Source organism: Capsicum annuum, chromosome 6 (genome assembly GCF_002878395.1).
Source record: "Capsicum annuum cultivar UCD-10X-F1 chromosome 6, UCD10Xv1.1, whole genome shotgun sequence".
Lineage (NCBI taxonomy): Eukaryota > Viridiplantae > Streptophyta > Magnoliopsida > Solanales > Solanaceae > Capsicum > Capsicum annuum.
Window position 1 is genome coordinate 106,155,895 of NC_061116.1, and position 72,089 is coordinate 106,227,983.

Consider the following 72,089-nt stretch of genomic DNA (forward strand, 5'->3'; position numbering starts at 1 on the left):
TGTGGCTGTTGGTTTCGGGTTTGAGCCCAGTGTGATTTCTGAACCCTTTTCTATTTCTACCCCGGTGGGGGATTCTATTATTGCTAAGAGGGTGTACAGGGGTTGTTGTGACTGTTGGTAGCCGATATACGTTACCAGATCTCATAGAGTTAGATATAGTTGTTTTTGATGCTATCTTGGGAATGGATTGGCTCCATTCATGCTATGCCACATTAGATTGTAGGACACGAAGGGTCACTTCTACTTTCCCGAATGAACCAGTGATAGAGTGGGAAGGACATTCTTTAGCACCTAGAGGGCACTTTATATCCTATCTCAGAGCCCGCAAACTCATTTCTAAAGGTTACTTGTACCACCTTATCTGAGTTAAGGACTCCAATACCGAGAGTCTTCCTCTTCAATCTTTTCCTATAGTAAGAGAATTCCTAGTATCTTTCCAAATGATCTCCTAGGAATACCACCTGATAGGGAGATTAAGTTTAGTATTGATATGTTGCCAGACACTCGTCCTATTTCCATTCCACCATATAGAATGGCTCTTGCCGAACAAAAAGAGTTGAAAGAACAGTTAGTAGATCTCCTAGATAAGGGTTTTAAAAGCCCCAGTGTGTTTCCTTGGGGCGTTCTTGTACTCTTTATGCGAAAGAAAGATAGTTCCTTTCTTATGTGCATAGACTACCGTCAACTAAATAAGGTCATTATTAAAAATAAATATCCTCTTCCTAGGATTGACGACCTTTTTGACCAACTTCAGGGTGCCAAGTGATTTTCAAAAATAGACCTTCGTTTGGGTTATCATCAGTTGAAAGTTAGGGAGTCAGACATACCTATGACAGCCTTCCGAACCCGATATGGTCACTACAAATTTCTAGTCATGTCCTTCGGGTTGACTAATGCCTCTATAGCCTTCATGGATCTTATGAATAGAGTATTCCATCAGTTTCTTGACTTGTTCATTATTGTATTTATTGATGATATCCTGATCTATTCTAAGAGTAAAGAGGATTACGCCAATCACCTCTGAATTATTCTTTAGACCTTTAAGGATCATCAGTTGTATGCCAAATTTTCAAGTGTGAATTCTAGTTAGATGCTATTGCCTTCTTGGGGCATATTGTGTCCAGTGACGGGATAAGAGTGGATCCCCAGAAAGTTGAAGCAGTGAGAAAATGGCCCAGACCCACGACTCCAACCGATATTCAGAGATTCTTGGGTTTGGTGGGGTATTACAGAAGGTTCATAGAGTGTTTTCCTTCCATAGTTGATCCACTCACTAAATTGACTCACAAAAAGTTAAAGTTTGTGTAGTCTGATCTGTGTGAGAATAGTTTTGATAAGTTGAAAGACAAACTAACCACTGCTTCTATTTTGACCTTTTCAGAGAGTATAGATGGCTTTGTGGTATACTGTGATGCATCCCATGTGGGACTTGGTTGTGTGTTGATACAGCATGGTAAGGTAGAGTCTTATGCATCTTGGCAGTTGAAGGTGCATGAGCGGAACTACCCCACCCATGATTTACAGTTAGCGACTGTGGTGTTTGCACTTAAGATTTAGTGGTAGTACTTATACGGTGTTCATGTTGATATCTTCACTGACCATAAGAGTCTGCAGTATGTTTTCTCATAGAAAGAATTGAACCTCAGGTAGAGACGCTTGATGGAGCTTCTGAAAGACTATGATATGAGCCTGCATTACCATTCGGGCAAGGAAAATATTGTAGCCGACGCCCTCAGCAGGTTGTCTATGGGCAGCCTTTCTCATGTAGAAGAAGGAAAGAAAAAGATGGTGAAGGATATTAACCGCCTTGCAAATCTGGGAGTGTGACTCTTAGATTCTGAATATGGAGGGTTAATTATTCATGAGTTAGCTAAGTCATCCCTTTGTGCTGCAGTTTAGGAGAACCAGGTTCAAGATCCCATCTTGATGCAAATAAATAAAGACGCGGGTCAATAAAAGGTTATGCCATTTGAAATTGGTAGTGATGGTATTCTGAGATTTCAGGGTAGGTTGTGCATTCCGAATATTGATGGAATGCAGGAAAGAATCCTTGATAAGGCACACACTTCGAGGTATGTCGTTCACTCAGGCTCTACTAAGATGTACCATGATCTGAAAACCTTGTATTGGTGGAATAACATGAAATGTGATGTAGCTGATTTCATGTCCAAGTGTTTGAACTGTCAACAAGTAAAGGTAGAACACATGAGGCCAGGTGGAACTTCCTAAGAGGTAGCCTACCTTTATAGAAGTGTGAAATGATAAACATGGACTTTATTACAGGACTTTCAAGATCCCGAAACCAGTATGATTTTATATGGGTGATTGTAGATCGGTTGATAAAGTCATCCCACTTTTTGCCTGTGAGGACAAATTATTCAAGAGAGGGTTATGCTAATATTTACATTGAGGAGATAGTTCGGTTGCATGGGGCAACAGTGTCCATTATATCTGATAGAGGTACACAGTTGTCATCTCAGTTCTGGAGATCTTTTCAGAAGGATTTAGGTACACAAGTGAATTTGAGCACAACTTTCCACCCTCAGACGGATGGTCAAGCTGAGCGTACCATTCAAACCTTTAAGGATATGTTGAGGGAATGTGTCATTGATTTCAAAGGTAGTTGGGTAGATCAGCTGCCACTAATTGAATTTGCTTACAATAATAATAACCATGCCAGCATCAAGATGGCTCATTTTGAGGCTTTGTATGGAAGAAGATGTAGGTCTCCGATAGGATGGTATAAAGTGGTTGAGACTCAGTTGTATGGGACCGATCTTGTTCATCAAGCAATGGAGAAAGTGAAGATCATTAGAGAATGACTCAAGACTGCTCAGAGTCATCAGAAGTCCTATGCCGATGTTCGGAAAAGAGAATTAGAGTTTGAAGTTGGTGATTGGGTGTTTCTTAAGGTTTCTCCTATGAAAGGAGTTATGCAGTTTGGAAAAAGGGGTAAATTGCGCCCTCGCTATACAGGACCATATCAGATTCAGAGAAAAATTGGTGCAGTTGCTTATGAGCTAGAATTTCTTGCAAGTTTGGGTTGCGTTCATCCGGTATTCCATGTATCGATGTTAATGAAATGCATTGGAGATCATTCTTTGCTATTTCCAGTAGAGGATATCAAAGTGAAAGATTCCTTGTCTTACGAAGAAGAGCCCGTTGAAATTTTAGATTGCCAAGTTTGAAAGTTGAGGAGCAAAGAGATAGCCTCAGTGAAGGTATTGTGGAGGAATCAGAAAGTTGAAGAAGCAACTTAGGAGTCAGAAGATGACATTAGAATTAGAAATCTCAATTTGTTTGCTTCGATGGATGATGAGATAGAAGGTACTATTCCTCACTTATCTTTCCTAGTACTTATTATTCTTAAAATCGTGTCTGTCTGTGTCCCACATCATCATTTGGGGATGAATGATCCTAAGGGGGCATAATATAATGCCCCGCATTTTGGGCTACAATATAAACCATGATTCCGATGTGTTCATAAACCCGAAGCCATAAATCCTATGCCAATATGCATGTTAATTATTTGTGTAGTACGTGAATCCATTCAATCTTGAATTTAGAGCATAGAGGTCCTTTGACTCAAAGACGAATTGAAAAATACTTCGATCGATTAAGTTTAAATGGACATTATAATTCGTATCAACTTCAATCGACCATGACTCTTTGTACATGTCAAATTAGAGAGCCTACTATGTTTAAAATTATAGGTTTTCGAGTTAGCTTTCCAACGTTACCAATTTTGGTAAACTTCAGCACCTGAGCAAGAAGTTATGGCCTTTCAAAGTAGTATGCATCGCCTAACCAATCGCACATGGTTACTGGAAAGTATATGAGATAGCATATGCAGCACCTATGTAAACATAGACGATAGCATAGGTGGCGCCTATGTAAACATAGGCGATAGCATAGGCGGCACCTCTGTAAACATAGGCGAGAGAATAGGCGGCGCCTATTTAAACATAGGAGATATCATATGCGGCGCCTATGTAATGGTTTCAATTGACTCAAACACTCCTTTTTTGGGGCAAAATGGTCCTTTTTCCACTCTTATTCAGCCATAAACACGAAATTCAGTCCCTAATTCTCCAAAATACATCCACATTAATCTAAAAATTCTGAAGAACACTCCCAAGGGTATCAAACTAAAAACCCAAATAAATCAAGATTCAACCGTGGGCTTTCAAAATCGATTAGAGATTCATAATCCCTAATCTGCAGGCTTCAAAAAGCACCCATTTTTTTCTGAAATAGAGGTACACGGGGTTTTCCTAAATTCTCATAGCCATAGAAAAATCATGTTATAGAATGGGGTTTTTGAATCTATGTATATATTCATGTATTAAATGTTTTAACAACATTTTTTTGGTCCTTTGACCTTCCCCAAAGTAATTTGAGAATATGAATGTATGCAACCATGTATTTAAGAATGAATTCTTGTTGAGAGCATGATTTTCGGTAAATTTCCTCTTATTATGAATTTTTCAGATTTCTCATAGCATATGAATTGTTTTGTAATGCATCCTTGAAAAGCACTATAGGAAATAATTGATCTTTTGTTATGGTTTAAAGGTGGTTTTAAATCACTAAAGAGGGAATCTAGCATAAATGTTTAATGTTCATAATGCATGTAATGAAAGAGTGCATGGATTTGCTAAAGGCACTAGACCACCATATGTTGATGAAGCTTTTGCATTATTTTGACTTAAGTTTCGAAGAATGAAATATTTTATATCAGTTACATATTTTTGGTGGTGTAAATTATGCTTTATAAGAAAGATTTACCTTAATGTATTATGGGTAAAAAATCATGACTTGGAATTCATGGTATGACGATACCAATGCAGACCAATGTCATATCAGACTCAGACTAATAGACATTTTAGACTATCATGATTTTAGACATTTGGAATGTTGCATGTACAGAAAAGGTTGACAATGGGCATACAGAGTTGTTAGGTGGTTCCCTGAAGAGGGCTTAAGTTCAAGCAACTCATTGCCTAAAACCGTGGTTTATTGGCCGGGGTATATTATTATATGCTGATTTAAGTATCGTGTGGTGTATCAGATTCAGTAACCCCATCCCTTGGGGTATACTTGGGTTGGCAAATTCCCCGTCGAGGCAATGGCAGAATCCATATCACCCGTGGAATATCATACTTGTAGGGGATACCACCCAACTAAGAAGTAATACACAGATCAGAGTTTGAGATTTATAGACAGGTTACATATTTTCAGAAGATGCCCATGTGTTTTTGGAAACTGTTTTATGCATAATATTTGATGAAAATTTGCTCTCACGTATTATATATATATATATGTTCAATTACTCTATTTTGTATTGCTTCGCGTGCCAGTACAATTGTTCTGACTCCCCCTCCTTCCAGGTTTTCAAACACAGTCTAGGGGTCTAGATAAATAGTAGAGATTTCAGATCACAGATTGGAGTTTGCAGTGGTGAGCCTTCTATGATTCAGAAGGCCTGGTTACTTCATATTACAACTATTAGTTAGGTTTTGGTCTACTGGGGGCCTTGTCCCAGCTTTCACACAACTTTGATTAGTTCATGGTAGCGATTTCGCAGACTGAGTTAGACATTATTATTCAGATATATTTTGGATTTCAGTTTTCAGTATTATGATCACATTTAGATTGACCATGTTTCTGTATTAGATTTTTCTTTCCGCATTACCTTTTATCATATGAATTATATGCATGATTACCAGATAAATAGATAAGGGTGTTCCATGCCTTCATGGTTCAGGATGCTCGTCACGGCTAAGGCCTCGGCTCGGATCATGACAGAGAGGTTGTATCCCCACGCAATGTAGGGACTGACCATTCTACTTCTCTTGCTTAGTTCTTGGATTTGGGATATTCTACTAGATTGAAGTGGTCATCTTCCATATTTCGAAAGGCTCCATTTCATGTTCATGGATGCTTTTACAAACTTTGGTTTATTTATGGATATTTGTTTTGGCTATGGTTAGGGACATGTCCCAATCTAATATTGCCTTTCTTTTGGTTAGAGGATTTTGTGGAACTACTATAGGCTGGTATGGGTGGATTCGGTAGCTGTTTCAGCCTTAGTATTGGCATTGCCACTGGGGATGATACTGTTGAACTAAATTTCTCACTATTCCATCTTCTTACATTATGTTATGGAACTTGGTTTGGTTATTGTTATGGTTTGGTTTGGTTATGCTTGTCTGTTGGTATCAGACGGTTGGACTCATTTGGGTTTTCACAGTCATAGACCTATCCCAGAGTCTTGGGTTAAACAATAACTCTATCTTGTTATACATTTGTAATTCACCTGATTCAGGAAATGCGTAGGTTGGTTGGGTTGGGTATCAGGGGTGGTCTTTGGTACTGGTAAGACTTGTGATTCCCATTATGACAAGGCCCCAGGTCGGGTTGGGTCATGAACTCTAACATACTCAGTGTCAAGAATAGAATTATCATGCCTAGATAACTCATGGAAATGAGTCACATACCCCAAAACTATCATGGAGCCTTGCTCCAATCTTGAGAATTGATCCCTCAGGCAATCGCTAAGACTGTGAGGCATATACTTCTCTAAGAACATCTTAGAGAACTGAGTTCATGACAAGGGAGAAAATCTAGATGGTCTAGAATCCATATAACCTCTCCACCAATGTTGAGTAGCCAAATCCAACTGAAGGGCAGTGTAATCCACATCACGAGTCTCATAAGGCCCAAATTAGGAAGCTTATCCTCATAAGAAATTAGAAACTCATATGCATCCTTGCCGGGAGCACCAGAAAACCTAGGGGGTGCTAGTACCAAGAATCTACCCAACATCTTTTGCTCCTTACAAAATATAATAGGCTGGGCAGCAACTACCAGCTGAGCAACCACCGATGCAGGAGAGACCTCAACTCTTGGAGATGCAACTACATGCTGCGTCCCCACCGTAGTACCACTTCTATTCGTAGACTGTGCACCATAGGATGGTGCACCACCAACTATCCCCAAAATATAAACTAAGGCATCTCCGAGCACTAACAAAGACATAGAACATGGTGGAGCCAGGGCTGGTCCTTGGTCTGCCGCTTGCTAAGGCAGAAGAATCTCTAGGTCAAAAGCGGGAATAGGGTCTGTTGAAGGCCTCTAGCTGGGACAAATCTCTATATTGTACATGACCTCTAGTTCATCCATGAACAAAAGTATGATTCCTAGGCTTGGACTCAGGACCCTCATCTCATGTAGCATTATCACATGTCCTGGTCATCTAGGAAAGAGTTAAGTCAAAGAAATGTTCTATAAACTAATTCAGACTCTTAAAAAAATGAGTGAAAGAAGTGAAAACCCCTAAAAATGTCCCATTACCTCTTGAAGATAGGAAATGGACGCCATTGTTCCGATCCGTAGGACTCTACTAGACACTTACTCTTGTACCAACAATACTAATGTAGCCTAGGCTCTGATACTATTTTGTCACGACTTGATTTATGAGTCATAATGGCACCTACTAAATCTCATCATTAGGTAAGCCAATCCATAACCCGGAGTTATATTCAATGGGTTAACTTGGTGGAAATTTCCTAAAAGGGCCTAATAAGCAATCCAACAAAATAAATAGACAATGCAAGGAAACAGTTTAAAAGTAGTCACTACATAAATACCATTTGATGACCTGGTACAGTTGGTACAAGAGCATCTAGAATAATAATACAACCAAAGCATCTAGGATAGTCAATACATCTGTCTCAAAACAAAAGACTGAATGTAGAAACACAAAAGTTAATTGGTGACTCAGAGTCCAAAAGTACATCATATCTCCGAATATCAACACCACATAAACATGAATGAATGGTGACAACTAATTCTTGGTTCTACACCAAAAAGGTATAGAAGTGTAGTTTGAGTACCAAAACAACAGGTACTCAGTAGACATCATCATTCGACTGAGCTAGATCATGATATAAATATGATAAAATGCTAGATAACATAAGTAAGTCCAGGTATAGAAAAGAACCTGAATCAACTCCAACATCTCTATGCATAAAGAAGTAAAAGAATCAGAATAATAGCATAACGTAACATAAAGCATTGGCACATAGAATCATATTTACGAAATCGGCTCCAATATTCCAATTGGTGTGGAATAGTAAATAACTCATCATAGACTCTCATATGCCTGGAGAGTAAACTTAAAGATAGAATAATGCAACCATTCATCATTTACAAATAACCAACTTGTAATTTAACCATCATTCTACAATTTACGAACATTTGACAAGGTACCATAATTTGATAATTTTACAAAAATATACCAACTTTATTATCATTTATAAACTAGTCACCATTAATAAACCATCCATCTCCTATCACTAATTTAATTATCAACTAGTCCTCATATACCACAAGTCATTATTTATCAACTAACCATCATTTGTCAACAAGATATTTTACCACTAGAGTTCGTTTATGACATTCCACATTATAACAACTTCCTCATTTTTTGACGTAGCCAAATTGATACATTTAATCTCACACCCCAATATCACCTATAATAATAAGTATATTATCATAGAATAATATGCATATACGATAATTATATCATTAATAGATTGAATTGAACTAGTAAATATATCATCAATAGTGGTCTTGAATTAGTAAATATGTATATATCAACATAGTAAATAGTATCATCAATGGCATAGTTAATAGCATGGTTAATAGGCATCAACATTTCCATTAACCCACATTATCTCCAAGTATTAAAGTTTCTAAATATTACCTCAATAAGCCTGTACAAGAGTCTCACAAGCATATAAAGGTCTTCGCAATCTGACATGTATCTTAGTCTAAGGTAGGTCAAGTGCCAATTTCTAATCCCTAGAGTTAAACTTTAGGAAAAATTGTACTAGAACTAGGCTTATGGTATCTATATTAACTTTTAGATGTCAAACAATCCTTAATCATCCCAAGAATAGGAAATTCATCTACAATATAAGCAACTAGGTCAATTATGCCTAGTTTATAATTTTTGATTAGCCTAAACGGTCCAAATAACCCAAAGCATTTACATTCATCACACCAAAACCTAAAACCCATCCAAAATGTAACAAAATATTATTATAATACAATGATCTAGATCATTCTAACAAGGGAGAAAACCTATCCTTCCTCAACACCGAAGGAAGCTCAACGATCCGCTAATACCACTATTTTTTCCTTCTGAGAAGCCTCATCAAGATTCCAAGTCACATTAATACATTCTAATCGTCAATATAATCATAACAATAACCATATTGCACCATTGTACTTTGGATTCAAAAATCACGTCAAAACCCCATTTGGGTCCGACTAATGAAAATTACATTTTCGAAACCAACCCAACATTCTTACATGCTCAAAGAGTCATTACTATAAAAAAAGGTGAAATCTATACTAAATTATGGATAAAATCAACCCCTCAAGGTTTTGGCGTGTTGAGCAAGAAATCAATAAAATCAACCTAGAAAAGGGTAAATTCTTACTTCAAATCGAAAGATAATCGTGAATACAAATATTAATCAAGCTTCCCAATCACCCACAAGCTTCAATCGTACTCTATCTCAAATTTAGTGTTTATTCTCTCAAAAATGGATGAGAATTGGCTGAATTTGTGACATAAGGATCTATTTATACCCATTCTAAGAATCTCGGGGTCGTTATTATGACTGAGATATTGCGAACACACTATATTGGGCCTTCATACGTCAACCAAAATCTCAACTAGAGCCTCATGATAACAATAGGTTAGGATGACCAGACTTGTTGCGATCACAACATAGATATCGTGATCGTGGTGGCACTAGGTTTTCTGATGCACCAGATTTTCCAATTCCAAAATAGGGTCGATTAGTGCTTGAGATTCATTTGGAATGTCGTATATGAAAATAAAATATTTAACCATACCAAATTATTCATTTTAGACTCAATAGAACTATCAAAATTTCCATTCGAGGTTATTTCAACAAAATATGGGTCCCACACTCATATTTCATTTTTCTTAACATTTCAACCAATAGGTCGAAATGACCTCAGGTACCTCGAGTCCAAAATCAAGATTCCACCAACCCTAAACACAATATTTTAGAGCTACTGGAATAGTCAAAATTGGCATTCGAGGTTATTTGAATAAAGTTTTAACCCGGTGGCCATTTAAATCCAACAAAGACCTCAAAATAGGGAAATGACTCTAAAATTAAATGAACTGCTCGATAACTAAAATGTCAGTTCCAATAAGTCATAAAAGACATGAGGAAGCTATAGGAAAGATCTAATAGAAAAAAAGTAAAAATAAAGAAAATGATCTAAAGGTTCCTAACATATGTTCCTTCTGGAATCGACCTGTAACAATCTTCATTATAATTTTTATATATTTTTACCATTTTTCCTTCTTTGTAGTTGTTATATGTCATTTATTAGTTGTAAGAATGGTTGGAACGATCCTCAAAATATTTGGGAGCAATTTATATGAGTTTAAGAATTTGAGTAGCCTTGAAAGTGAGATATTTTACTTTGATTAACACATTATGATCCAAGTGTCGTATGATGATTATGTCTATTATATTAGATCAGGATTGTCTATTTATGGTTAGTATCATGTTTAGTTTGGGTTTGAAATCCTTATTTTGAGTTTTGAGCATTTAGATGAGAAACTATTAAATTTGCCTAAAAAAGGGTCCTGAGGGAGGTAACCTATTCATAACAACCACTTTTGATAAATATAATGGTTTCATTGAGTCTAGAATATTAAAATTAGGCTAGTATTATTGTTGTTTTATTTTTGTGAGTCCTATATGAATCTCGAGGGTCTGTTTAAAGGATTTTTTATTATTTTCTTGTGGTTGGTTGCTAATAACTGGTGTAGTGAAAAATCCTTCTCCATGTTTGTTGGGGTTCCCTTTACTTTTGTAGAGAAGGAATTCTCTTGATCATCACTAACATGCATTGGTTATTGCATTAATAAAGAGTATTGGGGTCAAATTAGGTTAGTTCATTCATCACATTCATGGATGGGCCACCATATTTGTGGTAGGTTTGAGTAATTAGACTTCGTGAATGTGTGAGACTCATACATATGATGAATTTAGTGTTTATACAAATAGTATTTAAATCTTCTTTTCACAATTTTCTTTATTGTTGGACCTTGAGACCTCGATTTTGGGTGATTTTAAGAGGATTCTTTTTCAGGCATTCTTGGATAGACTTCTAAACTTTATTTCTTTCATTACTGTTAATTTTGTCTCAAAAACAACTTTAAAACTTTGATTTTAACTTGAAATTTTAGGGTTTTACCCCTTAAAGTAAGAAAATAGGTTTTAAGTGATTTGAAACTCGATGTCAACTAGATTTTCAATGGATTTTCATATTTTGATCCCTCAAATAAAAAATAACTTGTTTATTTAGTAAAATTATGATTTTATCATTTTGATTTGGGGTCAATTTTTGAAGTGTTTTTGTACTTGAAATGAAAGTAGCCAACATGGGATGTGTAAATAACTTGTTTATTTAGTAAAATTATGATTTTATATTATTCAAGTTCTTTTGATGTGTAGATTACATTTTTGATAGATTGGGTTATTCTGAGATCACACAAAAAGGAAAAGTTCATTGTTGAAGGATCCGAGCTTGTGTTTTGGCTTTTGAGGTGTGTTATAGATTAGTTTTATTTAGAATTGGTTGATAGTTAACAAGTAATATAGAGTATTCTATTAGTTTGGGATTTTATCGCGAGATTTATCTTTTAAGATCATTATTTTATCAAGTTTCCTATGTGGGGGCTTATCTGAATCTTATTTTTGACTTGATACTTTATTATTATAGTGGTACCTATGGATGCCTAATATTGGTTTTGTTTAAGCATTATTTACCTTTGTTATTATTGTGATGCCTGCATGGGGGCTGGTATTGGTCTTGTTTTAGCATGTGATTCCAAAGTGGATCCTTGGATTGATACGTTTGATCTCTTACATAACCCTTTACTACTTTATTTCCATTCGACAGCTCATATAATAATCTATTGAGTTTTGAGCTCTTTTATAACATTATTGAGTTGATTCATTACATGATTTTTATTTGGTTATGAGGATGCATATTCATTTTATTAATCCATATTCCTGCAAGGGGTACTACTGACAAATACTACTTTTGAAAAACAATGAGACACTTCATAAAATTCCCTAACCGAGGGATGTGCTACTAAGATTGATTGATGAAATTATAATAGTATATGGGTTGCAAACCCCCCATGGATCCTCTATTTGAATATTATGCTTAAAAGGTGTATATGAGGTGATATTGATACATTCCATCCTTATCATATCAATATATTACATCATTTGCATCTCTCTTATGTGTTTTTATCGAGTAATTTAGTCTTTTTTTTATATTTTTGAGTAGATTTTCTTATATCGTTATTATAGTTGTAGTTTTATACTATTAAGAAATACAACTTGAGTCATCGTTGGGAGATTTTCTATATGCAAGTGAAATTGTTGTCTTAGTATCCATTATATTTTTAGTTTTCTACTTTGATTGGTAGGCCTATGATGCCTACTAAGTACAAGTTGACCATACTTACTTCTACTTTATGTACCCTTCGATGTAGATCCCTGTTCGAGTATGACCAGCAGGGCCTGAGTTCATGCTGATTTGTGATTGTTTGGAGTGTTTGTGAGCTCATCATCTAGAGAATTGTTCCCGACATCCTCTTATCATTAAATTGTCTTTATTTACGTTCAGAGACATGATATTATGTATTATTGTCACAACTCAAAAACCAAAGGTTATGATGGCACTTGTCGCGACAAGCCTTAATAAGTAAGTCTGTCATCCAAACTGATATAAAATGAGAAATCAGTACCAAAACCAAGGTGAGACCCCTAGACTGAAGTCGAACCACACAAATATATAGTAAAAGCAGTAATACATTTTAAGAACTTAACTAGTACAACTCGAGATAAAAAATCCCAAACCAAATTCTACCTTAAAAAGCTCAAAAAGCTCCAAATATCTTATGAATCAACCACTATGAGGCATACTCGAACCTGGATCTACACCAAAAAAGTACAGTAGGGGTGAGTACTATCCACTTGTATTTAGTAGGTATCATAGGCTTACTAAAAAAGTTGAAAATAGAGCATACAAAATACACCCTAAGGGCACGTCACCTGCAATAAGAAAATGTCCCAAATGGTATCCCGCACCATCTCTACAAGCAGTTCTATAATATTCACATACATCATAGTAATTACAAGAAAATAACACAAGCATATAGATATAACACATAAAAGTACAAGAAAGAAATACATATAGACAGGTGAATATCAGGTGAGTCATGGTAAAACAAATAAAGGTACAAATGTAAGATCTAAGACATAAATAAAATCACAACTGAACCACAATATATAAAGTGCAATGAAGATGATGATATAATGTGATGCACAAGGTTGTTGCACAACCTCCATATACACCTACGGAGCTAAATATTCCTGATGTAGGCCCTATGAAGGGTGAATTAGATTGTATACACCTACTCCAATACCAATATCCATATCTCTTCTCCAACACATCCTTCGGTACAAGGCTTTTTAAGATGGGTTTTTTATGATGTCACATTTTCTGTCAGAAAAAGCCAGTGTTTCCAATATTTCTAGTATTTCCATAGTGGTAACAATGTTTCATGAATGAATATGATATGAGGATATAATTCTCACAACCCACTAACATGAAAAATTCTATATCCAACCAATCTACCAACCTCAGTGAGCAAAAATCCACTCATTTATCCAACCATCCAAGAATCCAACATGAAACATATGCTAATAGAATGAAATACATTTAAAAAATCCCCATTGATACCATATTAGGCTCTTTCATTCAACAAGATACAATTAATTACACATACACATGAATTGAAATATCATATAAGATCCATCATGGTCATACATAACAAATAATGTTCCAAAACCACCGAATAACATCAATATATAGGCCCCCACTCGAACAAAATACAATAAACATAGCAATTTTTATGATTAGTTCCCACACCCTTAACATGATTTTGTTTCAACATTAATTACCTAGCACAGTTTGAAGAAGGTTAACCCATAACCTACCATAAATGCCAAAAACCAATCGAAAGCCTTCAACCGAAATCCTTACTCCTCTCGAACGAACTTGAAATTAACTAAAATATAGAAATATAAAATCTATGTGTCCTGTTAGAGCCAGTACAAGAGCATCTAGTATAATAATACAACCCAAGTATCTAGAATAATCATACATCTGTCTCAGAACTAAAGACTAAAATTAGAAAGATACAAGAAAGTGGGAGACTTGGATTCCAAAAGCTCACCCTATCTTTGGTTATCAATACCGCATGAACACAAATTAATGGGGACAACTAGTACTCGAATTTGCACCAAAAAGGTAAAGAAATATAATATAAGTACCAAAACAACGGGTACTTAGTAGGAATGATTGATGGACTGAGCTAAATAACGATATAAGAATAATAGAATGCAAGATAAGATAACTAAACTAGATAAGGAAACGACGCTAGAATATCTCCAACATCTCCATACATGAATAAATAGATAAATAGAATATCATCGCAACATAACCATAAACATCAACAGATGCAATCACAATTATGAATTTGGCCCCCACATGCCAATTGGTGAAGGAAATCAAATAAGTCATCACAAGTCCCCATACGCCTATAAGGTATAAACAAGATAGCATAGCCCACCACCATCATTATCAACTCTCATAATACAATTGGAATTCATCCAAATCATACCACACTATAACCATCAAGTTACCATATTCATCATTTGTAAATAAGTATACACTTATCAACTATACATCATGTATCAACAAATCCTCATATATCAATAAATCATCCATTATAAACTAAACATCACTTATTATCTAGTTCTTATTATTTGTCAATGAACCAACATTTATTAACTAATCTGTATTTATCAACTAATAAATATTTATGAACCACTAATAATAATCAACTAATCAATATTTGTCAACTAATCATTATATCATTAGAGTCTATTCATATCATATTACATTATAACTAGTTCCTCATTTTTGACTTAGCTAGATTGTTGATCTCACACCCCAATTTCATCATATAATAATAAGTATATAATCATAGTATAAGACATATTTCTAAATTCAAAATGGTATGGATATTCAATAATATCCTCATAATATCATCATAATTATCTTTCGGTATTGTCGGGCATATACATCATCATAATCATCCTCCGGCCTTGTCAGATATATAAATTGTCATAATCATCCTCCGGACTTGTCGGATATATGTATCATCATAATCATCCTACGGTATTTTGGGGTATATATCATTAAAACCATCCTCCAGCCTTGCTAAGTATATTATCATAATCATCCTCCGGCCTTGTCAGGCATATATAATCATAATGTCATTATCAAAATCATCAAATCATCAATGTCATAGCCATGCTCCAGATTTATACCAGTAAAATTAATCAGTATTACTATCAATATAGCCAATAGCATAATCATTAGAGTATTTAACAATATAAACATAAACATAATATATATGTTAATATGATAATAATCATAATCAAAATTGTGAATTCTAGCATAATCAATAGCATGATTGCCCATATAGTAAATAAGCATGATCTTAAGCATAATCCATTACATATTTTCCAATATAGTCAATAACATGAGCACTAATTTAGTCAATGTGTATTATCAAAATATATGAAATAACTGGTTAGTTACCTAACTAATGACTTATCATTAGCATAATAGATAACTCATGATCTGAAAAATCTTTAGCTTATCAATATCATGATCAATAGCTAATCCATGGAGTAATGTAAAGCCTACTCATACCATAGTCAATAGCATAATTTATGACTTAGACAATATCATACTCAAGGGCTCGTTCAATAGTATATTCGGTTCCCCAATCAATAGCTAAACTAACAGCATATTCAATCGGTCATCATAAGCTTAACCAATAGGTTATATATATAGCATAATAGTTTAAGCATTACTTCCAACATCATTCATCATAACAAAAAAGTACCAAGGCATCTAAATATCATTGAATAATAATCTTTTTTGTACACAAGTGTATGAAGGGTCACCCATAACTATCACAAGTCTTGGCCTAAGGTGGATCGAAGCCCACTTCTAATCGCCAAAATCATTTACCAAGAAAGATCTACTCCAGACCAGGCTAAGGTATCTAAATCCACTATTAGATGTTGAATAAGCCACAACTAGCCCTAGGATTTTAACTTCTCCTAATGTAGAGAAACTAAGTCAATTTCATCTAAGGTATTGGCAATTCGAGAAAGGTTCATCCTAAACTCAAGTAACCAAGGAAATTTCCTAATTAATAGAGTAACAAAGGTAATTCCATCTTAATGAGAGCCTACAAGGTCAATTTAACCTAAGATAGAAATAAATAGGCAAATTATGTGCAAAATGATATCAAAGATTGCCTGAATGATCCAACTAATCTCGAGGATTACAATTTATCAGACCAAAACCTAAAACTCATCCCAAATCTAACACAATATCATAAAAATACTATGAATTAACTCAATCTAACAAGGGGTAAAAGCTAGCGTACCTGGACACCGAAGAAAGCTCATAAGATCCGCTAAGTCACTATTTTTCCTTTTGAGAAGCTTTTGCAAGATGCTAAGCTATCAAAGTCACTTTCTACTCATCAATACGTGAATAAAGATGCACATATTCTACCATTATGGTTCGGGTCCAAAAATCATACCAAAATATCATATGGGTGCCATTAATGGAAAATTATATTTTCAAAACCAACCCAACATTCTATCATGATGAAGGAATCATTGCCCTTAAAAATAGGTGGAATCCAAGATAATTTTGGGCTAAATTCAAGCCCCCAAGTTTTTGGGACTTTTGGTAAAGAAATGGAAAAATCAACGATGCGTCTTGAGGAATCTTACCTCAAATCTGAAGGAGAATCAAGAAATAAGCATTAATCAAGCTTCCCAAATCACCCATAAGCTTTAATCCCTAGTTATGTCATTAGGTTTTAGCTCTCAAGATAATGAGTGAAGAATGAAAAAAATCAGGATAAACAGGGTATTTATACCGATAACAGGTTCTGGGGAGTCTCTATCGTGACTCGACAGTTGCTATTGCGACTCAACAGTCATATCGCGATATCAAGCCTTGGACTTAGAAGTAACAATTGTGATTTTTACCTCTGCGATTATGGTTCTAGCCAACTGGAAAGAATGTTATGTTTGCAATTTGAAGTATCGTGATCGTGGATCTTACTGGAGCTGCTAGATCACTATTGTGATCCAATGCCTATGATCGCGGGTGCACCAGATCACATTTGAGATTTTGAATTTTCTAGTTTATTCAAACCCCTCGAGATTAATTTGGAATCCCATCTATGAAAACAAACTATGTAATCACCCCAAATTCAATGTTTTAGACTCAATGGCATAATCAATATTTCCACCTGAGGTCGTTTAAACAAAATGTGGGTTCACATTCAATTTTCAATTTCTTAACTTTTCGACAAATAGGTTGAAAAGAGCCAGAGTTCCTCTTGACATTAACCAAGAGTCCACCTAGTAAAAAATTAACATTCTGAAGCTGCTATAACAATTAGAATTTACATTCGAGGTCATTTGACTGACATTTTTGCCTTGTGGCCGTTTGGAACCAATAAAGACTTCAAAATAGAGAATCGACTCTAAAAATCAAACGAACTACCCGATAATTGAACTGTCAGTTCCAACAAGTCATAAATGACTTGGGGCAGCTATAGAAAAAATTTAATAGGAAAAATAAGTTAAAGTATAGAAAATGACCTAAAGGGTTATTACAATATCGACTACTAAAGGAACTTTCATCCATGAAAGTTAAGGATTAGGATGTACCTGAAGTCTCAACCAGGTAAGGATATTGGGTCCGCAACTCTCTCTCGATCTCCAAAGTATCCTCCTCTACCTGGTGGTGCCTCCACTAAATCTAAACTATAGGAATATCCCTAGTGCGCAACCTTCTAACGTCACTAGCCAAAATAAGCACTGGATCTTCCCCGAAGGTCAAACACTTATCCAACTAGACTGGGTCCCATCTAAGCACATAAGATGAATCTTTAATGTATAGTTGTAACATGGAAACAAGGAAAAATGGATAGACAACAACAAATTATAGAGATAGAGCTAACTTATAAGAAACCTCACCAACCATATGAAGAATCTTAAAAGGTCCAATATATCTAGGGCTGAGCTTGCTCTTCCTCCCAAACATCATCACACCCTTCATAGGTGATACTAAGAGTAATCTTGATCACCAACTCCAAATCTCAAGGCACGGAGTCCACGGTCTGCATAGGCCTTCTGCATACTCTGAGTTGCTCTCAACCTGCCCTAAATCACCCTAAATCTATCTAATGACTCCTGAAGCAAATCAATACCACAAGGTCGATTCTCGAAAGTCTCAAACTATCTGACAGAAGAACGACATCTCCTACTGTATAAAGCTTTGAATTGAACCATCATAATACTCGAATAATAATTGTTATTATAAGTAAACTCTGCCAAGGCTAGATGATCCTCCCACTGGCCTTTAAAATCCATAAACATAGGCTCAAATAATATCCTCAAGCACCTGAATAGTATACTTGGACTGGACATCTATCTGCGGATGAAAGGTTGTACTTAGATCCACCTGAGTACCCAACTCTTCATGAAAATCTCTCCAAATGCTAGAAGTGAACACGGATCCCCAATCTAAAATAAAATATGGGAACACCATGAAAATGGACTATCTCATGCATATATATGCACAGTAACCTTTTGGTACTTAAAGACAACTTAATAGAAAGAAAATATGCCTACTTTGTCAACCTGTCTTCAATGACCCGAATGCCATCAAAACCATGAGAAGTACGAGGTAAACCACTAACAAAATCCATGGTAATCTGCTCCCTTCTCCACTTGAGAATGTGTAATCTCTGAATCAAACCACCTAGTCGCTGATGCTCAGCCTTTACCTACTGACAACAAAGGCAACGAGTTAGAAAATCTACCGCATCACTCTTCATTCCACTCCACCAATAATGTTGTCTCAAATCTCTACTGAATGAATAGAATATTTAAAGCTGTAAGCCTCGTGTAGAATCAACTGGATCAAGTCATCAATCCTCAAACCATAAATATGGCTATCAAATTGCACAACTCACTCAGAATAATTGGTGTTTTTCTCATTCTAACCACTCAACACCTTATCATAAAGGAAACAAAGCTTACTATCCTCAAAATTATGATCTCGAATCTACTACAAAAGCAAAAACCTTATCTCAACACTAGGAAGAATCCTCCTAGGATCTAAAATATCAATATGAACCATCAAGTTGGATAAGGACTAAATTTACACTGCCAATGGCCTCTGAAATTAAAATATAAGCGAAACTACCTATACTCATTGCCTTCCATCTCAAGGCATCTTCTACCATATTTTCCTTACCTAGATAATACAAGATGGAGATATTATAATCCATAAGAAATACCGTCCATCTATGTTGTCTAGAATTAATTAAGCTCTCTTAGGGTCATGAGATGCTGAAGATTATAATGATCAGTAAAATCTCACAATGCACGCCATATTGATAGTGTCTCCAAATCTTAAGTGCAACAACTACCACTGCCAAATCTAAATTATGAGTAGGGTAGTTGCACTCGTGATCCTTAAGTTGTCTCAAAGCATAAGCAATTACACAACCTTGCTGAATAAAAACAAAACCTAGACCAACATTAGAAGCATCAAAAAATATGATGAATCCCTCAACGTCAATGGGAAGAGCTAGAATAGGAGTTGAAATAAGTAAATCCTTGATCTTTCCAAAGCTTAACTCACACTTCTCATACAACCAGAAATAAACCTTTTTTCTAGTCAATCTAGTCTTAGGTGCTGAAATAGTAGCGAAATCCTTAACGAATCATCTATAATAATAGACCAAACCAATAAAGTTATGAAACTCAGTCGGAGATGTAGTTATAGCCCAATCACAAATAGCCTCAGTCTTTGTAGGGTATACCATAATCCCATCCTTAGACACCATATGTCCAAGAAATGTCATTGACTCAAGACAAAACTCACACTTTGAGAACTTTGCAAAAAACACATGATCTTTCAATATTTGGAGTACAATCCTCAAACACTTTGTATGCTCCTCCCTACTCCTCGAATACACAAAGATGTTATCAATGAACACAATTATAAAGGAATTCAAGTAAAGCTGGAACACTTGGTTCATCAAATCCGTAAATATGAATAGGCATTAGTCAAGCCAAATAACATCACCAAGAACTTGTACTGACCATAATGGGTCCTAAAAGTTGTCTTTGAGAAATCCTCAGTCTAACTCCTCAACCAAAGGTGACTAGATCTCAAATCAATCTTAGAAAGTGCTACCTCTCCCTGAAACTAGTTAAACAAATCATCAATATGAGGCATAGGATAATGATTTTCACCATCACCTTATTAAGCTTTCTATAATTAGTACACATATGCATAGAGCCATCTCTCTACTTCATGAACAAGGCAGGAGCTACCTATGGAGACTCATTCAGTCTAAAAAAATCCTTACTAAGAAGATCCTAAAGTTTAGAATTCAATTCCTTATGCTTGGCAAGAGCCATACGGTAAGGTGCTACAGAAATAGGTAGGCAGCTAGGCTCATGATCAATAGAAAACTAAATCTCACGTATATGGGGAATACTAGGTAGGTCGGTAAGGAACACATCAGGAAGCTCACAAACTATAAGAATAGAGTTAAGCAAAAGTCTATCCATACTAGTATCACAAACATAAGAGAGATAAGACTTGCGACCCCTCGAAATAAGTTTCCTAGCATAAACATAAGAAATAATCCTCGTTGGCTCATGACTAATCTCTCCCAGCCACATAACTGAAGGTATATCGGGCATAGCTAAGGTAACAGTCTTGGCGAAATAATCCATGAACGCATGATAGTGGGATAACCAGTCCATGTATAGAATCACATCAAAATCTAACATATCCAAAATAATAAGATCTGCATGAGTATCAATATCTCTAGCAGTAACAACACATGATTTGAAAACCCAATCCACTACTAAAGAATTACCCACACGAGTATATACATGCAAGGTCAAAGATAATAAATCCAAAGATAACTCTAATCGTTGAGCATAATAAACAGATACATAAGAATAAGTGGATCCCAAATCAAATAAAAAAGGGCTAATTGATGACACACCAAAATCATACCTGCAATAATAGCATCCAAAGACAACAACCTCAGGTTTAGTAGGAATTGCATACCATTAACCAAGCCTACCACCTGGCTAGGCTCCTACCTGACCTCCTTCCAGCCCTCTCGAGAACCTTCTCGAGTACCCTAGAAACCACTCCTACGACCCTGAGAACCACTTATAGTTGAGAGATAAACTTCTCTAATAGGGGGAACACTCTGAGCTGAAGCAATAATCACCCCATGACTAGGGAAATCTCGCTAATAATGACTTTGAGCTCCACAACTATAACATGTATAATAAGCTAAACTAGAACCAATAGATCTGACTAACCCAAAATAACCACCATATCTAGAATGACAAGATAATACAAGTCCTAAAGACTGGCCACTTCCCTGACCAGGTCAATCACTAGCACTAATCTGACCTCTATTATTAATATGAAGCTTCGCCTGAACAGGTTGACCAGGCTAACTCTAAGATTGATCGGACAGACGCAGAGGATATATACCATAAAAATGGCTGCCTGTGAATTTGGAACTACTACATCTCCTACTAAAACTGCCCTGATATCTAGGATGCTTATCACTACTCCCACAGGCCTCATGAAGCATCTCTTCCATAAGTTGAGCATGATAAGAAACCGTAGAAAAATACCTACCAGCAATAACCAAACTCTGAGTAGATAAATAAAGGGGAAGTCTCAACCCTCTGACAAAGCAACAAACTCTCGCATGCATAATATTAAAAATAAAAGTTGTATACTTATCGAACTTGTAAAAATCAGCCTCATACTCCACAACTTTTATGGAGTCCTACTCCAATTTAGAGAAATAATTCCTCAAACAACCCCTAAGGCAGCGAGACATATACTTCTCTAGGAATATCTGAGAAAGCTAAGCCCGTATCAAAGAAGAAAATCCAGTTGGTCCAGAATCCATATAACCTCTCGACCAATGTCGAGCAACCAAGTCCAACTAAAATACGACATAATACATACCACGAATTTCAATTAGGCCCAAATTATAGAACCTATCCTCATAAGCAATCTGAAAATCATATGTATCCTTACTTGGAGCACTAGAAAACTTAGGCAGAACCAATCTCAAGAATCTACATAACATCTTCTGCTCCTGCGTAGATGTAGCAACCTGGGAAACCACTAGTTGAGAAACCACCGACATAGGAGGAACCTCAATTCTGGAAGTCGCGGCTACAGGCTATGTCCCTTCCTCCATACTAAAATTATCCACAGATTATGCACTATCGGATGGTACATCATCAGATGGTGGACCACTAACTAGCCCCAAAAGTTAAACTAAAGCATCTTTGAACACTGAAGAAGAAATAAACTCTGGTGGATCATGGGCTTATCCCCTACCCACCGCTGGCTAGGGTAGAAAAATCTCAGACTCAGGAGCAGGAATAGGTTCTAGTAGAGGGCCCCTATCCTACCCCTATCCTAGGCTTAGTTTTGGGACCCTCATGACGTGTAGTAGAAGCACATGTACTAGGTATTTATGAATGAGTGAAGTCAATGGAATGTTCTATAAATCAAATCAGACTCTTAGAATGATATGAGTGAAAAAAGTAAAGTACTCCAAAGAATGACCCATATCCCTTGAAGATATAAAATGAACGTCACCGTTCCTATCCATAAGGCTCTACTAGATATTTGCTCCTTTACCAATAATACCGATATAGCCTAGGCTCTAATACAAATTTGTCATGACCTAATTTATGAGTTATGATGTCACCTACTCTATCTCGCAAGTAGTTAAGACAATACCTAGAGTTAAATACATTGGGTCAACTTGGCAAAAATGCCCCAAAAGTGGCCTAATATGGAATCAAACAGAATAATTAAACATGACAATAGAAATAGTTTTAAGGTAGTCACTACATAAATACCATCCCACGACCTGGTAGAGCCATTACAAGAGCATCTTGTATAATAATACAACCCAAGTATCAAGAATAGTCAATATATCTATCTCAAAACTAAAGACTAAATATAGAAAGATAGAAGAAAATGAGTGACTCAGACTCGAAGAGCTCATCCTATCTTTGGATATCAACACCATACAAACACGAATCAATGGCGGCAATTAGTACTTGATCTGCACCAAAAAAGGTACAAAAGTGTAGTATGCATACCAAAGAAATGGGTACTCAGCAACCATAATCGATGGACCGAGCTAAATCACAATATAAGAATGATAAAATAAAAGATAACATAACTAATTCAAGGTAAGAAAATAAACCTAAAATATCTCCAACATTGCTATACATGAATAAATAGAAAAATAGAATATCATCACAACATAACAATAGGCATAAACACATGCAATTATAACTATGAAATTGGCTCTCATATGTCAATTGGTGCAGGAAAGTAAATAACCCATCGCAAGCCGCCAAAAGCCTGAAAGGTATAAACAAGATAGCATAAGCTACCACCGTCATTTATCAGCTCTCAAGATATAATTGAAATTGATCAAGTCCACACTATAACTATAGATTTTCCATATTCATTATTTGTAAATAAGTTTTCACTTATCAACTATCCTTCATGTTGCAAAAAATCCTCACATGTCAATAAATCATTATTTATCAACTAAACATTACTCATTAACTAGTTCTCAATATTTATAAACTAACTGACATTTATCAACTAATCTATATTTATTGACTAATCAATATTTATCAACCACTAAGAATTAACAACTAATAAATATTTATCGAATAATTACTATACCATTAGAGTCTATTTATATCATACTACATTATAACTATTTTCTCATTTTTGACTTAGCTAGATTGTTGATCTCACACCCCGATGCCATCATATCATAATAAGCATATCATCATACTATAATACATATAGCCGAGCTCAAACTGGCATGGATATTTAACAATATCATCATAATCCTTCTTTGGTCTAGTCAGGCATATATATATGCGATATATATATATATATATATATATATATATATATTAATCATACTCTGGCCTTACCTGGTATGAATCATCATAATTATTCTCTTGCCTTGCAGGGTATATCATCAAAATTTGTAACGCCCCAGAAAATAGGTCCCGAAGCGTCACACGGTGCTTGAGGCTACGAGTAGCCCCAAGCTAACCCTTTGAGCCATTTTCATTCAGTTCAACAAAAATCAACGGGGTTTCCATAAATAACCCTCAAATATCAACAGAGTAATCATCATCAAAGAATAAAAGAATTTTAGAAAGATAACAAAATATGAATTATTAGTCAACTCCCAATATCTATACTAGTCTGACAAGCCTTTAAGAAAATCAACAAAACCAGCGAGCCATTGACACATACCCCAACTGACTCATACTTAGTTATCAAATGTAAATAATTTTGTGAAACCAACATCAGACATCACGTCCTCAGAACTTGAGGACTCACCACAATAGAGGATGTAGAACAGCGTGCTTGAAGAATCAATGTTGAACTTGAAACTGAGTACCTAAACCTACATTCTGAGAAAATGCAGCCCACATCCGAAGATGTGGGTTAGTACCATGGAAAGAAACCGAGTATATGGGGGTGTATGCATTTGTATAAACATCATCATCATAAATATTTATAAGAAATATGCAGGATGTATAAAAGACTCACATAGCCAAAAGAAAATCATCATAATCATGAGAGGATGAAATAAGTAAAATAACACATGTGAGTCATCATATTATTTGTCAATCACTTTCAGTTCATCAAGAATATCAATTCTCATAATGTAAATATCATTTAAATCTTTCAAAATAATAACTTTCACAATTCCACTTTCAAATCACTTCACCATTCACCATAGACACTAGGAAACACACACACACTGGGAGATCCTATAATCGACATAAACCATGTGAGCTAAATGGAGTCCAACGTACAACCCACATTGGGGAGAGCTTTCCTATCCTTGCCATTAGAGTAGGACTACCGATAACAAATCCACACAAACTAGTGATCACTATATAAATCAGCCTCAGGCTCACTCCTACGGGGGCACGTAGTTATAGGGAAGTAAGGTTGCTTAATACCTCTCATTCAGTACTAAAGATTTCTCCAAGACTTATCTCATATTATTTCAAAGACAATCCACAATAAAACAATTTCACTAATATATAAATATACATCGGGAGCCATCATGCTTCCTATCTATCAAAATCAACCACAGTGTGAATTTCTTTCACACTTAAGATCAAAACAACTCTATTAAGACCACAAGGTCAAATCATTCAAAATTTCTTAAATATTAAACATCAACGTGCTTATAACACACACTTTTTTAAAAAAAACACAATTTTCAATAGGGATTCACGACCCAAATATCAAAAGCATGATAAATATCATTCAAGATTCATGCTTTATATCTTCACACATGTAAATTCATCTATTAAAATCATAAACATCAAGATTTCATAATAATCATCATAAGATAGGGGTTCATGCTTCAAATTCATAAAAAAATCAAATAAAAATCATACCTTTGTAAAGAAAATTACTTTTGGGCACAAGAATGAAAAAGAGTTCTTGTTGAAAAACCCTACCTACCTTGAATGATGAACTTTAGATTGATACTCGTTTTTGAGATGTTAATCGTGCCTTTGAATGATGGTTCTTGGAGTTCTAGAACTAGGAACTTGGAATCTTGAATAAATTTGCAGAATTAATGATGAACTTTGGAGGTTCTTGAAGTTGGATGTAGGAACTTAGGGTTTTCTTTCGGGGGGTATTTGATGAAATATAACATATAATGCTTCTAGTAGGCTTTAATATAGGGTTTCGATGGATTTTGGGTGAGGGGGGATGACCAAAACGCCCCTACAAATCAAATAATTCTCAAATCTGTCCTTTGATGGATTGTTTTGATAGTCAGAAGTAGATCAACCATAACGTTTTACTACGATATCCAAATTGGATGAAACTAATTTCATTATAAAGAGCACTCTCATATATTTCCGTTGATATATGGTATATAAACCAGACAATTGTGTATGAGGAGTTATAATCATTTGAAGTTGACCCAAAAATTTGCTATTGATAGGGTGAGGCAGATCAACCATAACTTTTTGCTTCTATAGACAAATTGGATGAAACCAATTTCATTAGAAAGAGGACTCGCAGAGCTTTCCGTTGATATATAGTAGATCACCCAGATTATTATTTATAAGGAGTTAAGATCGTTTAAAATTGGAGCAAAAATACGCCAGGCCTCAGTACTTTTTCCTGCACATTTTACTGTTCATTACTATTCACGGTTAGATCGGAATGTTCATAACTCGTCGCTTGGGTATGCATTTTGGATGATCCACATATCGTTCGAAAGCGTATTCGATACTCTACGCAATGGTGGGTCATAATATAACACATCCTAAACAAAAAATTTATAATTCATTCTAGAAGATAGAACCCAACACGTTTACACACAAAATTTCAACGAAAAATTTCCCGAGGTATTACATCATCTCCCTTAGAAACATTCTTCCTTGAATGATGCTAGACATGACAAGATTAGATAAGGAATAGAGCATACAGCTGAAACCATTCGTTAGACTCATCACCACATCGTTTCTCACTCCGAATGCAACTTAGAATGCATAAATTCAAGAAACTACAGCTGAACACATAATAAATGACAGCTGAACTGCTGCAACTTTTATCAAAAGTGTATGATTTAGGAAAGAACGGTACCTTCAGCTTGATCGGAGTTCACGAAAAATTGGTGCAGGTACTTGGATTGCATATCCGCCTTAGCTTCCCAAGTTGAACCCTCAACAGATTGGTTTTCTCCACAATACCTTGACCAAGGAAACTTCTTTGTTCCTTAGTCTTCAGACACTGAAATCAAGAATCTAATCAAAAGAAAGATTTTCTTGAATGTCATCACTCACAGAGGAATCCACTACCATAGCATCGCTAATATGCTTTCTAATCATAGAGACATTGAATATTGGATGAATAGAGGACAACTCGGAAGGCAACTCGACCTCATAAGCTACCTTAGCAACGGGACTAAGTATTTTGTAAGGACTAACATATCGGGGACTAAGCTTCATCTTATTTCCGAATCTCTTGACCCCCCTCATGGGTGAAGAGATTCAGAAAGAAGGGGAAGCTTAGTCCCCGTTATGTTAGTCCTTACAAGAATATCAATTCTCATAATGTAAATATCATTTAAATCTTTCAAAAGAATAACTTTTACAATTCCACTTTCAAATCACTTCACCATTCACCATAGACACAAGGAAACACACACACACTGGGAGATCCTATAACCGATATAAACCATGTGAGCTAAATGGACTCCAACGTACAACCCACATTGGGGAGAGCTGTCCTATCCTTGCCATTAGAGTAGGACTACCGATATCAAATCTGCACAAACTAGTGATCACTATATAAATCAGCCTCAGGCACACTCCTACGGCGGCACGTAGTTGTAGGGAAGTAAGGTTGCTTAATACCTCTCACTCAGAACTAAAGATTTCTCCAAGACTTATCTCATATCATTTCAAAGACAATCCACCATAAAACAATTTCACTAATATATAAATATACATCGGGAGCCATCATACTTCCCATATATCAAAATCAACCACATTGTGAATTTCTTTCACACTTAAGATCAAAACAACTCTATTAAGACCAAGAGGTCAAATCATTCAAAATATCTCAAATATTCAACATTAACATGCTTATAACACATACTTTCTAAAAAAACACAATTTCCAATATGGATTCACGACCCAAATATCAAAAGCATGATAAATATCATTCAAGATTCATGCTTTATATCTCCACTCATGTATATTCATCTATTAAAATCATAAACATTAAGATTTTATAATAATCATCATAAGATATGGGTTCATGCTTCAAATTCATAAAATAAATCAAATTAAAATCATACCTTTGTAAAGAAAATTACTTTTGGGCACAAGAAAGAAAGAGAGTTCTTGTTGAAAAACCCTACCTACCTTGAATGATGAACTTTAGATTGATACTCGTTTTTGAGATGTTAATCGTGCCTTTGAATGATGGTTCTTGGAGTTCTAGAACTAGGAACTTGGAATCTTGAATAAATTTGCAGAATTAATGGTGAACTTTGGAGGTTCTTGAAGTTGGATGTAGGAACTTAGGGTTTTCTTTTGGGGGGTATTTGATGAAATATAACATATAATGCTTCTAATAGGCTTTAATATAGGGTTTCGATGGATTTTCGGTGAGGGGGAATGACCAAAATGCCCCTAGAAATCAAATAATTCTCAAATCTGTCGTTTGGTGGACTGTTTTGATAGTTTGAAGCAGATCAACCATAACGTTTTACTACGATATCCAAATGGGATGAAACTAATTTCATTAGAAAGAGAACTCTCATATATTTCCATTGATATATGGTATATCAAGCAGATCATTGTGTACGAGGAGTTATAATAGTTTGAAGTTGACCCAAAAATTTGCTATTGATAGGCTGAAGTAGATCGACCATAACTTTTTGCTCCGATAGACAAATTGGATGAAACCAATTTCATTGGAAAGAGGACTCGCAGAGATTTCTGTTTATATATAGTAGATCACCCAGATTATTATATACAAGGAGTTAAGATTGTTTAAAATTGGAGAAAAAATACGCCAGGCCTCAGTACTTTTTCCTGCACGTTTTACTGTTCACTACTATTCATAGTTCGATCAGAATATTCATAACTCGTCACTTAGGTGTGCATTTTGGATGATCCAAATATCGTTCGAAAGCGTATTCGATACTCTATGCAATGGTGGGTCATAATATAACACATCCTACACAAAAAATTTATAATTCATTCTAAAAGATAGAACCCAACACATTTACACACAAAATTTCAATGAAAAATTTCCCGAGGTATTACATCATCTCCCCTGGAAACATTCATCCTCGAATGATGCTAGACATGACAAGATTAGATAAGGAATAGAGCATACAGCTGAAACCATTTGTTAGACTCATCACCACATCGTTTCTCACTCCGAATGCAACTTAGAATGCATAAATTCAAGAAACTACAGTTGAACACATAATAAATTACAGCTGAACTGCTGCAACTTTTATCAAAAGTGTATGATTTACGAAAGAACGGTACCTTCGGCTTGATCGGAGTTCACGAAAAATAGGTGCAAGTACTTGGATCGCATATCCGCCTCAGCTTCCCAAGTTGAACCCTCAACAGATTGGTTTCTCCACAATACCTTGACCAAGGGAACTTCTTTGTTCCTTAGTCTTCGGACACTGAAATCAAGAATCTCAACAGGAATCTCATCAAAAGAAATATTTTCTTGAATGTCATCACTCACAGTGGAATCCACTACCACAGCATCGCTAATATGCTTTCTAATAATAGAGACATTGAATATTGGATGAACAGAGGACAACTCGGAAGGCAACTCGACCTCATAAGCTACCTTAGCAATACGACTAAGAATTATGTAAGAACTAACATAACGGGGACTAAGCTTCCCCTTCTTTCCAAATTTCTTGACCAACTTCAAACTCAAGGTCTCTCCTTCTAACATCCACATATGACTTCTGACGACTCTGTGCAGTTTTCAACCTCTCCCTAATCAACTTAACTTTTTCCATAGCCTCAAATATCGAATCAAGACCACTTACAGCCGCTTCACCCACCTCAAACCAACCTATGGGTGATCTACACTTTCTCTTATATAAGGCTTCAAACGGAGCCATGGCAATACTAGAGTGGAAACTGTTATTATAAGAAAAATCTATCAACGGTAAGTGATCATCCCAACTTCCCATAAAGTCAAGTGCACAAGCTCTTAACATATCCTCTAAGGTCTGGATGGTCCACTCAGCCTGACCATCGGTCTGTGGATGAAAAGCAGAACTCAAAAGCACTTGGGTACCAAGACCCTTTTGAAAAGCTTTCCAAAATTATGAGGTGAACTAAATACCCCTATCCGAAATGATAGACAAGGGAACTCCATGCAGTCTCACTAGCCCTCGGATATACAATCTAGCATAATCCTCAGCAGTATATAAAGTATGAACAGGAAAGAAATAAGTAGACTTAATCAACCTATCAACCACAACCCAATTGGAATCATGATGGCATCAGGAAGGAGGTAAACCAATCACAAAGTGCATATTTATATCTTCCCACTTCCAGGTGGGAATACTAAACTCTTGCATCATACCACCAGGTCTTTGGTGCTCAGCCTTAACCAGTTGGCATGTTGTACACTTAGATACAAACGCTGTGATATCTTTCTTTATGCCACTCCACCAATAGATTTCCCGCAAATCTCGGTACATCTTGGTGGCACCAGGATGAATAGAATATCGCACCCCATGCGCTTTGGCCATAATCATATGTCTCAGATCATCAACATTCGGGATACACAATCTACCTTGCAATCTCAACACACCATCTCCCCGTTGGGAGAAAACCACTACTTTTTGGTCCTTGACTGACTCCTTCAGTCCGACCAAACTAGCATCTAAGTATTTCTTTTTCTTTACTTTCGAAACCAAGGAGGATTTGGAACTACTCTGAACCCCTATACTACCTTCAGCAGAGTCAAACAACCAAACCCCCAATCTAGCCAAATGATGTACATCATAAGCCAACTCTTTCTTACCTTCTACCACATGCGAAACACTACCCATGGACACTCTACTTATCGCATCCGCCGCAATATTGGCCTTGCCTGGATGGTATAGGACACTCATATCATAGTCCTTTAATAATTCTAACCATTATCTCTACCTAAGATTCAATTCTCTCTGGGCAAACGCATACTGCATACTCTTATGATCAGTAAAAACATCAACATGGACACCATACAAATAGTGTCTCTAGATTTTTAAAGCAAACACAACAGCAGCTAACTCAAGGTCATGGGTGGGGTAATTTATCTCATGGGGTTGTAATTGTCTAGAAGCATAAGCGATCATCTTACCCTTCTACATTAATATGCAACCCAACCCAACTCTCGAAGCATCACAGTACACCACAAAACTATCAAAACCATCAGGCAAAGTCAAAACAGGGGCTGAAGTGAGTCGACTCTTCAACTCTTGAAAACTCTTCTCACAAGAGTCGGACCACAAGAACTTCACTTTTTTTTGGGTCAACCAAGTCATAGAAGATGCTATATAGGAGAAACCCTCAACAAAATGGCGGTAATAGCCAAATAAACCTAAGAAACTTTAGATACCAGTCGGAGAAATAGGTCTAGGCTAATTTCTAACAGCTTTGGTCTTTTGGGGATCAACTCTAATACCCTCGGAAGAAATTATATGACCCAGAAAAGTAACTGACCTTAGCCAAAACTCACACTTATTGAACTTGGCAAACAACTTATGTGATCTAAGGGTTTGTAAGATAGTTCGGAGATGATCAGATGTTCATCCTTACTACGGGAGTACACTAGTATATCATCGATGAACACTATAACAAACATATCAAGATATGGTCTGAAAATTTAATTCATGAGGTCTATGAAAGCTGTTGGGGTATTAGTTAACCCAAAAGACATAACAAGGAAATCAAAATGGCCATAACGAGTTTGAAAAGTGGTTTTTGGGATGTCACACTCCCTAACTTTCAGTTGATGATAGCCAGAACGAAGGTCTATCTTTGAGAAATAACTTGCACCTTGCAATTGGTCAAACAAATTATCTATTCTCGAAAGGGGGTACTTATTTTTTATGTTGAATTTATTCAATTCACAATAATCAATGCACATATGCAAAGATCCATCTTTCTTTCTCACAAACAATATCGGAGCACCACAAGGAGAAACACTGGGCCTTATGAAACCCTTATCTAATAGATCTTAGAGTTGCTCTTTCAAATCCTTAAGTTCTACAGCGGCCATACGGTAAGGAGGAATAGAAATGGGCTGAGTATCGGGAAGAAGATCAATCCCAAACTCTATCTCTCTATCAGGAGGTATCCCAGGGAGATCATCCGAAAAGACATTAGAAAACTCATTGACGACGTTAACAAACTGGAGAGTTGGAGTCTCAGACTTAGTGTGTTTGACTCAAACCAAATGGTAAATACACCCCTTCAAAATAAGCTTTCTAGCTTTAAGGTAAGAGATAAAATGACTCTTGGGTGACATAGAATTCCCAGACTACTCAAACACGAATGCACCTGGAAACTGAAACTTGACCACTCGGGTCCGACAATGAATATAGGCATAAGAAGAATACAGCCAGTCCATACCCAGAATCATATCAAAATCTACCATGTCTAACTCAATCAGATCAACCAATAAGATGCTATGAAGAACGGTAACAGGATACTTTTTATACACTTTCTAGGCAATGATCGAATCACCCACTGGGGTAGAAACTATGATAGACTCAGGAATAATCTCAGGAATTATTTCAAAATTCACAAAAATCAAAGGTGTTACATATAAGAAACTGGATCCAGGATCTAACAAAGCATACACATCAAACTAAAATATACGAAGCATACTAGTAACAACATCGGGAGATTCCTCCTGTTCCTGGTGGGACGGTAAAGCATAGAATCTATTCTGGCACAGCCCACCATCATTGCTAGAACAGATGCCCTGAGTTGGGGCTGGGTGAGTTGCTGGAACTGGAGCACTAATAGTCTGAGTCTGGGTTTGAGGGCGATAGTCACAATCCCCTTGTCCATCCTATAGATAATCTCTAACTCTGTGACCCATGTCACTACACCAAAAATAACACCTCTTCTTACCCCAATTAGGACAAAAGGGATGATTTGGCTTACTTCCAGCACTGTACTGGGACTTGGATGCATATGACCTGTTACCTTGCTCCTACCTATGTCTAGGCATGGAAGCACTAGCAGATGATGGTCCTGGCATTGATGAACGATCCTGATACTGAGGGTGACTCCCTCTCTGCGATCTAGTTTGACCCTGTCCATCCTGCTCGAACATAGCTCTCTTATTCCCTCTTATTCTATCTCTCTTCTTAATTTTGTCTGCCTCAATCTGTTGGTCATGAGTTATCAGCTTAGAAAAATTCATCTCACTATTCAGCATAGCAGACCTACACTTCTTAACCACATAACTAGACACTCCAGTTACAAGCTTACTCATACTAGCCTAATTATCAGCCACTAAGTCAGGAGCATACTTGGCCAACTGATTGAACTTTAAAGAATACTCCCTAACAGTCATAGAGCCCTGTCGCAAGTTCATAAACTCTTCCACATTTGCCTTCCTCATCTCCAAAGGGATAAAATTATCTAGGAATACATTTTGGAACTCTTGCTAATTTGTAGGGACATCTCCCTCACCTCTACCTTTCCTCCAAGAAACAACCCAGTTATAAGCAAGGTCTTTCAACCTATATGCAGCCAACTCCACATTAAGTTCCTCAGATACATGCATTACCTGAGTAATCTTTCGCACCTCCCCTAAAAACAACTGTGGATCCTCATCAGACTTGGACCCATAGAATTCTGGCGAATTTATCCGCATGAAGTCATGAATCCTGGCAGCAACTGAATCACCTCCCTGCTGCTATGGAGCTGGGGCCGGGTTGGACTGAACATTTGCAATAACAGCTTGGGCCAGTGCCTGAAAGGCTGCCTGAAATTTAGCATAAGATATATTTTTATTCAATGGATTAGCCGGTTAAGGTTGCTGACCATCATTATTTCTTGTCACTTGATGTAGAGGCATATTTCTTAAAGAGGCGAGCACGAATCAATAGCAGAGAGAGAGACACTTTAAGCACGATAGACTAATGAAAGAAAGAATCACACTTTTTCCTGAAACATTTTGTAGCCTCTTGCTCATAGATGTGGCGTGCTACACACAAATGATCAAGACTTTACTTAATGCAGCTTGTCAGACTCCCTAGGACACCTTAAAACCTTAGGCTCTAATGCCAAGTTTTGAACGCCCCAGAAAATGGGTCCTGGAGCGTCACACGGTGCTTGAGGCTACGAGTATCCCCAAGCTAACCCTTTGAGCCATTTTCATTTAGTTCAACACAAATCAATGGGGTTTTTATAAATAAGCCTCAAATATCCACAGAGTAATCATCGTCCAAGAATAAATAAATTTAAGAAAGATAACAAAATATGACTTATTAGTCAACTCCCAACATCTATACTACTCTGACAAGCCTCTAAGAAAATTAATAAAACCAGCGAGCCATTGAGACATGCCCCAACTGACTCATACTTAGTTATCAAACGTAAACAATTCCATGAAACCAACATCAGAAATCACATCCTCGGAACATGAGGACTCACCATAATAGAGGATGTAGAACAGCGTGCCTAAAGAATCACTGTCTAACCTAGAACTGAGCACCTGAACCTATATTCCATGAAAATGCAACCTATATCCGAAGATGTGGGTCAGTACCATGGAAAAGAACTAAATATATGGGGGTGTATGCAGTTGTATAAACATCATCATCAAAAATATTTATAAGAAATATGCAGGATGTATGAAAGACTCACATAGCCCAAAAAAAATCATCGTAATCATGAGAGGATGAAATAAGTACAATAACACATGTGAGTCATCATATAATTTGTCAATCACTTTCAGTTCATCAAGAATATCAATTCTTCTAATGTAAATATCATTTAAATCTTTTGAAAGAATAACTTTCACAATTTCACTTTTAAATTACTTCACCATTCACCATAGACACAAGGAAACACACACACACTGGGAGATCCTATAACCGACATAAACCATGTGAGCTACATGGAGTCTAACGTACAACCTATGTTGGGGAGAGCCATCCTATCCTTGACATCAGTGTAGGACTATCGATATCAAATCAACACAAACTAGTGATCACTATATAAATCAGCCTCAGGCTCACTCCTACAGGAGCACGTAGTTCTAGGGAAGTAAGGTCGCTTTATACCTCCCACTCGGTGCTAAATATTTCTCCTAGACTTAGCTCAAATCATTTCAAAGACAATCCATAACAAAACAATTTTAGTAATATATAAACATACATCGGGAGCCGTCATGCTTCCCATCTATAAAAATCAACCACGTTGTGGATTTGTTTCACACTCGAGTTAAAATAACTCCATTAAGACCAAAAGGTCAAATCATTCAAAATATCTCAAATATTTAACATCAACATGCTTATAACACATACTTTCTCAAAAAAACACAATATCCAATGGGGATGCACGACCCAAAATATCAAAATCATGATAAATATCATTCAAGATTCATGCATTATATCTCCACGCATATAAATTCATCTTTCAAAATCATAAATATCAAGATTTCATAATAATCGTCATAAGATATGGGTTCATGCTTCAAATTTGTAAAAAATCAAATAAAAATCTTGCCTTTGTAAAGAAAATTACTTTTGGGCACAAGAACGAAAGAGAGTTCTTGTTGAAAACCCCCACATACCTTGAATAATGAACTTTAGACCGATACTCATTTTTGAGATGATAATCGTGCCTTTGAATGATGGTTCTTGTAGTTCTTGAACTAGGAACTTGGAAGCTTGAATAAATTTGCAGAATTAATGGTGAACTTTGGAGGTTCTTGAAGTTGGATGTAGGATCTTAGGGTTTCCTTTTTGAGGGAATTTGATGAAATATAACATATAATGCTTCTAATAGGCTTTAATATAGGGTTTGGATAGATTTTGGGTGAGGAGGAATGACCAAAACTCCCCTAGAAATCAAATAATTCTCAAATCTGTCCTTCAGTGGACTATTTTGATAGTCTGAAGTAGATCAACCATTACATTTTACTCCGATATCCAAATTGGATGAAACTAATTTCATTAGAAAGAGGACTCTCATATATTTCCGTTGATATATAGTATGTTACCCAGATCATTGTGTACGAGGAGTTATAATCATTTGAAGTTGTGCCAAAAATTTTCTTTTGATAGGCTACCATAACTTTTTACTCCGATAGACAAATTAGATGAAACCAATTTCATTGGAAAGAGGACTCGCAGAGCTTTCTGTTAATATATAGTAGATTACCCAGATATTATGTACAAGGATTTATGATCATTTAAAGTTGGGGCAAAAATACGCCAGGCCACAGTACTTTTTCCTGCATGTTTTACTGTTAACTACTATTCAAGGTTCGATCGGAATGTTCATAACTCATCGCTTGGGTGTTCGTTTTGGATGGTCCACATATCGTTGGAAAGCTTATTCGATACTCTACGCAATGATGGGTCATAATCTAATACATCCCTCACAAAAAATTTATAATTCATTCTAGAAGGTAGAACCTAACACGTTTATCCACAAAATTTCAATGAAAAATTTTCCTGGGTATTACAAAATCATCCTCCGTCCTTACCGAGTATACATCATCATAATCTCATCATCAATGTCATAGTCATCCTTTGAATTTCTACCTGGTATAAATAATCAATATCACCACCAATATGCCCAATAACATAATCATTAGAATATTTAATAACATAACCATTAAAATAATTTATTAATATGATTAATAAACGTAATCAAAATCAGGATTTCTAGCATAATCAATAGCATGATTGCCCATATAGTAAATAAGTGTGTTCTTAAGCATAATCAATAACGTATTCTCCAATATAGTAAATAACATAAGCACTAGTATAATGAATGTACATTTTTAACACATAGGTAATATCTTGTCAGTTACCTAATTAATGGCTTATTATTAGCATAATAGATAACTCATCATCTGAAAAATCATTATCTTATCAATAGCTTGATCAATAGTTAATTAATGGCATAATCTAAATCTTATTCTTAGCATAGTCAATAACATAATTTTTGGCTTACACGATATCATAGCCAAGGGCCCATTCTATAGTATATTCTATAGCCCAATCGGTACCCAAAACAATGGCATATTCAATAGCTCATCATATGCTTAACCAATAATCCATATATATAGAGCATAATTATTTAAGAATTACTTACAACGTTATTCATCATAACCAATAAGTACCAATGCATATAAATATCAATGAATAACCATCTTTCTAGATGTACACAATGTAGCAAGGGTCTTCAATAACTATCATGGGTCTTGGCCTAAGGTGGGTCAAAGTGCCTACTTCTAATCCTCGAAGTCATTTACCAGGCAATATCAATCTTGGACTAGGCCAAGGTATCCAAATTCACTATTTGATATTAAAAAATCAACAACTAGTCCTACCTGGACCATAAAAAATTGAAGATTTTCTAATGACATATCCTGATAAGCTATCAGATCTCTGATAATCCATCAGGCATGTCGTCACTCAGAAGTAGAAGGCAAAAAATAAGAATCTTGTCTGACGACATGGTCTGATAAGCTATCAGATCTATGATAAGCCATCAGGTATGTTGTCACACATAAGAAGAAGGCAAGAAATGGGAATCATGTCTGACGACATGGTCTAATAAGCTATTAGATCTCTAATAAGCCTTCCGACATGTTATCAGCTAAGGAGAAAAATCAAAATTTTTAATTTCAAATTTTTCTTAAGTTACAGATATAAATAGCAGCTTTTAGGGTTTCATTGAGGGGGCTTAACATCTTGAACTTATTCCAAAGACTACTTTACTTCTCTTTGATCTCTAAACTTGGATTTTAATTTCAATTCTTTGATATAGTTATGGGATATGCTTCTTTAATTTGGGAAGAGAATCAACTTCTGACTATATCTTTTGTAAGTTTAATCACTTTTAATTATGAATTCAACTATTGTTATCTCTTTCTCTTTCATGTGGAACTAAAACCCACAACTATGGTTGTGGGATCTATGATTACTCCTGTATTTTCTTAATAGTTGGTTAGGGTTCGAGTGATTATGGGAACATCTTGATAATTCTTTTGTATTAATTATTTTCTGTTGGTTGCAAACAGTAGATTTTGCCTTATGTTGATTTTCTCAAAATGAGAAATAAACTAAAGGTAGTGAATTATCAACGAGGATTTAGGAAGGTTAAGTTCCCATCTAATGATTAATGTTGTAAGAAGATTAATCAACTTAAAATAAAATCAGTGTGAATAGAAGGTTCCTAAGTTTGAAAGAATTAGGGAACTCAACATCTAGGTAGGTTGAGAAATACTTAGATGAATTGTCGATACTGATAATTTGGTGTTTCCCATAAGTCACGAGAATCTAATACTACAACTATTATTCAATGGAGGATTACTAATCATAGTGATCACAACTCTAGTTTCTCTATATCATTGATTTGAAGTATTGCAGTTTAAGCTTTGAGTTCTAAGGCGAATTCAAGTGTAAATAAATTTTGTTCAATCATTAAAAAACCCATTTTATCTTTTCATATCATTTTTTTGAAGTTAACTTGTAGCTATAGCTTCAAATAAGTTTAATCGCCACTCACATTGTTCCTCGTGGATTCAACCCCAACCCCAAAGTTGGGTAAATATATTGATGACGACCGCCTTGCACTTAATTGACGTGTAAGTTGAGCGTTATCATAAATCACCATTTTTTCCTTCTGAGAAGCTTTTGCAAAATGTTATGCTATCAAAATCACATTCTACACATCAATACTAGAATAATGATACATATATTGCACTATTGTGCTTTGGGTTAAAAATTCATACCAAAATCCCATATGGGTTCTATTTACAGAAAATCATGTTTCTGAAACCAACCCAATGTTCCTGTATGCTCAAGGAATCATTACCCTACAAAATGGGTGAAATTCAAGCTAAATTTGGGCTAAAATCACGCCCCAAGCTTTTGGGATTTTTGGTTAAGAAATGGAATCAACCATAAATCTTGAGGAATCTTACCTCAAATTTGAAGGAGAATCAAGAAATAAACATTAATCAAGCTTCCCAAAGCACCCACAAGATTGAATCCCTAGTTATCTCACTATTTAGGGTTTAGCTTTCAAGAAGATTAGTGGAGAATGAGAAAAATTAGGCTAAAATAGGGTAATTTATACCCATATTAGGTTCTTGAAAGTCGCTATCATGACTCGACAGTCCATATCGTGATGCAAGGCCTCATAGTCAAAAGGTGTGATCACGATATTTACCTCTGCAATCATGGTTCTGGCCGATGGAAAGGGAGTCACATTCATATTTTGAAGTGTCGTGATCATAGCTCTTACTGGTGCTGCCAGATTGCGATCACGGGTGCACTAGATCACAGTTGAGACATGGAATTTTCCAAGTCACCGCCAACCCCTCGAGATTCATTCAGAATTGTGTCTATGCAAATGAACTATGTAACCATCCCAAATTTGATGATTCAGACTTGATAGAGCAGTCAAAATTTCCATGTGAGGTTATTTTGACAAAATATAGGCCCCACACCCAATTTTAAATTTCTTAACTTTTTGACCAATATGTGGAAATGAGCTTGGGTCCCTTGGGACACAAACTAAGAGTCCATCTATGCTATAGTCGATATTCCAGAGCTGCTGGAACAGTTAGAATATGCATTAGAAGTCATTTGACTAATGTTTTCTCTCGGTGGCCATTTGGAACCAGCAAAGACATCAAAATAGTGAATCGACTCTAAAAACCAAACAAACTTCCTGATAACCAAAATGTCGGTTCAGCAAGTCATAAAGCACTTGGGGAAGCTATAAAAAAGCTCTAACGGGAAAAATTAGTGGAAATTGGAAAATGACCAGAAAATTTATTACATCAAGTCTCGCGGATGCGACCCACATATTACGTATGCAACACTCGCGCCTGACCTGCTGAGTTTCGTACATGACTAGCCTCTCGCGGTTGTGATGGCACCAACACCAACTGGAGACTTGGAAAGTCTCAACTCTCTGCGGACCCCTCGGGATTCATCCATAGCCCCGTGAATACAAACGAACTATGCTACCCAATCAAAATCAATGTTCCAAACTAAATGGCGATATTAAATTTTTTAAATGACATCGTTTTCAAAAAGATGACCCTCGAAACCCAATTTCATAACATTCCAAATCAGGGGTCGAAATGAAATATAAAAGCCATAAAATCACACCAACCACGTTACCAACCTAAAGTTGACATTCCAAATTTACAAGCGCAATCTATTTTGTCATCCGACACACAGATAAATAAATGTTGACCGAAGTCAACTATAAGGCTTTTTAAGCCATAAAAGATAATAATTTCACTTAAAATCACACCAAAATGTATTGAAAAACATACCAAGTATACCCACACCCCCAAAATACCACAATACAACCACAGAGAAGAGTAAAATGGTCAAATCACACTGAAATGAATACTTTAAATAAATCATCAAAAGTTAGGTCATTACATCATCCAACACTAAAGATCTAGTTCATATTCGAAAGTAAAGGCAAAGGAAATACCTGAATTGGCAAAAAGCGGGGAATTAAAACTACGTATATCACACTTGACCTCCCAAGTAGCCTCATCTACGGTCGATGCATCCAAAGGACCTTAACCATGAGAATAACTCTAAAATACAATAACCTGACTTCATTAGTCAAGATGGAGACAGGATCCTCAACAAAGGACAACCACTTATCTAACTAAATAAAATCCCAATGAATGACATGAGACTCATTCAAAATGTAATGGCGAGGCATGGAAATATGGAACATTAGATGAAAAACTAATAAATCTTGGGGAAAGGCCAGCTCATAAGCCATATCCCCAAAAGCCCGAAGAATCTAAAATGGCCTGATATACCAGGGGCTAAGGTTGCCTCTCTTCTTAAACCTCATCACGCCCTTCATGGGCAAAACTAAAAGGAAAACACAATCACCAATGCTAAATCTCAAAGCACGAAGTCTACCATCTGCATAATACTTCTGCCTACTCTAAGCTACTCAAAGACTATCCTGAATGATTCAAACTCTATGCAAAGACTCACAAAGCAAGTCTATAGCTCAAGGACAAACCTTAAAAACCTTAAACCAACTAATTAGAGAGAAACAATGCCTACCTTACAAGGCCTCAAAAGGAGCTATGTCAATACTGGATTGGTAGCAATTATTATATGCAAACTCTGCCAAGGTTAAATGTTGCTTCCACTGACCACAAAAATCTACCGCACAAGCGCGGAGAATATCCTTCAAAACCTGAATCCTTCGCTCTGACTGGCCATTGGTCTGAGTATGAAATGTTGTTCTAAGTTCAACTAGAGTACCTAACTCATTCTAAAAGGTCTTTCAAAAGTGAGATGTGAGCACTGAACCTCAATTTGAGATGATAGACACTAGCACAACATGAAGATGCACAATCAAAAAAATATAGATATGGGCCAACCTCTCAACACTGAAAGAGACCTGAATAGGAATAAATTAGATTTGGTCAATCAATCCATGATGACCCAAATGTTATCAGAGCCATGTGAAGTGCGAGGAAACCCATTCACAGAGTCTATAGTAATTCATTACCACTTTCACTCGGGAATGGGTAACCTTTAAAGTAATCTACCAAGCCTTAAATACTCGACCTTTGCCTATTGGTAACATAGGTAATGAGCTACAAAATACACTACATCACTTCTCATACCACCCCACCAGTAATGTTGCCTCAAATCATTATACATCTTAGTCACTTTCGGATAGATGGAATACCTTAAAAAAATAGGCCTCCTAAAAAATAAATGTAATCCAATCACCTACTCTCGATACATAAACTTAGCCTCTAATCCTCAAAACACCATCTGAATCAAGTGAATCTTCATTAGCCTTACAACTTAACACTTTATTCCAAACCACACTCAACCTAACATTATTAAACTGTTGAGCCTAGATCTACTTCGTCAATGAAGATCTAGACTCAACATATGCGAAAATGTAGCAGGTGTTAAAATATCAAGCCTAACCATCTGGTTAGATAAAGACTAAACCTCTAAGGTCAAAGTCCTCTGCTAGGTCAAAAGTTATGCCAAGTTACCCATGATAATCGACTTTTAGGTCAAGGCACCCACAACCTCGTTAGCCTTGTCCAAATGATAGAGAATAGTCAAGTCATAATCCTTAAGCAACTCAAGCAAATGGTGTTATTTCATATTAAGATCTCCCTGGGTGAAGAAATATAGAAGGATATGATGATTTGAGAAAATTTGCACAACAAAATTCATACAAGTAGTGCCTCTGCTATATCAAAGCAATAACAACTGCGCACAACTAAAAATCATGGGTAGGGAAATTCTTCTCATGGGGCTTCAACTTGTGAGTAGCATATGCAATCACTTTACCCTTCTTCGTTAAAATAACACCTAACCCAACACCTGAAGCTTAATAAAGTATGGTAAAACCCAAGCCCTATTTGGGTAAAGTCTTGATAGGATCTGATGTCAATAAATCCTTGAGATTTTGGAAGCTTTCCTCGCAAGCATTGGACAACAGAAAGGAAATCTTCTCTTGAATCAACTTAGTCAATGGTGCCGCAATAGACAAAAAACCCTTAACAAAATATCGGTAGTAACCTATCAGGCCAATAAAACTTTGAATCTAAGTGGATGAAATGGGCCTATCCCAATCATGAATCGCTGCAATTTTGGATGGATCAACCATAACAACTACATTAGTCACCATATGACGAAAGAAAGAGACAGACTCCAGCCAAAAATCATACTTAGAGAACTTACCATACAACTTGTCATCCCTCAATTTCTGAAGCTCAATCCTCAAATCCTTATGATCAACCTCTTTCTTAGAATTAACCAAGATACCATCTATAAATATAATAATGAAGGAGATAAGATACATTCAAAATACCTGGTTTATTAACTCCATGAACGTAACTAAGGCATTGGTCAACCCAAAGGACATGGAATGACTATATTATGTTCAAAAAGTTTTCTTCAAAACAATCAAAGCTCTAATCCTTAACTAGTGATACCCGAACCTTAAGTCAATCTTTAAAAATACTGCAACACCCTGAAGCCGATCAAATAAATAATCAATACGAGAAAGAGGATACTTATTCTTAACCATCACCTTGTTTAACTATCGATAATCAATACATGTAAACATAGACCCGTCCTTTTTTTGCAGAAACGTGACAGACACACCCCAAGGATATACACTAGATTAGATAAATCCTTTATCCAACAACTTCTATAATTGATTTTTCAATTATTTTAAATCAACTGGGACATCCTATAGGGAGGAGTAAAAATGGACTTGGTGTTTGGCTTTATATCAACGGCAAAGTCAATATTATGATTTGTAGGCATACTAGGAAAATATGTGGAGAAAACATAAATAAACTCGCAAATCACATGAACAAAATCTGAAAAGGAGGTAAAGCAACATTAGTATTATGACTATGAGCCAAATTAGACAAACATCTCCTCTCAACCAAGCAACAAGCCAGAATATAATATAATATTCAAGCCAAAGCCTTACTCCTCTCGAACGAACTCAAAATAAATTAAAACATAAAAATATATAATCTATGCATCAAAAGAAATCCAACAATACCCATATTACTTACGTTTAAGTAAAGGTCAAAATGGACCCTCATAATTGAGTTTTCAAAAAATAAGGTTAAAATTATAATTTTGTTATTGAAACATGTTCACCATAATTTTAGGAGTCTATAGCTGAAAACTCAAGCGAAAACAAGTTGAAAATGAGCTCCAAATTGAATAAAAATCATGTCTAAGTGTTACTAGCAAAAATCCTTGAAATTCCTTTCAAAATCATTAATTGAAGTTGCTTTGAAAGTGAAATCAAAAGACAAGATAAAATTATAAGATTAGAAACTTAGCCAAGTTAAAATGGGTTCAAAATAGGGTTCAAGTAGGAGAATTAAAAATTTTAGGCCTTGCGGGCCAAATTCTCCAATTTGTACCTTTTAATATTTTAAAAAGGAATTACATGATAAAATTTGGAGAAAGTAGTTGAAATAGGTATTATGGAGTTTACCAAAGCTTAAAAGTAAAAGAAATGGCTCAAAATCACAAAACCCAAATCCCCAAACCTAAAAAAGATGCAAAAAATAGAGAAACCATGTATTTATAGAAACCTAGGCATCACATACTTGACCAGGTGTCTCTTATGCGGTACCTGGCCTGATAACGGGTATCGTGATTGTTCCCTTGTCCTAGCATATGTGGGATTCATGGTCGTAACTTAAATTTTACGTATGAGGCACTCGCGCCTAACCACGCAGTTGCGATGGAACCAACACTAGCTAAAGAATTGGAAAGTCTCATGTCTCTGTGAACCCTTCGAGATATATTTGGAACCCCGTAAATGCAAACAAACTATGCTACCCTATCAAATTTGATGCTTCAAACTCAATAGAGATATTAGATTTTCAAAAAGACATTGTTCTCACAAAGTTGACCCCTAAAATCCAATTTTACGAATTTTTAAATTGAGGGTCGAAATGAGATATAATAGCCATAAAACTACACCAACCATGTTACCAACCTAAAATCAATGTTTTGGATCTGCTGGTATAGTCCATTTTGCCATCCAATTACAAATAAATAAATATTTACCTAAGTTAACTGTAAAGCTTTTCAAGCCACCAAAAACCATAATTTTACATAAACCATATCAAAATGCATTGAGAATCATGCCAAGTATTTCTACATCTCCGAAATACCACAGTAAAACCACAAAGAGGGGTAAAAATATCAAATCACACAAAAATTGATATTTTATATAAATCATCAAAAATTAAGTCATCACAATTATTCACACTTTATCTCTTCTTAGAGTGCTCTTTACTATGGCACTAGATTTTGGAATTTCAATTGTGTTTAGTTCAATATATATATATATATTGATTGACTGTATCTTAAATACTTATATTTGAATGTTTTTTTATCTTCTATCTACAATTATATCACGTTCGGATATTGGTATTACCTACCAAGGTTAGGGTAGGGTAGGTACCATCATAACCTCGAATTCTGAGTCATAACGTGGCCCTAAGTCATTAAGTCAGAAAAATATATTGGTAGTAACTATGTACACTTTCTAGTTGGTTCTAAAGAGAATTTAAATTTATTGTTGAAACTTTGAATATTAGAATAGATAAGGATTTTATTTTGGACTAATCCATAAATTTTCAGAAGTGTTGAAAATGATTTGAATATGTTTGGATGCAAAAAATTTGGACCGGGATGAATTTTGGAGTCTTACTTCATGAAATTAATAGATTTGGCACTATTTTGGACTGTTTGGATCACTTAAGTCATTGGCGGATCATGAAAGTAGACTACATTATCAAAATTTGTAGTAGTTGCTAAGTTTTGAAATTCCTCTGAATCATCACTATCGCGTGAGATACACTTGTGATCTTGATGATTTAATGTTTTAGAAACCTTCCTGATAACATGCAATCTAATCATGATCTCTTGAGGTTGTGAAATTTTAAATCTTTGTGTTCACGTGAATATCTTTGAAATTATGTGTCATCTAGTTTAGGTAAGTAGAAGTTTAAGGGCCGGTCATAACCCTTTCACCCTTTTCAAATTCAATTTCCCAATTTCCTTAACTCTAAAAATATCCTTAAGATCTCCAAATCGCCCAAGAAGTTTCATAGAAAGCCTCAATTACAAAACTTCAAGTTATGTTCTTCTTAAGCTTAATTTTATTACTTCCCCATCTTCTAAAGGTTGGTGGAAAATGCATCCATGATTAATTTTGTCTTAGGGCTACTTTTGATTGTATATTTGTATTAAAATTGAGTATTTTTTAACAGAAATTATTGAACGATGTCTAGGTTTGAGCGTTGAATAATTAATTATGTAAATATGTTGGGCTAGACATGCTTAATATCTTTAAAAACAAGTAATAAAATTAATGCCTAAAACTCATGTGATAAAATAATGAATAAATTTTGGGTTAGGCAAAACAGATGGTCCTCATGATCGAAGGCCAAATTATTGATTCTATGGTGGAAGAACTCAAAATTAATGTTGGCATATTTATTTTTGTACAATATTTTGGAGGTTCTATTAGAAAGTTCCAAGAGTTATTTTACCACTACTTCATTAAGAATTTATCTACGATGTTAGGGTTAAAATAAAATTATGATCTTCTAAAGTTTTTTAAAAACTGAATCCATCTATTGAATAAGAAATGAATTAAAAAATGAAAAAAAGCTAAGACTTGAGAGTGAATTACAAATCAAATTAAAGCCTAATTTTAAACTAGGAACCGTAGTTTAAGCTATCATAAATAATCACTTTAGCTTGATCAAAGAAGACTAATATTGTTGTGATTTCATCAACATTTGTCCTATTCACCAAGCCTAGTGAGAGCCTTAACCTACTTGAAGCTTCAAGGCCCTTTGATACACTTTAAGTTCGACCCCATGTACTTAAACCAAACTACAATCAGGTATATGATATAGATGAACTGATTTGTCATCTTGTAGATGGCTTACAACCAAGCCCCGGAGAGTGCTCCTCCATTCGTTCATCTGTAATGATCTCCTCATGAACTCCTAATGTATCAATCTTGTCCACCATATTATATGAGTAACAATAAATTAAGGATAGGTTGGAAAAAATTAAAAGGAGGCAAAAAATATTAAAGGAGCATAAAAAGGAAAAACAAGTTCCTTACAAAGGCAATGGGAACACTTGAAAAATTTTGTGAACCCAATTATGATGAGGATGAACTAGTCCTCAAGGACCCTAGTATCTCTAGTTCCTATTGAAGCATCTCAAAGAGCCCCTCAAATTCTCTTTATAATTTTGTGTTATACAGTGAGAGCACTATAATGCCTTTTACTTGGGGGTGGCATGTGTTGAGACTTTTTTGCATGTTTTATTTTTTGGCAATGTGTGTGCCATTATTGTACACAAAAATAACTATTCTACATTAATTTTTGATTAGTGATCTAAAACTTTGTAACTATGAGTCCTTTTAAAAAATATGTTTTTAAGCGGTAGTTTTCTCAAAACGTCTCAATAGTTGTTTATGAGAGATCATTTTGAGGTGTTATGCCTTGTCAACAAAGTTTTTCATGGATTGGTTCTAGTTGAGTTAGTAAGTTTTGTGTTGTCTCAATTGATGATTGAGGATAGTCGTTAACAATTTTTTTGTTTCAATTCTTATTCTGTAATCATCAATAAGGTTGGTGTGTACTTTTTATGACCTAATTAGTCATGAGTGGAACCCATCAGAACTTTATGACAGGAGAACCAACTGACCCAACCCTTGAACAATTAAATTAGACCTTCACATGTCACTTTCATTAAATACTTAAAATAAATTCACTAAAACATGGTATAAATCAACAAAGTTCAATACTAAATTTATATTTGAAAGAGAAATAGAGTATAAAAGATTCTCTAATTATTACAACCTTTGGGACTTGAAAGTCATATTACAAGAACATCTAAACAATATACAAAAACCAAGTCTAAAATATAACCAAAAATGCTAAATAAAGAAATATCTTAGTAATGAAACAAAGGACATGAATAACATGAGATGATCCAATGGCCGCCCGGACATGGTGCTCACCATTGAATTGAAACTCGAATCACTAATTAAAGTAAAGATCTTGTCTCAAAAGTGGGAACGCTCTACAAATTCAACAAAAAGAAGAGTATAGGTAGTATCACCACAATAAGTAAGTACTGGTAGGCATCATCTACTTACTCAAATCAACATCATAAAAATAGACATGTTAAATGAAAGTAACTACGATCAAAACACAAATTATAATTAATTGACAACCAAATACAGTCATAAAACTTCATCTCATCAAGAATACAAGTATATTCATTACAATTAGTCATATTCTATATATATATATATATATATATATCCAAGTTAAATAATGGTTGCATGCATGCTAGATATACATATATACTAGATTCAGAAAGGACTCTCTATCATGACCTACAGGGGACGAACTTCATCTAAGTACTAGTACCAGTGTGGGACCCAGTTTGATAACAACATCGGCGTGTTACTCAATCCATATAATAGTGTCAGGATGATAGCCTATCCATATATTATATCAATACAATCTCAAATCCATATGTAAATGCATAATACCATCAATAACTACAAGTAATACATGAAAGAAAAATCATAAACACCCAACTCACCTAAAGCACAGTCAAGAAACTCTTTACTAAAATTAAACCATAAACTACCTATAATACCCAAAAAATCTAACTCAATATTAGCTCCATGTTTCAAGATCATGAATAGTACATCATGGTTCCTTGGTAGTTTCATGATTAAGGTTGATGTGAATTAAGGTCTCAAATATGTCCTATCTATTGTGTGAATCAAAACATTCCTTACCAATTGAATTCTTGAGAAGGATATTGGTATCATCAACTTCAAACAAGAATATGTCTCATTATACAACAAATTTTTGATCCCATGATATACCAATGGATACATATTTAATAATCTTTTCGTCGATACCAAATTCACCTAAAACGGACACCCAGTGAAGAAGTTATGGCTAGTTTAATTTTCTTGTGTAAGACGAATGCCATTTCAGTGCATGGCGCATGACGCCGGAGGATGAAATGGCATCGTCAATTTACATAAAGCCTCCGCGATATAACCGCTTCACGCCAAGCTTCCAGGTCGCAATAATTGGCATTTTACCAAGCTACGCATTGCGCCAGGGCCCTAAATTGGGATAAATTTTTTGTAGTTTTCAGTTTTCATTTTAAACTCCTCAAGGGCAATATGGTAACTTCCCAAAACCCTATATATACTCTTTAAACATGGTATTGTATCCCCAAATCATCCCTTTACATTAATTTTATCAAAATTCACTCAAGAATAGTCAAGAACAAGTCTAGAGTTTTATTGGGGTTTCAAGCTTCAAGAAAATTCAACCGTAAATTCCACGAATTCTTAACCTAAGGTATGCGTAGTGTTCAAATATGGATCTAATCTGTTCATAGAGATCAAGAACCATGTTTTTAAATGTTATTTTGTAAACTTTTTTGTGGTGACATAAGCATGTACATGTTGACAATTGTTGTTTAAGTTTCAAAATGATATCTAAATATATTTTCATGAAAAATATGTGGTTGTTAGTTGAGAAACATAAACTTTGGGTGGTTTGATGTGATGTAAGTATGAATTCCACCTATGCTTTAAATAATGCATTCAAGGTGTTTGATAAAATGCCTAGGATGCTAGAAACCCATAATTACATGATTCCCTAAAATCTAAATGACAAGTCCATATTAGCTATACACTTCCATATAAATTTCCATGCTATTTATGTGTTGTTGTTATTGTGGTATGAAACATGTGTGATAATGGAAATATAAATTATATACATGAAATATATCCATTCTCTCCTTACCATGTTGAGATGTGAATAAATACATGAAGTATACTATCCCCTACTTATAATATTGTGAATTATGGACTCTAATCTTGTGATCAAGTTATGTCATGTGTGCCAGTTTCCTTCTATCAAGTCCTAGGAGTATTCGTACCCAAAAAATATAGTTGTGTGCCTAGAGCCGTGTTATGTGCCACGATAAATCTTAGTCAAGCTATACTTTAGAACTCAGTCAGTTATGTGATTCAGGAAACATCAGAAACCTCATGATCTCAGTTAACTTTCAGATAATAGTACTACTCCCTCAGTCAATGGATGTTAGTTATTCAGTCTATGTACAGCTAGTTGAATCATGTTCACTCCCTTCAGATCGGAGTAGAACTTAGCACTGATTGAACCAAAGGATGGAAAATTACCTGCTAGTTCAAGGTGTGATTCTTAGCAGTCATCCTTTTGTTCCAGAACTACGTAGCCAGCGTAGGTTGAGACATCTTAACCTGTCAGATTTGGGTTGATGATATGGCTTTACCTGTCAGCTCACGGTCCCACCGTTCTCACTTTGAGTACCTTCCAGATAAGGGTTGCTCACAATTGTCCTTACCAGTGGCATGATATTGACACCCCTCCAGTCGGGGCAGAGATTGGACCCCAGCTTAGCCATAATGGTATATGGGGCATGTCGGTTAAAAAACTACCTCCGACAATTTCAGTATCAGTCTCAGTAAAAGAATTCAGATAGTTCTTTAGATATCAGTATACCAGGACTTTTAGATACAATCAAATTCAATTATAGCACAGGAATCAGAGAGTTCTACCAGAGTCTAGACTGTCAGACACAGTCGATCGTGTTATCAGAAATACAGTTCCAGTAATGTATTAGCATATAGATTTAGCTACCACGTACTCATGATCTCAGTTACTATGTATGTATGTTTGTACTCCTACGTTCATATCAGTCAGTCAGTCAGTATTATTCATGCATGTAAACCCTTTACATTAGCCTACCTCAGTCGTATACTCAGTACTCTAGTTGTACTGACGCATTTACACTATGGTGCTTTCTTTTCATATTACACCATAGGTCCAGAGCCACGAGTTCTAGACCAGCAGTAGCTTTCCAGTTGCAGTATTGCAGGGAGTCCTCATTCATCCGAGGATAATATGATTTGATTTATTCATTTATTACTTCAGTTCAGTTTTACGGAGCTAGTTGGAGACATATTTCTTCAACTCCTTATTCATATAGTACTTAAAGGATTTCAAATTTAGTCAGATTTAGCTATCAGATTCAATATTCAGTTTTACATTCAGTTGTTTTGGGTATTCATTACCCCATGGATGTCACTATATCTCTTCAGTTGAACCTTATGGCCTACATATTTAGGTTTTCTGCGTATTATATATATATTATGTAGTGTACAGGTACAGATATCAGTCATGGGTTAGCTTGTGGTCCCTCAGGGTCATGAGCACTTTGTAGCATTCCGATTCAGAAAATTGGGGCTTTACACTACCTCGATTCCTTATTTGTAACCACTAAATTGCCATGAACATGCCCTTCCATTCAATATCAACCCTTTCTTGATCTATAAACAATAATTACACACATCTGAACATAATATTTTACCTTACTTATCCATTAGGAACTCACATTTATCAGCTAAATCTAAGAAATTTACCTAGTCCATCATCTTAGGTTTATCTATCCTTTAGACTCTTGAATCCTTCATATTTTAGCATCACCAACAAAATTTTCCCATAGGAAGTGTTTTCTAACACCCTGAAATCAAACAATTAAAAATAACCCCATTCTCTACTAATTCCCACCAGTGCATAAATTATGGCTAAAATTCAATTTCTACCATAATCATAATTCTTGCAACCTCTATGAATTTATGGAGAAATTAAAGTTTAGAATGTAAACAATCCTTATCTCAAAAGATAAAAATCCCCAAAACTAAAGAATATTGCTTCTGCTAATACCTTGAATGTTTTTTAGAAAAGTAAGGATGGAAAATAATTTCTATGGTTTTAAAATCTAGAATTTTATGTTTTTGCAACTTCATCGACAAAAGCCCTTAGGGAAAATAGGGCCTCCACTGTAGCAACACTTTTGCTGCTGCAGCGGCACTACTATAGCAATAGTTTTGCTATTGAAGTGACACTTCTATCACTGCAGTGGGCCAAAACAAGTAAACTTGGGACTTGGTCCCAAATTCTTGTCATTTCATGTCACACTTCTCAAAATTTGATATTACAAACTTATTCTTTCATGGTAATTATTATAACTAGAGTTCTACTAACCCATTTTATTTAACAAAAGTTTCCACTACTTCATAAACTCATCTTTTAACACAAAATAAAATCAAAATTACCAACCAACACTCTAATAACTACCAGATTTCCATAAACCATCACTCACTAAACAATGTCATATGACTAGATCAATCTTATAATTTTAAATATTTATATAAGTGAAGACTAAGAGAAGGTTCTACTCTCTATTTTTGTGTAACGATGATTTAGGTTATTACATTGAATACTAATCTACGCCTCGTTTGTCCCTAAATGACAACTAGCCAAAAATATGAAACAATGAGCAAGGAAGTACTCGAGTCACTAAATAAGTGTCGATAATACTCGTGTATATCTTCTCCCATCTCCCTCGTGGATTTCTTCACTAGATGTCTTATTCATGGAACCTTTACAAATAGAATAAATTTTTTACTCAAGTTTCTCACATCCCTATCCAATATAGCAATCGACTTCTTTTCATATGAGAAATCCTTCTTAAATAATTTTAAATCCCAATGAACAGTGTAATCTCCATCACTGTAGTACTTCTTAACATTGACACATAAAATATAAAATGAACCACAAACAAGCTAAGAGGTAAATCTAACTAATATGCCAATGATCCTTCTCTATTAAAAATATCAAAGGGTCCGATGTATTTCAGACTCAACTTTTCTTTTTACTAAAATATGTCACACCCTTTATGGGTGACTCCGCTTTATTGAATTGCACATCTCTTACCTTATTGTCTATATATTCTTTTTATCAACTCTAATTTGCTTCAAACTTCTTTGGGATGAACCTCTCATTATATATCAACTTCATTATCATATCAATTCCCTAAGGTGTCACTTTGAAAGCATCATACCACCTAATCGGTGACCTATATATTATTTTATACAAAGGTTTAAAAGGAGCAATGTCAATACTAGAGTGTTTGCTATTGTTATAAGAAAATTCACACAGAGTTAGATATTGGTCCCATTGACCACCAAAGTCAATTACACATGCTTTTAGCATATCTTCCAGTACCTAGATTGTCCATTCTAAGTACCCGTCGGTATATACATAAAAATTTGTATTTATATCTAACCTAGTACCTAACTCAGATTGAAACTTCACCTAAAAGCTAGAGGTAAATTATTTACCTCTATCTCACTACATGGAAACAAGAACCCTATAAAGTCTAACGATCTCCTTCACATGGATCTTAACCAACTTAGTTGAGTCACCCATTTTATTTTATAATGGGCATCCTCTAAGAAGTTCCACTAGGTTTTCTATCCTCATGCTTAACCTCTTGACAATTTTATAATTTGTTAGTAAATCCACAATTTCCCACTTTATTCTTTGCCAATAATAATGTTATCTCAAGCCACTGTACATTATGGTTGAACCCGAATGTATAGAGTACTTAAAATTGTGGGCTTACATTAGAAAAACTAGCCTAAAAGTAGGAAATTAGAGTCGTCACAAACCTACGACCTAACTTATAAGCCATAGGTACTACCTATGGGACGTAGGTAGGTTTGTAGGAATTAGAGGAGCCTTAACTTCTTTAAAACCCTACCTTTGAGGAGTACCTATGGGGCCGTAGGTACTACCTATGCCTCATAGGTAGCCTTTGTAGGAATCAGAAGAAGTTTCAACTTTTAGAATCTTAGGACTGCAATATACAGACCCAATCTATAAGCTTAGAGGTACTACCTACAATAAGTATATAAGGAACATAGGTAGACTTCCTACTACTTTCAATACTTTTTTCTCCTTGGCTTCTAAAATTCTATTTTTCTTATAAAATCATCACAAAAACCAATCACATCTAATAAAAATAACTATGTACTTGCATAATTTCTTTATTTTAAGTATCAAAAGTGCCATGAAAGCATGTCACATTATGCCCAAACTGCTTTTATGAGTGTAACAAATTGGGGTTTAAAGTCATTCTTGGATTTGATCATGATTTTATTCATTGATGACATATACTCTAAAAGTAAAGAAGAGAGTGAAGCTCACTTACATATGGTGTTGGGGTTGCTTAAGGAAATATAACTATATGGTAAACATTGCAAGAGTCAGTTTTGGTTGTCCTTGATGTCCTTCCTGTGGCACAAGGTTTCTAAGGAATGGATATAGCAAACCCGCAAAAGGTAGAAGCTCTTATGAATTGGGATAGGTTAATGAATGTGCTGGAAATTTAGAGTTTTGTAGCATTAGACAGTTATTATCATTTATTTATTAAGGGGTTTGCTTCCATTGCTTTATATATAGCCCACCATACTCTGAAGGAAGTCTCATTTTTATGGGATGAGAAGTGTCAAAAGATCTTTTAAAAGCTCAAAACCTTATTGACCTCATCCCCTATTCTTACATTGCCGATTGAATAAAAAGATTTCATTGTATATTCTAATGCCTCTGGTTGTCTTAAGTATTGTTTTCATCTAAGATCAGAACATGATTGCTTATTCTTAAAGAAAACTAAATACTTATGAGAAAAACTACCTGACACGTGACTTAGAATTAGCAGCCGTGGTATTTTTATTGAAGATTTGGAGACTTTACCTCTATGAGGTAAATGTAAAGTGTTCATAGACCACCATAGCTTACTATATATGTTCACCCAGAGGGATATGAACCTAAGAAAAAGATGGTATATTTATCAAAGATTATGAAACCTTAATCCTATATAACCCAGTTAAGGTATATATAGTGGTGGATGCACTAAGTTAAGAACCAGTGAGCATTGGAAGTTTAGCATGGCTATAAGTGTCAAGGTGACTATTGGTGAGAGAGGTACATTCTTTGGTTGAAAGTTTACTGATATTACTAGAGACTAGTGAGGGGAGACTATTAGCATATATGGAATTTAGGTCTTTTTTCTTTGACCAAACCAAAAGTAGTCAGTTTGAAGACAAAAAGCTAAGGAACCTCAAGGAAAAAGTATTGTAGGGTGAGGCTAGAGAAGCCATTCTTGATGATAAAGGAGTGTTGAAATTTGGGGATGCTTATGCATACTCCGAGTAGGAAATTTGATTTCAACTATTCTAGTAGAGTATTACAACTCTAAGTTCACTATGCATAAGGTTCCAACTAGATATATAGAGACTTGAGTTAACATTATTAGTGACAATGAATAAAGCTTGACATTATGGAGTTTGTAACTAAGTTTCAAAACTGCAGCATGTCAAAAATAAATATCAAAAACTTGGTGGTACATTTTAGAGGATGCCTATTCTAGAATAGAAATGGTAAGATTTTGTGGTTGGCCTTTGTAAGGAATTGAGAAAGTATGACTCTATATGGGTCATTATTGATTGGTTGACTAAGTCGGCTCACTTTATTCTAATAAGGGTAGATTACAATGTTGCTAAGTAGGCGAAATTCTGTGTGAAGTAGATTGTAAGGATACATGGGATACTACTTTTGATTATGTCAAATAGATATACTTTATTTACCTCTAATTTTTGGGATAAATTCCAGTTTGAATTAGTTTCTGGATTAGACTTACATATAGCTTTCCATCCACAGACTGACGGATAGTAGGAGCAAACTATCTAAGTACTTGAGGAGATACTTTGGGCTTGCGTTATGTGCTTTGGGGGTATATAGGATTGATACTTACCATTGGGAAAATTTGATTATGATAATATCAATCACTCAAGTAATGATGTTTGAGGCCTTATATGGTATAAGGTAAACGTCTCCAATCAGGAGGTTTGATGCATTTGAAGTAAGGCTTTGGGGAACTGACATGCTCAAGGATTTGATGGAGAAGGTAAGGTTTATACAAGAAAAGGTCACAGAAGCTTAGATCCAACAAAAAGAGTATGACGACAATAACATGAGAGATATTAAGTTTGAAATGGTAGAGGAGGTACTCTTTAAAGAACCATCCATAAAGTGTGTAATGCATTTTCGTAAGAAGGAAAAATTGTCTTTGAGGTACATTGAACCCTTTGAGATTTTGAAGAGAGTAAAGTCAGTAGCATAAAAGCTTCTATTGTCTCCTAATATGCCTAGCATTCAGCCAATATTCCACGTGTTAATGCTAATGAATCCTCATGGATATGGGCATTTTATCAAACACTAGGCATGCATAGACTAGCTCATAATTTAGCGCTTCCTATTCAACAAACTATAATAGCCCATATACTTCTCCTAAGCTTTTATCAAACCTATGGGAGAAATGCTCCGCTTATTCAACCAATTCTAGACCCAAAATTCATGAACACATCACATAGAGAGCAACTTCAAGAGGGTTTATCACAAACATCACATGAATTCCACATACAAGGGTCAAAGCTCACAAATCTTGTAAACAAACATGAATCGAAACTCAACAACACATGGAACATCAATTTCAACTCAGAAAAATCATGGAATTTCACAAACATAAAATCTTTAACTTTTAAAGATGGGTGATTGAGCTTCTTGTATGAAAAGGACGCAAGAATTAACATCTACATACCTTGGGGAAACTTCTTTCTTGAAGGTTCTTGGAGAGATTCTTAATTTCTTGACTTCTCTTGATCTCTCTTGATTTTTCTTGAAGAAGAAATAATTGTTTTAATCTTTGAAAGAAACCCTAATTTGATGTTTTTGATGAATGAGAAGTTATGTTCCTTGATTTGGGGTGATTGGGTGTTAAATAGGGTGAAAAACGACCCAAAAGTCTCTTTAAAACGGTGTTTCTGCGCTGTCTCAGACAAATCTAATGGTCAGAGTGACGGACCATCACTCTGGTGACTAACCGTCACTCCCACCATCACTTTAGGTCCAGAAAAGGGCCTTACTACTTCAGTTTTGACGGCCAAAGTGAAGGGCCATCACAGACTTGACGGTCCGTCAGTTTCTCCGTCACTCCTGGACAGCTAGGATAGCTCTCAGTAAAACAAACATAACGACTTACTCCGCTATTGGATTTTTGTAAAATTGGTATCGTTGGAAAGTTAATTTAATTATCTATCTATCGGTAGGTCATAAACTCAAAAATTCTTTGTATAATGGGAGATATTCTCGTTTGAAGTTGACTATGGAAATGTCCTTCTCAAGAATTCAATTGTTCAGGGATGTTTTGATTCGTCTAGTGGCTAGGACGTATTTAAGGCCTTAATACACATCAAACTTGGTCATAAAACTACCAAATAACTAAGATTTATTTATCATGATCTTGAATCATGGTTCTACTATCGGTTGGGATTCTCGGGATATTACAAGGATTAAATACTGCCTACCATATGAGTCACTGATACGACACATACCAAGCCCTTACGACTCATACCCCTAAGTCGTACCCATTCTTGTGACCAAAGCCATCCCACCAACTAACACTAGTCAGCATTTGACAGGACCACACCACTCATACCCCAACATACAACCCATACTTATGAGTCATATTGTGTCCGAAGAGTGGACTTCCAAGAAATTTTCCAACTGTCAAAACCCAAGATGTTTCAGTCTCCCCCACGAGGAACATTTGTCCCCAAATAATGGACAAGGTAGGGTAGCCCTAAACAGAGTCATTTGTATTTTCAAACATTCTTTTAACAAAGTTTTTAAAAAAAAAAGGCAAAGATGTTAATCTTTCCTTTAACAAACTCAGAAAATAAAGTTGTGATGAAGACACATACCTTCCACACGAATCCCAGGAGAAGAAAATAGATATGGATACTTGGACTTCATGTCCTTTTTCGCTTCCCAAGTAGCTTCTTCCACATTAAGGTTCCACCATAGAACCTTAACTGAATCCACATCCTTGGTCCGCAACCAACCAACTTCCCTATCAAATATCTCAATCGGGACCTCTTCATAAGATAGATAATCCGAAATTCCCAATCCTTCCAAAGGAACAACCGAAGAACGATCACCAAAGCACTTCCTCAACATAGAAATATGAAAGATCGGATGAACCAAAATCAAGGTAGATGGCCACTCCAACTCATAAGCAACATTCACAACCCTTCAAAAAATCACATAAGGACCATTGAACAGAGGACTGAGTTTACCCTTTTTGCCAAACTGAATCACTCCCTTCATAGGAGACACAATGAGGAAAACCCTACCCCTGACCTCAAACTCCAGATCTCTACACTTATCATCTGTATTGGACTTTTGGAAACCTTAGGTAGCTTTAAGCCTATCCCGAATCACCTTCAACTTCTCCATTACTTGATAAACTAAATACTGGCCAAACATGTCCCCCTCACCAAGGTCAAACCAACCAATAGGAAATCTACACGTCCTACCATATAATGCCTTAAAAGGAGCCATACCAATACTAGAATGATAGCTATTGCTGTAAGCAAACTCCACTAATGGTAGATGCTCGACCCAATTACCACCATAGCCAATAATACAATTTCAAAGCATATCCTCCAATGTCTAAATAGTTCACTCTGCTTACCCATCCAACTGTGGATAAAAAGCAGTACTCAAACTAACCTTAGTTCCCAACCCTTTCTTGAAAGACTGCTAGAAGTGAGACGTAAACTACGTACCATGATAAAAAATAATCGAGAGTGGTACCCCATGCCACTTCACAATCTTCTGAAGATACAACTTCGTATAATCCTCTACCAAAAAGGTAATCTGCACTGCCAAGAAGTGCGTAGACTTAGTCATTCTACCCACGATGACCCAAATTGAATCAAATTAGTTCTGAGACTGAGGAAGACTAGTAACGAATTCTATATTGATCATCTCCCACTTCTATTCAGGAACGTTTATCTATTTATACGACCCACCAAACCTCATGCGCTTAACCTTAACTTGTTGACACACCATGCACTTAGCCACGAAATCAACCACACCCCTCTTTATACCATTCCACTAATACACCTCCTTGAGATCATGATACAGCTTCGTCGAGTTGGGATGAATAACATAGCCCAACTCATGTACCTCAGAAAAAACCCTTTGTTACAAATTGTCAACATCAGGAACACACAACCTCTCTTCGTACATTAATGTACTATCACCACTTATCTCAAACACCGCCACCTTTTCCCCACTAATATCACTCTTAATTTTTATCAAGATAGGATCCAGCGCTTACTTCTCCTTAATCTCTTTACCAAGATATGATCGTACCATTTCTTGCATCATCACACTACTATTCTTAAAGTCCAAGAGACAAACCCCAAGATTAGCCATGGGGTGAATATCCTTCACCAATTCTAATTTTTCTTCCTCCAAATTAGCAAGAGTACCCATGGATAACCTGCTAAGAGCATCAGCAACCACATTAGGTTTACCTGGGTGATAGTAAAGACTCATATCATAATCTTTGAGAAGCTCAAGCCTTGTCATTTTCCTAAGATTTAGCTCATTCTCAGTGAACACGTACAGAAGACTCTTGTGACCAAAAAAGATATCCATATGAACACCATATAAATAATGTCATCATATTTTTAAAGCAAACACAACTGCCAATAACTCCAACTCATAAGTAGGATAATTACCTTCCCATACTGTATCAAAACACAACCAAGCCTTACCCAAGATGCATCACAATAAACCACAATACCATCATTGCTCTTCGACAATGTTAGAATTAGAGCCAAAGTCAACTTATCTTTCAACTTCTCACAAATCCCTTCACAAGCATCCGACCAAGAAAACTTAACCTTCTTCTGAGTCAACTTACTCAAAGGAGCATCTATCAAAGAAAATCTTTCCATAAACCACCTATAACACCTAGCTAAACCCAAGAAGCTCTAAATATTAAATAGAGTCATGGGCCTAGGCTACCCCTTCACTGTAGCAACTTTTTTTGATCCACCATGATCCCTTTACTAAAAATTATATGACCTAAAAAAGTCACAGCATTCAACCAAAACTCACACTTAGAGAACTTGCCATACAATTATTGTTCTTTTAAGCTATGCAACACCATACGAAGGTTAATTGAATGATCCACCTCACTCTTTGAATAAAACAAAATGTCATCAATAAACACAATGATAAAAGGATCCAAATATTGCTTGAAAACATTATTCATCAATTCCATAAATGTTACCAGAGCATTAGTTAACCTAAATGACATTACCAAGAACTCAAAATGCCCATACCGAGTATGAAAAGTTGTATTAGGGATATCCACCACCCTAATCTTAAGTTGATGGTACCCAAATCGAATATTTATCTTAGAGAAGAACTTGGCACCTTGCAACTGGTCAAACAAGCCATCTATCTAAGAAAGAGGATACTTTTTCTTGACCATCACCTTGTTCAAATGTTTGTATTCAATACACATTCGAAGGGAACCATCCTTCTTACGCACAAAGATGCATCCCATAGAGAAACACTAGAATGAATAAACCCCTTGAGTTCTCTTAACTTATCCAGAGCCATTCTATATGGAGGAATAAAAACTGGATGAGTTTCCGAAAGCAAATCAATACCAAACTTTATTTCCCTATCCAGAGGAACACTAGGAAGATCATCTAGAATGACCTCAAGAAACTCATTAACCATAGGGATCATATGCAAAGATGACCTTCCGAGTTAGAATCTTTAATCTAGACCGTGTGATAAAGACAATCCTTGGAGATGAACCTCCAAGCTCTAAGATAAGAAATAAACCTTACCCTAGGAGCTTAGGAACTATCTCCCCATTATAACCGATTTACCAGGGAACTTAAAGATAACCTTATAGGTCCAACAATCCAAAGATGCATAACAAGAATAAAACTAATCCATACCCAGAATTACATCATAATCTACCATATCCAACAGAAAGAGATCTACCAAGGTCTGTTTGCTACTAATAGATACCATACACACCCTATACACTCTCGTTGCAATAATTGAGTCACCTATAAGGGTAGAAATAGAAAAAAAATCCAAAATAACATTCGGATCAAAACCAAAAGACATAGTAAAATATGGAGTCGCATAAAATAAAGGGACCTGGGATCAAGCAAATAATATACATCACGAGAGAAAAGTTATAACATACCAGTAACGACATCAGGTGATGCCTTAGATTCCTGTCAGGACATCAAAGAATACAACTATTTCGACCAACATAAGAACTAAGAGGAGTAACAAAAAGAGATGCCACACCACCAGGTGCAGGAGTAGAAGATGAAGCCACAAGAATCTTATTCACCCCAATAGCGACTTTGTTAACCAGATAATCCCCGAGTAATGTCCTACCTGGCCACACTTGAAGCATTCTCCCTCCCTTTCTTGCAATAACCCCAATGAGGACAACCATAGAATCGATAAGAAGGACACAAAAAACTGACTGACCTCCTCTCACCTATAATTGGGCAACCTATGCTTAAGTATTATCACCACCTTAATGACGCCTGTCTCCCAACTATTAAGGAGCACTAGCAGAAAAAGATCCAGAACTTCCCCTCTTATTTTTCTACCACTTGCCACCTTCTCTACCACCTTGAGACTGAGCACCTCCCTGATTAAAAAACCTATTTCTCTTTCCCTGCCTATCCCCTAACTTTGCCTGCCTTCTCTTCTTATTCTCAACCTACTATATATGAATAGTCAACCTCGATATATCCATATCCTTAATTAGCAAATCAGTCTTACTCTCTAGAATTAAATCTCTATTAAACCCAGAAGTGAACTTTCTCATTCTCGACCTCATATCAGCTACTAAGTTAGGATCTTACCTTGATAGCTGATGGAACTTCAAAGCATACTCCTTTAATAATATTCTTCCCTGACTGAGGTTCACAAAGTCCTCCATCTTAGCTTCCCTTAACTCTTAAAGAAATAACCAGTCCAAGAAGGTATTAGAAAAAGGCCTCTTATAATCTTTCCTTTTTAATATCACCATATCCCTATCCCACTCCTTATACCACTGATAAGCAACATCCTGGAGCTGATAAGCTACAAAGTTAACCCTTTCTACATTAGTACCATCCATCACCCAAATGATCTTTTCCATTTTATCTAGGAAGCCTTATGGATCCGCCTCTACCTTCACTCTAGTAAAAGTTGGAGGACCTATCTTCATAAATTGACCAACCTTTGTGGCCTCGGTAGACAAACCACCGGTCGCACCCTGCTTAGCCTGAATAGCAACTAGTTATGCAAATAATATAAATAGACTAATAAAATTCTGCATTCATCACATTGCCCTAAGGAACCTGAAGAGAACTAGCTGGAATAGGAGGAACTCCATCACTATCAGGAACAGGACCATGAGATTAAAGATTACTCCTGATGTAGGATGTACCACTTTAACATTATCCCCAGATGGGATGGAAGAATTTTTATGTTCCAGATCTAAGAGGCATGATCACAAAGACGAACAAACAAGGATTAGAGAATATTCTAGGTTTGAGAACTCAAGCTTAAAGATAGAATACTAAGAAGTGAAACATTCCTAAATGTCTTGTAGTCTATCTCTTAGGAGTACGGTGCACTTTATACCCTAAAAGAGACTACTCAACACGACTTTGTGGACTCCCAACTAACTATTAATCTAGGCTTGAATACCAACTTGACATGACCCAACCTCGAGCCTTGTTGTAGTGGGCATCCCAAGTCGAACTAGGATCGGGGATCACCCATGTTACCCAACTCATCCACATATATCTAGCTTTTGATGGGCTGAATTTCGAATATGTAATAAAATGGTGTAAATGTTCTTATCATGACTCTGGTATAGGATCACAATTGTGACCGACCCAATTGAGTCCAACCATATTGCACCAACAGCCCAACCATACCAAACCAAACCATAGGCCATAACAAAAGAGAATACCAAAATATAATATAATTAATCCCAAAATATAATAAGATGGTATAATGAAGAATCTTATGATTTGGTGTCAGCCCACCAGCCTATGCATATGCCAAGGCCGACACCAATACCAATCACTCCCATACCAAACCCCAGAAGTACTACAAAGACTCTATCAAAAAGAATAAATAAATTCAGTTGGGATATGCCCCCAACCATGGCCAAAACCAATATCCAAAATAAAAGAAAATTGTCTAAAGAAATCTATAATATTAAATGATATCTATCAAAAAGCTGGAAACTCACCATTTTAGTCCAAATATTAATACCGAATTTGTATACCAAATAGGAGGGGTAGAATAGCCAGTTCCTATATAGCATGGGTATACAGCCACTAGTAGATGGGGTTAGTGAGTGACCGCTAGCATGAATATCAAGAAAAGGATAAAATAATGCTAGTTATAAAACAAGTAAAACCATCCATAATGCATACAACCATACACATATACAAGTGTTAGGAAAGGGAACCATATTTATAATGCATTGAAAACCTTTACCTGGGCTGCTAGCATAGCCTTCCTAAACCACCCACTGGCGATATGGGTTTAACTCTCCTTGCTGAAAGGGGCCCAGTACATGTAGTCACACGACCAGGGAATTATCCGATGGGATGACTAGTACAACCCCCAATAGTGTGACATCATGCACATGGTCCACTAAAACTAATCCTTATATCGGGTAATACAAGTTTCCAATTTTGGTCCCCTTGGGATCGCCACTTCCATGGCTTTTCTACATACCTTTCCATTAATTCTCAGTTAAAACCAGTTTCCAAATAACCATCTAAATCCATTTATCATTTTATAAACCAAGTCTAATATTAGTGGTATTATCATACCACCCTTACTTATAAGTAATATCCATAGCAAAACCATTTAGGATAATAGGACTTCTAAGTGCCCTTTCATATACCATACTAAACCACTTGGGAGACTTCTATGTTCCCCAAAAGTATAACCATTTATCCTTTAGCCTTTTCAAACTATTTAAACCATGCATAATTCCTTTACCAGGTTTAAAATATGCAAGAATTCTATTAAAAAAAGTCAATATAACGAACATAGCTTTATAAGCATTTTATCAAACACCTTGGGGGCAAAATATAACCAAAACCAATTTCAAAGACATTAAACCATTAACATGAAAACCAATTTTCCAAAACTACCATTAATGCATATAAAAGAATAATTAAAACCATAGGAAATTATAACCAAGCATTTAATATCAAAACCCCTAAAAAATAATTAAAAGCCATAATCATGAAAACCATCCAATCAATGAGGGAAGAGAATCATTCCTTACACTAAAGAATTGATGAAAAGAAATCACTAAAGCAAGACCCAAAGAAATCCTCACGATGAAACCCTAGCCTTCTTTCCCTAAAAGCTCTGAGAGAATTATGAGATATTTTAGAATAGTTTATAAGTATTTATGAATGGAATAATAGGGTAAATAACCTCCTAAGTTTATTAGAAGTTATGGGTCCTAATTAGGTTAAGTAGGTAAATGTCTAGAATACCTCCTACTTAAGTTTTTTAAAACTGCATCATAGGGATACGACTAACCCATACGAGTCATACCCTTCCAATACGATTAGTACCTACCACTCATATACAAGCCTCAACCTTGGGACAGACACTATCTAGTATACAAATCCAACCAAGTCATAACCATAGCATACAATCCATACCTATAACTTGTATCCCTAGCAGAATGAAATACCAGGAGGATCAAGTACTTCCCACCATACGAGTCACTAATATGACTTGTACTAAGATCTTACGACTCATATCCCTAATTTATACCCAATCCATTAACCAAAACCATCCTACCAACTATCACTAGTAAGCATACGATAGGACCATACCACACATACCCCAACATACGGCTCATACCTATGAGTAGTATTGGGTTCGAGAAATAGAATTTTAGGAAATTTTATAAGGGTCAAAACCCAAGATGTTTCACTCTCTTATACCGGAAGGTATTCTATCTATATGTAATCTTAGTCAGTTTATGGTTCAGCCGAGGGCATTGTCCCAGCCTAGATAGTTTGTATTCTATAGAGGCTTTATGATAAAATTTGGGTATTGTATTATCATATTTTGTTGACACCATTTGTATTATAAGTTTCCTTGAATTTTATTATATCTTCCTTACTTTGACTATGTATAGATAATTTTTATTATAGTATGCTAAGGATTTTCTCAGGCCTTTATGGTTTGAGATGCCCATCATGGCTAGGGCCTCGACTTGAGTCATTACAAGGTTGGTATCAAAGCACTATTCATGGTCCCAGGGTGTCTATAAAGTCATGTCTAGTAGAGTCTTACTTAAGGGTATGTTGTGCACCACACTTATAATCAGGAGGCTACCAATCATTTAGAAGTTGTTTCTTATTCTTTTATACTCTAGTTCATTCTATAGCATCGTTAATATAAATGTTATCAAAATTCCTTCCTTGTTTTAATTTTATGGGTTATGCCTCATTATCAAGGTGATATAAGTTTAAAAGTTTAGATATCCTAATGATGTGGTCCATTCTAATTGAGTTATCTATGAAGTTATGAGATAGCACAGGACTTTAGAGGAGTCCATTAGTTCTTCAAAGTGTATTGGTTTAAGTGTATACCCCTTTCTTAATACAATTGTACTTTTCATCCTAAGGTATAAAGTGTATTCAACTCCTTTCAGAATCCTTGTTAAAGATGTCATTCGTAATAGTAGGGAAATGTAGCAGAATATTGGAATAGTGTTTCCACCCGAGTAGTAATATATGTGAAGGTGTCATGGCTTATTGGTAGTAAGATGTTCCTGAAGTTAGCGATGTGAATACATAAGTTTAGAAGTCAGAGTGACGGTAACTTTTGCATAAATAAGTTAGTTTTAGTTCTATAACCCTTGATTGAAGGGTGGTTTTCCCTTTTATGATGATTGGCTAATATTGTAGAAGGATTTTTAGATTATGTGGTATTCTGTAGGGGAAGTAATAATTTATGATTTTTGTTTATTCAAAATAGGGAAAGATCTCTGAATAGATAGTAATGGTGGTTGTAGAAATTATTTATAGATGGTAAATAGAAAGGGGTAGGTGAGCCAATAAATTATAAGTATAGACTAACTTACGAAAACTTAATAATGTCTAAGGAATTTTGAAAGTAGTCTAAATGTGTGCATGGGTAAGTAGATTTAATGTGAGAAAGTAGAATATATTTATAAGATCGTAATAGGTTATATTATAAGATTAAGTTCAATTACCCTCATTACGTCACTTTACACCCTTGTTTTTCTTTTCTCGAGTAATTGTAAACTAGTACTGCTTGTTAGAAGATGTGTGGTATATTTTTAGGTGTGGTAGTAATGATTTGGAGAGAATAAACTTTTAGGTAGTAGTTAAGTGAAATGTAGTATTTGGGCTATTTTCCCAATTTGATGGACTAGTATAGTATGTTGTATGCCTCATTGATCGTACATGATTGATGCTAGACTATAGGCTTGAACTTTAGATATTGAGTATGGTGGTAAGAATAGTAGCTTAAGACTAATGATGTATGTTTGGTAGGAATAAATTAGTAGGCTTGATGTGATGTACCAAAAATCCTAGGTTGATAACTTATGAAATTTGAGAGGATAATTGTGATATAAATACATGAGGGCTAGTGCTAAAATAATGAATTGTGGCTGAGTCATTATGTGGGTAAGAGTGTTAGGTTTTAAAAGAATAAGTTGAACCCCTAGACAGCATGTTGTTAGCTAAGGTTTTATGTGTATAAGTGTCATGTGTACCTAGTTCTTGTCCTTGAATGTTGTAGTACGGAGAATTCTTGAAAGTTGTTGTATGATGTTCTTTAAAGTTGAATTGAGGAAATATAAGTAGGTGATATGCGCCTTTGGTATAGTTTTACAAATTTTGTTAAGTTGTAAATTATGTGACTTGAGATCTAATATTAGTTTGTTAAGTAGTGTAGAATAGATAATTATCTAATAAGGAGTGTGGATGTGTATGCTCATGAGAGTGTGAGTTGTAGGCCAGCGAAAGTTAAGAGTAGCATTCTCGGAATGCAATACCTTCAGACCATATTTTCTCTGGGGGAGTTTAGTGTTCATGTATATGGTGATACCCCATTGTTCTGAGTGTTGTGCTTGTAGAATTAATGAGAGGTTATGTACGCAAGGCTAGGATTATGACTTTGATCTAATGGGGAGATAATAGACTAAGGTAGTTTTTAAATATTCTCAAGGTGGGAAGGTTTGGGAAGAGTTATGATATACTATTCCTATTCTAGAAAACTCCTCTTACTTTAATTGAAGATGCCATTCTACCAATATCTTATGTGTTCAAGTTCTGCCTATGTCTAAGGTCTGAGTTATCTATGTAAGTCATGTCATGTTCTGACCTCCAAACTAGAAGCAATGACGTCTCAGTAAATCCAGTCTTTCATGTTTTCAACCTCTATGTGATTATGCTCATGATCAACAAAAAAACCATGTCTTATATAATGCTTAGTTTTAAGAAACTATGCTTTTATATGTTACCAATTCATTTTACGTTGGGATTAGCCAAAGTTATAAGGTTCATGCAAACTCATGACTATCTCAACTCTGAAAATGAGAAGAAATAGCTTCAAGAATCAATCCTTGTCTAAATTGTTGAATTCATGAATTCCCGGCTTATGTTATATGACTCATGATGTAAGCGCTCATGTTTTCATTGTGGTTTGTCCTAAGAACTCATGTTGTGTGGTGTTTTGTAACACCCCGAAATTGGGTCCCTAGATGTCACAAGGTGCTTAGGATCACAAGTGACCCCAAGCAAAACCTTCTACTGGAATACTCATAAGCAACTGAACAAAAAGTATAAATCTATACAAATTTGCGAAAAATAACTCTTTTCTTAATATGATCGATACAAAACTGAATTTACAAGATTAAAACTTTACTTTTACAACCAAAACTGAAACGGAATACTTCAAAGTCTACTGACTGTCTATGAAGCCTCTACTAGTACTGACTATAGGTAGCTGAGTCATGACTCCCTACTATCCCAACTCAATACGGCTGGATAAAGAAAATACAACACTTCTTGAACTATATAACTAACTCAAGACCTTGAATCAAAAGGACTCATCACCTACTGACTGGATGCCGTGAACTGACTGGATCTGAAGATGTACACTATACCTTATACCTATATTTCAAGAAAATGTAGCCCACATACAAATATATAGGTCAGTACCATGGAAATGTACCGAGCATATGGGGGAGCAATTAATCTATAAAATAATATCTTAATATCATCACAGTTTATGAAATTATGCATGCTGATATAAATGACTCACTTAGCTCGAATTAAAATCATCATAATCATAAGAGAGTAAAATATATCGGGTGAAACATGTAAGTCATCATAATAAATCTCAATTCATTTCCATCTCGATTCCAAATCATCAAAGCAATCAAATCTCATAACAATTCTCTTTGGAATATATGTTCATTAAATCTTTTGAAAACAATGACTTTCTCAAACCCAGTCTTTCAAACAAATATGTTTTCATCTCAGATAGAATAATAAGACTTTTTGTATTAGATAGGAGACTACACACACACACATTAGGAGTCTCTTACAACCGACATAAACCATGTGAGATACATGGAGTCCATCGTCCAACCCACGTTGGGGAGAGTTGTCCTGTCCTTACCATCGGAGTAGGACCTTAATCTTTTGTTCACTAGTGATCACTATATCAATCAGCCTTAGGCTCACATCCTACGGGGGCACATATTTCTAGGGAAGTATCAATCATATTTATACCTCCCACTCGGTGCTAATGACTACTCCCGGACTTAGCTCAGATCATTTCAAACAAAAATCCAAAATAAAGCAATTCAACAATTCATATCGGGAGCCATCATGCTACCTCTTTTTCATAATAAATCAACATGTGGATTTATTTTCTCATTCGAGATCAAAAATAACTCTTTCAAGACCAAAAGGTCAAATCATTCAAATATCAAGGTGTGTATAACACATTACTTCACCAAAGATCATAATCTCAAAGAGGGTTTAAATCCCATATATCAACACTTGAGCAAAACATTTCAAGATTTATACTTTGTATAGCAAACAAGTATAACTCATATGAAAATCTGGAAATTCAACTTGAAACATGATATTAACATCAAAACTCAAGGAATTTATCTTTAAGACATCACAAAAATATCATAGTTTCTTGAACAAGAATATAGGATAATAGTTTCCATCTCAAATTCATAATTAAACAAGTAAAATCATGTATCTTCATAAAATAATACAAATTTTTGGGCACAAGAACGAAAGGATGTTCTCGTTGAGAACCCCACATGCCTTTATGGTAATGGATTTGTTGAAAGATTGGACCCTCAATGTTGATTGTGCAACCCTAGTTGTATTTCTCCTTTAGTACTCTTGGATGATGATCTTAGATTGATAATAGGGTTATGATGTTTTTAGATTCTATTAAATTCGTAAGGTTAAGTTTAGGGGTGAGGACATGTATGATATAATGCGAACTTCACTAGTATCATGAGTTTAAAAACTGGTCATACTCTGAAATATGAGTTTATACTTCTCATGAGCTATTCAACATAAGACTGGAGTTCATATATTCATAAGAGATAACTCGAATCACAGAGTGAAGCTATTACATGCTTGCTGGAATCTAAGAATGAGCTTTAGCACACATGATAGGTATAAGTATAGCCCTGTGGGATGGATTTGTCAAGCAAGTGACGGATTTGGTGTTGTAATGACTGAAATCCAAGGAATACTCCATAGTAAGAAGGGATCACTATCTCATCATAACGCATTATTGACATGTATCACAATCTAATTGTAAAAACTCGGTTTGGTTCTTCACTAACCATCTCCCCCTTAGGTCAAAGCTGGTAATCCAAGTATGATGGTCTACTCAGTATCCTCGAGATTAAGCCATAATTTTATCATTCTAATATCTACACATAAATGCTAAACTCACAAGAATAAACTAATTTCGAACTTACCGACTTCATTCTTGAACAATCCATCCATATGTCATCCTTAACTTTCTAGCTTCGATAATCATCATCAAAGACTTACACTCTCATTTGCGACCCTACCTACATCTCTAATAACATAATCATAGCCTACCAAAATCACACTTCTATACTTATATTTTCCCCAAATCATGAGAATAATAATCATACTTAAAAGGCTCAACATCTTCAATCATAACTCCTTAACTTAGCTATCAAGAACATCATAAATTATCTAACTAGCTTTTCTCCACCTAGAAACTCAACGTTACTACTAACCCACACAATATGCAACAATCCTCAAAAAATAATGCATCCCCATAGCACCTTGGGCACACCTCTACATCATATTTAATTATGAACACATGATCTTACACTCTTGCATACACTGTTCAGGACTACTAGATAACCTTCATATAACTAGCATCAACAACCGAACCATCCACTGTTCAACTTAATGTCTAGTGCTAAATATGATTTACAACTCAATCTCACATACAATTCTCCCTTTAAAACTATAGAACACAACATTAAGAAAAACTAGTGCACAATGACAATCGATCATAATCATATGGCCTATCTTATTCATAATCTGTTAACACATCCTCCTTCTTCACATCATTAATATTTACCTATCTTCACACCTAAATTACTTTCATAGCTCTATAAATTTCAACTAAACTTCCTCTTGAAATCTCAGGAAAGCCTAAAGTAACAATACTCAACCACCAAGTCCTTCCATCAAAACCTATACTTTCCTAGCACAACAAATTCCATCAATAACTCTTTTCATACTTCAAGCAAACAACAATCCACCTTAACTAATAATCTCCTTCTCTAACTTCACTAAACTAACAAACAAAGGTATATCACTTCATTAATAATTCAAGCATAAGAAACAAAATTCAACTATACATATTCAGGAAATCTCCCTTACCACCTTTCTTGTCACTACACTTCTAAACCCACACTTTCAACTAACACAAAAACAACAAGATAAACAACAAGTTGCTAGTGAATCGAAATAGGCCCCACACGGTTTAACTAGACTTTGGTTTTGTATTTTGAACAAGAAAGTTAGATTAATAACAAAGCAACTATGCTAGTGAATCAAAATAGACCCCACACGGCTTCACTAGACTTTGATTTTTCACAAACACATTGATAACAAAATTACATAATACAAGAGATAGAAACTTGACACATAACATTCAATGATCTAAGAAGACAGTACTCTGTCTAAATTTAATAACTCATAAGAATGAGGGAATAACTTAAATTTGAGGGACTTATCATACACTAAAAGGCTCCTCCCAAGCCACTTTATAAAACTTCTGAAACTTCAACCACTAAATATAAGGGCATTATTGGGGGAGAAAATTGGAACTTGCCGAACATGTTACCTCAAGAACAATACATAGATAGAGAAGTATAGATTATAATTATGGATTTTGAGGATAAATTTGAAAGCATATCTGACTCGGGCTTAGTACAAGATTTCTACAGGCTTGATAAAGCACTTTAGTTTTTGGAACTGAAAAGTACTGATATGATACTTTTGTAGCTCTTTTATAATTCCATAACTATCTATGGAGAATGAAGCTCAACTATTTTTGATACCTTGAAAATGAGGTATAGTTGGCTAGAATAGAGTAAGATAAGAATTTATATAAGTTTCTTGAAGAACCTTTTCATGGCACGGTCCTAGACTTAAAATAAGGGAAATATTTCTTAAATGCCCTGTAGACTCTCGAAGAAAAGTACAGATGTCTCTGTACCATTCCGCAAGGCTCTACTAGACATGACTTCATAGACACCCAAGGACACTTGAACTCTATGCTCTGACACCTAGTTTGTAACACCCCAAAATCGGGTCCTGAGACGTCATACGGTGCTTAGAATCACAATTGACCCCAAGCTAACCCTTTTACTGGCATAACTCATAAGCAACTGAACAAAAATTATAAATCTATACAAATCTGGGAAAAATAAATCTTTTCTGAATATGATAGATACAAAACTGAATTTACAAAATTACAACTCTACTTTTATAACCAAAACTGAAATGGAATATATCAACTTCTACTGACTGTCTACGAAGCCTCTACTAATACTGACTATAGGTAGCTGGGTCATGACTCCCGACTATCCCAACTCAATATGGTTGGATAAAGAAATTACAACACTTCTCGAACTGTATAACTAACTCAAGCCCTTGAATCAAAAGGACTCATCGCCTACTGATTGGATGTCGAGAATTGACTGGATCTAAAGATGTACACTATACCTTGTACCTATATTTTGAGAAAATAAAGCCCACATACGAATATGTAGGTCAATACCATTGAAATAAACAAAGCAT